Source organism: Cyprinus carpio, chromosome A20 (assembly GCF_018340385.1).
Source record: "Cyprinus carpio isolate SPL01 chromosome A20, ASM1834038v1, whole genome shotgun sequence".
NCBI lineage: Eukaryota > Metazoa > Chordata > Actinopteri > Cypriniformes > Cyprinidae > Cyprinus > Cyprinus carpio.
In genome coordinates this window covers 25,625,663-25,697,751 of record NC_056591.1, presented here as the reverse complement: position 1 = coordinate 25,697,751, position 72,089 = coordinate 25,625,663, and the positions used below count along the sequence as shown (strand labels likewise).

Here is a 72,089-nt window from a genome sequence, read left to right as displayed (position 1 = left end):
CAGCTGATTAAATGATTCCTCAGCAAGAACAGGCCTCACTTTCATTCTAAGAGCAGATTCTAGTTTTGGCAGGTTCACAATGGGCACTGAAGCACCCAGCGTGCAACCCGATCTGCCCCTGCACAGATTCCACCTCCTAGGACATTGTTCTGGCAGATAAAGGCAAGTGGCGGGGATAAAAAGGACCAGCAGATGGCAAAGAGAGCGAAAGAGTGGGCTGCCTGACTCATCTGACCTAGGACTACCAGCTGTCATCCTCTCTGCATAACCACACACACAACTGGAGCTGCTGAACCCTCCCATCCAGATACCCTAACACACACAGACAAACAAATCACCAGACAATTAAACAACTCGAACAAGTCAGAGGAACGCTTTCGACGCATTTAATGTTAGAATATCCCAATCACAATCAAAAATTATCAAGGGATTGAGGCAAAAAATGCTACCAAAAGTGACAAAAATGCTTCAATATTTAAAATATGGGAGGAAAATGCTTTCTATCCTTTATCAATATACTTAAATTATGACAAATCTATATATCTATCTATCTATATATATATATATATATATTTTTTTATATATATATATATATATATATATATATATATATATATATATATATATATGTTCTTAATTAGTAATGGATTCAGTGACTGCAGAAACTGTACACTGACTGTAAAAAACTGATTTTTTAAAAAAGATTTTACCAGGAAATACTATTTCAGCCTTTCTTCTTCAAAAACAAACATTTAATTCAGCATGTCGTTTCTTGTGAACTGAAAAATTGAAAAAGTTCAGTTCTTTTCAGTGTATTGGCCTGTAATTGTCATTTATTTATACTCAGTCTTAAATGCAAATGTTGTGCTAATATGATGGTTTTTGATGCAAAAGACTAAAATCTGATCTCAAAATAGAAAAAATAGATGCAATTTTAAAGGTAAAAAAGGCTACTTATAAATCTATTTGAAGCAGAGAGTTAATTTCTGACACTGACTCCCACCCAAACTAAACCAAAATCTGGCCACTTTAGAACCTGATAAAGTAGATTTTCAGCCCGAATTGCTCAGATCACAGTTTTATTTGACCAAATTGTTCACAGCAGTTTTTCTGTGGCCACACTCGAACAGGCGTTCAAGACAGAATTCCTCTGGCGCCAGCATGCAATCGTGATTGATGGACGCACACAACACAAGACAAAAGAGGCAAAGTGTGCATTTCTCCTCAAGACCTTTCCGTCACCGTGATGAAGAGATTCATGACTTGTACAAAAAGACAATCAGTGATGCTCACTGCAAGCATGAATTCAGATTAACCACATTTGAGGGATGTTTTGTAGGAATCAATTTAAGAAATTACAGAAATTGGCATTAGATTATTAATATTTTTCTAAATCTGTTCAACCGAATAGTACAAATAATGACAGAAGAAACCTGCCATTGGCTTATTAATATAAAAACAGGGCTTGTTTCACCTCTCTATACAGTAGATGAAAATAAAGGTTTATAATTTTGGAACAGCTATCACAAACATCACATCTGTATGCACTACTGGGAACTCTAACGTGTGCATTAGAACAGATTACTTCAGTTTGCAAACGCAAAATAAACATCTTAATAAATGTGCACAGCATAACAAAGTTGAATTGACTTCTGCTGGCGTGGAAGCTCAAACCCAAGCAATTCCTGTAGTTTCTCTTACCTGTTAAACACTTTCTTCATCCTCTGAAACAGCGATGGTGATGCGGTGACGGTCTCTGATGGAATGGTCTCGATAGTGGTGACAACATGGTTCTGGTGCTCGGGCATCATCTCTAAAGCTGAAAACTAAAGCGGTCAATCAGTAAGCAGTGATCATTCCTAAGGCTTTGCTTATTCCGAGCAGCTCTAGCTCTCCATATTGCAGGTGAGAATAAACAAACAGGTGTATGTATCTCCAGTAAGTGATGGAGGAGGAGAGGGATGCTGGAGGCTCCTAGAAGTCGCTGGATGTTACAGATTCATGCGCGCGCGACGATGCACCTGTTCCCCTGTTTGCTTTCTGAGCAGATGTTTCCCGGTGTTTCGGTGCGCATTTTCTGAACGCCAGAGCAGGACTGCCGTGATTATTGGAAGGCGGTGCGTTTTTGAGAGAAATAGACAGTTTGCCCGCTAGAGGCCACCGTTTCCGACGGTACGCGTCAACCAATGAGAAGGATTTAAAAAATGACGCTCATTAAATAAAAAGCTGTAATAAAGAAATGTAAGCACATTTTTTAAATGTAACAATAAATACTGTAATAAAAATGTGATCATATTTAGTAAATTTAAGAAAAAAATGCGGTAATAAATAAATGTAAGCACGTACAAGTGAATATAAAATATTTATACAATGTTAAAAATTAAAACAGTGATAAAATATTGTAAAAATAAAATATTGAATAGTAAATAAAATGATAAAGCACATGAATAAATATATGTAGCGAAATAAACAAAAGAATAAATAAATACATACATGAATAGCCTACTTAAATGTAAGCTGATTTATAAAATGTGAAATAAGTACTAAAATAAATGTGATCATATTCAGTGAATGTAAGAAACAATATGTAAATGTAAGCACGTTAATAAATATATGTAAAGAATGAATAAATAAATAATTAAATAGGCCTACATAAATACATACATTTAAGAATATTTATTAAAAGTAATATGTATAAAAAAAAAGCATATAAATAAACAATAAATTATGATTATGATTATTATACCATTTTATTAATGTCACGTTTTTGTTCTTAGCAGTCTAATTCTTACATGACATTCATGTATCAGATGCTTTCATCCAAAGCAAACCTTTCAAAGTATATTTCATCATGTGCATGTATCTGTGTTCCCCGGGAATCAAACCATAGCAACATGTTCAACATGCATGAGCTTTATTCAACTCAGGCCGTAAAACAATTTATTTATTTTTGTGCAATGAAAGTTTATTCACTTATTCATCTAGCTGAGGTTAAAAAGCTCAAAGTTATTTTTCCATTCCTCTTATGAAGAATAGGAAAAATTATAGGACTGATCCAGGCTCTTTATATGGCTGATCCACTTTGGCAGTTTCTGCAGTCGGCTGCATTCAAAATGACTTCTTACAAGCAGTTTTTTTTTTTTTCTAATATAAATAAAACAGTCATGCTAAACATTTATAGAACATCATTCTATAAATCCAGATATATAGTCAAATCCATAAAACCTGCCCCATTCAACACAGAGAAGTTAAAAAAGACTTGAATTTTGACTTGACTTTGACTTGTTGATTGCTAATAAATATTTGTTTTAAATATTTCATTTTATTTTGGAATTTAATTTCAGATTTGTTAATGTGTGTATATATACAGAGAGAAATTTAAATAAATTATTGCATTTAATAAAATAATCAAATTTAGTAAAATAACTTTCAGAGTTAAAAGGAAAAAAACTATAAATAAACTTTTTACATATAAAATATATATGTAAATAATTACAATAATGATAAATACGTTTTTATAACATACATCAATAATTTAGATAACATTGAGAAGGAAGAGCAAGGAGAAAGAAAAAAATATTTGCACCTATATGTATACAATCAATACAAAGGGACAATTACCATTTGCTTTCTGTTTATTAATAAATCAGGTGCAAAGCTTACATATAGAACAAATGACTAATCTTGCATGATTTAATTGAATAAAACTAATTAATTTTTTTCTTCGTAAAACTTAATTTTTTATTTATTTTTGCATTTTCTTTCTAAATAAAGAAAGAAACAATTAAGCATGTACTGGAATAAAATTTCTTCCAGAGAAAAAAAGAAGCAAAGAAACAAAGGTTAAGAAAACTGAATGAATTCTCTAGCTTTTTCTTCAGAGGATGTAATCTTGCCGTAAGTAAACACTCCAGGAACTTCAATTCCCTGTGCAGCAAGATGTCAAAACACGATCAGTTACTCATTCCTAAAGGGCTGCACATCTAAGCCTAGTTGCTTGTTAGTGTGCCAAAAGCCCAACAGTTATGGATGCTTCGGTCTGAAATCAATACATGGATTGCATTTACTTGCAGCACAGATTAATGTTTAATGGGTGTGCTTAGAACTGTACAACACGTAAGTCGTGATTTAAAGCTCTGTTTTATATTGGTTTGATACGAAATGCTTTGAATTTAAATCAACATCCACTTTAAGTAATGATAGATTAGTCCGTTCAATATCAGCTGGTGTTTAGGTTGAGAAAGTACTGTTTTCATACAGGCTTTGACCACCCATCACCCTTTAGTTGTCATGGAAACCAGTGGCCAGCATGCTGAACAGGATTGGCTCTCATATTGCATGTGTGAGAAACCGCAGCAGAGTGTATTTTTTGTGGCTGAAGCGCAGAGAGAGGTCACGGACTCGTTCAGAGGGACTCTACAGACAGCAGGTGCAAACATAACCTACTGGGGATTCTCGTGTTAGAGAAGCACAGCGTTACAGCAGCACTTTAATGGACGTTGATGGAAGGAGCTGGAATGATGATGTTTGATCCCACATGTTCTTCTCGCCTAGACAAGCATTTGTCTGCTTGTTTTGAGAAACACAGAAACTGGGCTGCTTCACTGTCTGTCTGTCTGTCTGTCTGTCTGTCTGTCTGTCTAACCGTATCTATCTGTTGGTCCGTCTGTCCATCCATCTATCTGTCTATCTATCAGTCCATCTGTTCATCCATCCATCCATCTATCTGTCTATCCGTCAGTCCGTAAATAAAAGTCTCTAAGGAGATTCTAGCATGTTTTTTATCTTTAATCTGAACACTGCGCTGCAGTCTTGGACTGCATTATAAAATTGTCATTATTAAAAGAAATGCCACGCAATATTACTCAGTGGTGCTGTTATACAATAGAGCACACTGTGTGCAATACAATTGACAAATGAAATAAAAAATATTTCATGAGTTTCAAGATTTTCTAATTCTCCTAGTCCGTTCATCACAAAGGAAATGGAAGGTTAAGTTGAGTGCATTGCATTGTGGGATACATTATTCCTGGCAGTGTGCTTGTTTGTAGTAGTTCTTTATGCAAACAGAAATGTGTGCAGTATATATAATAGTAGTAGTTAGTATGCTATTCCAAACACAGCAGATATCTTCCAATTGATTTATTGACTGAAAGACTATCAGATGCCAAATCCATATAAAATTTCATGCAGCCTGAAGAATGCTGATATATAAAGAAGCCTTTTTCTGTTTCCTTTGCTGAGTGCCCGTGACTGGAACATGACTGCTTTGTCGAGCGGCAGGAGACAAACACCCTATTACAAGAGAACGACCTGACAATGTCTGTACTATAAATAGGCACAAATTCAAATCAATAAAACGAGGGAACTGCAGAGCTCATAAAGCAGGTCCTTGAGTGGATTTATGCATCCGCTAATGCATCCCGACTGTTGTGTGTACCCTGAAAAAATCTAATGATAATTTAGACTTTGGCTAATCCACTATGATATGTTATTTTTGTAGGCAGGTCTGAATTATGCTTTCTAAGCACCTCAGTTCAATGTGCTCCAGTGATCAATTGATTTGTTTCTATTCTAGGCGTTATCGTGGCCTTTCTCTGACTGACTGAAGGTCTACACCTGGCTCACCTAAAGCAGCGGTCGATGCCTTTCTCTGACTGACTGAAGGTCTACACGGACTTGTGCTAATTTGGAAACATGGACAATAAAAAAGAACAATGGATTTTTAACAAAAAGCTCCATATAACAAACACTAAAGGTCATTCAGACAGATACAGATACGTTCTTAATCCAATATCAATAAATACGCTCGTATCATGCTCAATTAAATTTTGTTTCTTGGTTTGCTTTGTTTGATTTTTCAATTTTAGTAAAACCGTGGGACCAAAAAGCTACAAGATTTAAGACTCATTTGGATACTGTATTCCTCGACTAAGCAAATTGTTTACATTTCATTAGACAGTGTAGAAAGTTGTTTTTAGGGAATGATGCAATCTGCACCATACTACTGAAATTATAGTCACATTATAAACATAACTGTTCAATGAATAATAAAAAAATCTAGAATAAATGATATAAAAAAGACAAATATTTTATTAAATTAAAATATTTAAAACATAAAACATTAAAAACATTTTAAAATAAAAAAACATATATATTAATAATTAAATAATTAAATGTTTATTGGTAATATGGCTTAGCTTGTCTCCAAGGGCTATATACATTTTCTATTATTGAATTTATAATGTCTGTCTTTCACTCACAAGTTTTTTCTAAAGAGAAGCCTTCAACCCTGTTATAACAATCCGCCCTTTAGAATAAGAGTTTGACCTTTCATATTTCATCATTTTATGTATGATATTTGCTGTATTTTTGCACTGACCTGATTTGAAATGTCCAGGTACTTAGGGCTGAGGTAGGACAATACGATTTTCTGAAAATTCAGCTTTAACCTTATTATATAAAATAAAATAATAATAATAATAATAAAAAATTGAACGCCTGAAAAAAAACAAAACTAATTTTCTTACTGATGTGCATCTTGTAACTGCTTTTAGGTCTTAAAGAAGTATTTGGAGAAATAAAGCATTACATCAGTTGCCCACCAGTGGATCCTCTGCAGTGAATGGGTGCCGTCAGAATGAGAGTCTAAACACTGATTAAAACATCACAATAATCCACAAGTAATCCACACCACTCCATTCCATCAGTTAACTAATTTTTTTCATGCATTTTTTGTCAGTCTCATTTTTGTAAGAAACAAATACATCATTAATAGGTTTTAACCGTAGCTTCCTTACATATCCATAATAATGCATGAGAGCCAAAGGGTAAGTACACTAATTTCCAATTTTGAGTGAACTATTCCTTTAATATGGAATTTAATAGGAAACAAAATTTATATAAGTTTATATAAAAATATATAAAATTTCCAAGGAAACAAACTATAAAATACATTTAATATTGCTTTAGATGATATACATAACAGACTTACATAACATCTCTCATTCAATGATAACACAGAACTTTTCACACAGTATGGCAAATCTTCTGTCTGCTCATTTTTCATCATAATTTAAAACAATGTTGAAATATGGATTTATTACAGTTTTTCTCAGTTGCTTTGGCACATTTTTCGAAACAGTCTTAACATTCTCTCAACTGTTTGTTGGAACTTTAGAACTTTATCGCATGTCTGTAAAATGTAGTTACTCACCCAAAACATTTCATTCATGCTTCAAAACCTAGTTATCGTGTTAGTAATTTGGCCAAGGCCACCAAAATATACAGTATTTTTGTCATCGTGTGAGCCACACTGGTCAAAATGTTTAGTTGTTTTATTCACCATGACAGTCAACCATGGAAATTAAGGTTTTATATATAAAAAAAAAATCTGATATTTGTTGAGAAGAGTATATAGTGCATGGGAAAGAAAAAAAAAAGTATATGAACATTTGTATTTATACAGTACATTAATTTTTGTACGAATGTATTACATGTAAAGTAAAATCTTACTTGTCCAATTACTGTACATTTCATATTTCTTATGTTACCACAAATACACAAAAATACCAAATAACATCCATGAAAAAAATTATTCTTGGTGGACATCCTGTCGCTCTTGTTGGTCAGGCCAAAGATTTTTATCAAAACATCTGATGTTTTCCATTGCCATGCACCGGGAAGAAAAAAAATTTCCTCTCCTTGAATGCGGCACCCATTCCCTGCAATGATCAGCTGTGATGTCCTCACATGCAGCATTCATGGCATCCAACAGAGACATCTGATCTTGTGATCTATGATCATACTTTCCACCTCCATGCTGAAAAAAAAACTCTTCTATTGGATTTAGGAATGGAGAGTATGGTGGAAGGAGCTCCACTGTTATCCTTTCATGTGCTGCAAACCAGTCCCTAACAATGTTGGTTCGGTGGAAGCGGACATTATCCCAAACAACAACATAATTAGGCAAATGTGTTCTAACATAACCTCTTTCTTGTTCTCTGTAAACCGTGTTTAGGAAGGCCAGGGGAAGTTGGGTATTATAGGGCCCAATGTGTGGAATGTGAGTGTGCACACCATTCTCTGAAATGGCAGCACACATTGTAATATTGGCCCCACGTTGGCCTGGTGTGTCAGTTGTGGCTCGATGTCCAATGAGATTGTGATCACGTCTCCGGCCTTTGGACAGACTGAACCCAGCCTCGTCCACAAAAACAAGAATGTGGGTTGTTTCATGTCCTTCTAACTCCATGATTCTCTACGAAGAAACGCAGAAACAGAGTTCAGTAAATGTTTTTTCTTCTTATGGGTTTCTAAAACTTCAAGTAATACAGGCATCTTAGAAGTACAGTAAAACTCACTAAGTGCACACCAATAGTTTACCTGGACATACTGGTACCGCAGCTCCTTCACTCTTTCACTATTCCTCTCAAATGGCACATTGTAGAGTTGTTTCATAGTCATTTGATGTCTTTTCAAAACTCTGTCTATGGTGGAAATGCTGACAGAATTTATATTTGCGAAGATATTATTGTCATTTATGATTGCACTTTGGATCTCTCTTAGCCTGATGGAACTGTTGGCTATGACCATGTTGAAAAATGTCTTGTTCTTGCTGATGGTTAAATACTGCTGAAACAAAAACACCTCCATTTACCTTTACAATACTATAGAATATACAAAAAAAACACCATACATACTTAAAAAACACTTTACAAATAAAATGCTTTACATACTAAAAAACAAAAAAAAATACATATTTACCCTTTTTCCCTACAAAAAGTTTGCACAATTGATGACACTGTGGACCAGTTTACATTAGACTGTACTCTTCGACCAGCCTCTTCCATTGTAAAAACACGATTTATGACATGATCCACAAGTGTGGCTCTGATTTCATCAGAGACTCTGACTCTTCTTACACGTCGTATTATTGCTCTTCCACGAGCATATTGCTGCAGTTCAGGGTTGTGGAAGTCCTCCATTCTCAAAAAATGTTAGTGATTGTGCTGTGGGCAATCTACATATATATGCTCCCAAACTTGATTGGTTAAATGGTTGAATGGTTGATTCAAATTGTATTGCAATTATCATTTGCCAATTTAGCAGACATTACAAACAATGTCAATGTCAGATATTTATGGAATATACAGTACATGCGTGTATACCAGTTTTTCATAATTGAATGGATTGTTTTGAATGTGATGGCTTACAAGATGAAAAATGATTGAGAAGTTGTGAAGAGTTTGACAGTTTAAGTGAATCGACTCATCAGTTTTGATCAACAAGCCATATGCAATTAGTTGTTGTGCAAACTGCAGACAATTGTACTTACTGTTTGCACACATGTGCCAAAGCATTTGCAATTTGCTCAAATCAATAAGAAATTCCAATCTAACGTGAACAGGAAGTTAATTGTTCAGAGATCTGAACTTTCTGTTTCGGGAAGAAAAAAAAAATTCATTCGAGAATTGAGCCAAAGCAATTTAGAAAAACTGTAATAAGACATAGTTCCATAAAAGACCTTAAATTTACTCACCATCAGGATAACTTGTATACAAGACAGAATATTTCTTCCTAAAGTTTAGAGGCAGGTCACAACTATTTTTTCTTCAGATACTCCCAAACATCTTGACAAACATTTTCTGAGAAGAGTCCCGCTTAGTGCAGCTATTAGTTCAAAGTTGTCGTGAATTTCATGTTCAGCCATTTATATGAAATTGTTACAATGAAACTCACACTTTTATTTACTCTTTATAGACACACACACACAAAGAGAAAATAGATTCTGTAAGAGGCTTAAGGCAATAAACCCTTCTTGCTCGCAAGTGCACTTTGTGAACCAAATGCATTCATGTAGAAGAAAAAAAAAAAAATATATATATAAAGAAATCTAAGTGATATGAAAATTTGCAATAAATAAATACGGAAAAAAAGCTTTTCCAAATAAAATATGTAATACATTAAAGATTATGAGAGACATGTAAGACCGAATTAATTTGTACATTTCAAACTGCATCGAAAATCTAAATTTATGCCAAATTTATGTTAATTTCCAGCATTATTCTGTCCTCCTGAGGCGGATATGCTTTTAAAAATGCAACCCGACATATTTTCAATCTATCATAATGAAACTTCTCCTGTGAGAGCATTGGGAAAATGAAAAGCAGATTTTAGTAACTCAGAACATAGCCAACCATAGATGAGTAACAGATACTGAACCACCAAATGAAGGGTAAAATTCAAAGGCAACCAGTTCCAGTATGCTTGGTGTGCTCAAAACAGTCATTATTGTCACAGTCTTTTACTTCAAAAGGAGAAGTGAATGACACCCAACAGAAGCAATGTAATCAGTGACCCAGATGTTCATAACACCTCCTGTCCTCACTGACATAAACGTGAGAACTACTTCAGAAGCTGCATTTTTGGACATGGAGGTGTTTAATAAGAACAGGAGGAATTTATGACAACACCCATCCTTCAGTTTTGATGATCCAATTACAACTATGAATGTGAATTTAAAGTGACAGGTCACGCAACAATGTAAATTCATCTATTCATGCCTTTGAAACCTACCTTAGTTATTTTACTCCGTAGAACTCACATGCCAGAGTTATTTATCGCATTAAGTTTAAGCTGCTCTTTTGAATATAATGGAAGTGAATGTGAGCACAGCTGTCGGGACAGGATTTTCAATTTCGGGTAAGTTTAATTTCAGTCCGTCTCTCACACAAGATATTGTATGGCTTCAGACAGGTTGGAATATAACAATATAACTGTTTTTAATTAATAACTGCAGCCTTGGTGAGCCTAAGAGATGTCTTCAGTATATTTCGGCAGTATATGTAAACCTAATGGATGAAAAGGTAGACGAATTGCAGAAGAATTATTTATGATGTAGCCAATATACCAGCAGAGTTCCTGTGACTGTTAGAGCATGTCACTAGAAATGCCAATACCATGAGTTCAAGTCCCAAGGAACAAAGTGATAAAATATATATATAGCCTGAACGCAAGTCACTTTGGATAAAAGTGCCAGTCAGATGAAGAACTGTCAGATGAAACACACAGAAGTTAAAGGAAAAAAAAAAAATCGCACACCAGTCAGAAGCGGGAAGTGTGAGTGAAGCCGCAACAGAAAAATCATTCCTCTTTTTCATTTCGACTTCACCTCAGAAGAATCAAGACCACTCTGAATACAACTACTGTTAAAGGATTCCAGTAACGTTTATTATACATTCACACTGGACACTAGCAAACCAACCCTTCCAACGGCAACCCATGAATTACACATTTAAGACTTCTTGTGGTAAGCAGAACGATGAAAAGCCTGTGGCATTTTATGAAAAAAACAATCACGGATCTCACGAAATATTAATGTGAAACATTTCTGATGCATAGAGACATTGACAGAGAAAAATAACAGACTTCTGAATGAAACGATATTTACTGATGACAAATAAAAATCAAATAAAAACATAATTAGCACCAGAAGCCATTACAAATGGCGAGAGCTTTCAGGGGGAATGATGTAGAACAATCAATTTACGCACTTAGAATTACAAACTTCAGGGTTTTATGCTAATTATTGTCATTTGTGGCACGCACGTGCACATTCATACAACACAATTATGAATAAACACACATAACCGTTTAAGATAGCTTGTTAAGCCTTAATGGAAGCATGACATTGCAGTAAGATAGATTCGGCATGCAGAAGATTCATCGAATAGAAATCTCTCGCACGTTTGCGCCATCTGAAAGCAGCTGTTCAACTACGAGCACATTTCCCTGTCCAGGGACTCTCGCTTGCTGTGAAGTCACACTATGCAAGACGGATGACTTTGCACAACTTCAGTGCACTTTTACGAACTGCCACCATTCCAAAGTGTCCAAAGGTACGGGAAAGTAAAACACAAAAATTTACACTATATGGCTATCCAAGTTCCTTGAGTGAGCGGCTTGCTGGTGGGCACATTGCAGGGCAGCGCTTGTGTCCTTTTCTGCATGTATTTTCGTACTCATGAGAGACTCACACATACAAAAATGCACAAGTATAATCACACACACACACACACACACACACACAGAGAGATGCCCGGCAGGCCTTGGCAGAGAAGAGCAGAGATGATCCAGGCAGAAAAGAGCGGCAGCAGCAGGTTGCTGGCATTGAGGCTCCAGTGCTTGTACTGTAAACATGAAGAGAGGGACGGACCGCCCCCATCCCCTCTCGCTCATTCAGTTCCTTCTGTTCTGCTCTCTGTCGTCTCTTTCTCACTTGCCCAGCCGCTGCTCACACATCGCATAGCGCTGCAGAGCACCAAACAGGTCGTCGTAAGAGACGTCTACATGGGACGGCATGGAGCTACAGGTGGAGAGGAGAGAAAAATTTAAATTAAATTTAAATAAAGACATTAAAAAAAAAGAGAGAACCTCTCTTATGCTCACCAAGGCTGCATTTACTTGATCAAAAATACACAAAAAATATTGTTAAATATTACTGCAATTTAAAATAATTGTTTTCTATTTTAATATACTGCTCAAGAAACATTTCTTATTATTATCAATGTTGAAAAGTGTTCACAAAAATATTAAGCAACAACTTGTTTTTTTTCAGGATCCAAAAGAACAGTATTTAGTTAAAATAGAATTTTCAACATTAAAAATGTAATTTTTGATCAAATAAATGTGCCCTTGCTATATAAAAGTCCTCATTCTCTATAAAATATTACTACTTGATTTTATTCCAAATGCACACATTTCATTTTGGTGGAATGAACATGATTAAACGTGGTTGGGTTATCTCAGTTTCCTCAGGGTAGTTGAGCTGATATAATTAAAATGTAGCTAACTATATACTTGAAATGTAGGTGCATAATTGTAAATCAATTTTGTGCAATCACTTAAACTTTTAAAAATCAAAAAGTAATTTTTTTTTTAAACAGCCCTTATTAACAGACTACAGATGTGTTATCAGGTACCAGACAAACACCATCCAATGCTCAGAAGACTATGAAGCGCCAAACAGGAAATAACTATATAAAGTCTGATTATATAAATGTAAATTGTGAATATATAGAAATAAATCAAAATATTTTTTACAAATATGAATATATAAATGTAAATAATTAATTAATATACACAATTAAATCTGAATATATAGTTATAAGCCTGAACATTCTTAATGCTTTTTTATGAAAACGGTATGCCTATACATCCTGTGCATGTATCAATGGAGACATTGTGCTATATTAATTAATGTATTTGTATTTGTAATAAGTATTTGTAAGCAGATTGTTTCAGCCCTCTCAGCCATGTTGAAATGTCTAGAAAGCTAGGTAATAACACCGTCACTGACTTCTTTAAAGAAAAAATCAGTTAAGAACTTCTGTCTACTGGCATAAGACATAATTACATTGAGATGTAGAGAATAGCCTATATATTCAGATTTGCATTTATATATTCAGGATTTTTAATTATATATTCTGATTTGCAATTATATTTTCAGAATAATATCTATATCTTCACAAATTACATTTATATTATATATTCAGACTTGCATCTACATATTGGAATTTACATTTATATATTCAGACTTATAACTATATATTCAGATTTACTTCTATATATTCATTATTTACGTTTATATACTAAGATTTTTAATTTTACATTCAGACTTACAACTATATATTCTGAGTTTGCTTATAATGCAGTGAATCTGTGCAGAAACACACTGCCATCTAGTGGAAGCTCAGAGAAACACAAAAACCGGACAATGCAAATTTACGTTTTGCATTAGTTCAATACATTTTGCAATTATCACTGAAAAGGAAAAATACAGGTTTCCTTCTCTATTAAATTCTGCTTCTTAAGATAAATCGACAGGATGTGTTATATAATTTTAAAAGTGGAAGCATATGAATTTGTGCTTTTTCACCCAACATCAAGATTTTATGTTAAAATATATATAGAACGAAAAGTGTATTTTGAGCTGCTTTGTGTACATGCCTTACATTTGTTTAACCTTTAATTATATTAGCTACAGCGCATTTATCATTCACAATCTGATATGGTAAAAACTCCATGCATATTAATTAGGCCAGAAACTGGCGTTTAAAACAGTTAAGATGTAGTCTGTCACACTGCAGGACTCTGGTGATGGTTGTATGATGCAATGTGCTGAAAGTCTGCATGTGTGCAGTGATCTCACAGTGCTGTTCACGTCATCACACACACTTCCAAAGCTTCCAGAGATAAGTGTGTCAGCGTGGACAGGTTTAGCTGTTAATCTGTGCTGATAATCACGCGAAAGGATTTAAGTAAACTGCCAGGAAAAATGCCACCGTACGCACTGACGCACACTCATAGAAGTATGAACGTAATTATGTCAAAGCACACACTTCTACCAATCCCTCATTTTTTGACAGGGATTATTTCTTTGTTGTACATTTTCACTTTATTTCCAGGTTTAAATTTGATTTTAAATTTAAGACATCTATTGTGGACTTTTGAAGGCCACTGTGCTTTAAAGAATACCATCTTGTTCTTGTTTGAAGCATGAACTCACTTTGTTCCATGTCTTAGACAACAAGACTTCATTTTGCATCTAGTAAGTTTATTTCGATTTAAGGCTGTTTAGATATTTGTATTGGAAAAATATATTGAAGTATATAAAATAGATATTCTTTTTTTGCAATGCATGCAACATTTAATGCAACGACTTTATGAATTGAAGACATTCTGCTCCGACTTAAGACATTTTTAAGCCCTTAATATGTGAATGAACAAATTAAGACTTTAAGACGTGCAGAAAGCCAGAGGAAAGGACCAAAAAGAAGAAAACGTCAAATGTTCTGTACAAAACAAAACTTGTTTTATGGTTTAAGAACTTGCCTGTATTCTGTACAGTTTGTGCTTGCTCAGTTACATCTATGCATACACATACTCACATAATCTCTGTTAGTCTGATGTGCCAGGGAAGAAATCCAAGTGTGCTTTCCACAGGGCCGAACTTCAGCACCAGGTCTGGGTCTGGTATGTTCTTTGACTCTGCACAGGGGGGAAAAAAAACAGGCATCAGTGGAAAAACCCTGAGGAGCTTCTGAAGATGAATAATGAGAACACTACAGACTCTTTTGGCAGCTGAGAAGATGCTGGAGACCATGGAAAAAGCGAAAAGGGTCCTGAATAACAGATCTGTCTGATCTGCCTCTTGTCATCTGACATCATCATGTTCCTGATACAGATATATACTATTCTATTATTGTAAGCAGATTTTGGTTTGATACATTACTGTAACTATTATAAATAATAACAAATATTAAGATAAATATCTTGTAATACAATTAAGTATATATAATATAATTTATATTATTAAAATTTAATATTATGACCCAATATTTATGAAAATGTCAATCTACAAGAGTGAGTTTAGTGAAACGGCTAAGTTTTATTTAATTGATTCAGTCACAAAAAAAAAAAGTGTCTATAAAGAAATCTATAAAGAAATGTCAAATTGCCATATAAATAGTCTGTGAAATATTATACTGTTTGGCATTTTCAATGTGTTTAATATAAGATATACTTTTTAATTATCAGATTTCACAGCTTTAAAAGTCTTTCTATTTATTCTGCTCTTGTACTGTGACAAAGACAACACCAATACAATACAAAAAAATAATCCCATAAATTATTTCATAAGTCCCTCATAAGGCACTTTGAAGAAGAAATAAAAATAAATTCTCCTTTTCTTCACTTGTAATCCCTAGCAGCATTCACCGAAGAAAGGAAAATAATTGATCGGATCCTTAATTTTATTTATTTGTCAAAATAATAGAAAGCACTTTCAATTATGCAGAAAAGTTTCTTCTAATACAACCTGTGGTTGCACAATTTTTTCAAAGACTAACACATATTTGTCCTTAAGCACTTATATACATAACATATTTATAAGGCTCAATGCGGAGTGCTCTTTTTACTGCAATCAAATTACAGGACTGAATATCATATTTAACTGTGGGTTTGTGCTGGTCAGCTAACAGACATGCTGTATCCTCACCTCTGAGTAATGAGTCCAGCACAGTGACGTTAATGTCTTTGGATGTCTTTTCCTTCTGCTCAACGGCCCGGCAGAGCTGCTGGGCTGCCTGGACGATACTGAGCCGCCCATCATCTGGAGATAAGACCTTCACCACTGACTGACAAGATAACACTAAAGAAGACACAAAAAATGACTTTCATTTATATTAAGTCAAATATGGACAACATTTACAAAGACTAAAACACCCGGCTGATGCATAGCCTATATTCCATTTAGAAATTGAGTAAATCAGAGCAAGTGACTAAATAGGAAGTCTTTCCGCTAAAGTCAGATGTGTGTGATGAGACAGAGCTAAATACATCTCGTGAACAAGCCTACGCAAAGTTACAAAGCTGCTGATTTGGTACTCAGAAAACGTTTCTTATTATCATCAATTCTGAAAACAGTTGTTTTACTGACCACAAATTTTTGAAAAGTATAAATATGTTACGGCATGAACAACTAATCCAACTGGATCAGCAGAAAAAGCACTTATTATTATGGAGTTCTAAAATATACAAAGCTTAGGAGTTAAACAATGAAAAACAGGTTTTCCTATGTATCACCGTGTCACTCTGGATTGGGTTCCATATGGTCCTCAAAAAGATGACTTGCTCAAGGCATATTTTGAAAAATAAAACCAATTCCTGACTTACAGAGGTCAGCAACAATTAATTTTTTTCAGACAAAAAAAAAAAATAATTCTCCATTTTCCCACAAAGCCTGTAGAGAATTAACCTGCTTTTCCAAATCCAAGCCATGAAAACAGATAAAAGGTATAAACAACTAATCACTGTGATCCATTACAGAGATCATAAACGAACAAAAACCTGCAATCACACTAGACAAAATATTCTTATCCAACCTGTTTGTACAGGTGTCCACCCACAGTGGGCGTCCCAAACAAAAAGCAACAGTCATTTTCTCAGGAATTCAGCCTCACCTTGATGCTCCTGTTTATCTGCACCGTTCTTCATAAACTCCACCGAGTATTTGGAACGGTCCATCCCCAAAAGCTCCTGCTGCTGTTTCAGGATCTCCTCCATGAGTCTGGAGTTATTCCTCCTGAACACACCTGCAAAACAAGACGTCCCACACCCATTAGACACTATAGTTTCAGAGAGAAACCCTCCATTTTCGTTATATTAGTTGGAAACAACCATAAAACCCAGCTTAGACTTCAGCACGTTATATCAGAAACATCAATCTAAAAATGCTAGAAGCAAACCTCACACTTTCAGAAGACAAATTTAGACCCTCAACACTTTAGGCTAATTGAGGAACATGTCAATGTGACAATGTGGTTCAAGATCAGTGGCTTTCAATGGGTGGGAAACAGTTCTGTTCTGACAGGGAATAATCACTGTTAAATAATAAAACACAATAAAATATATGATCATCAACTTTTAAAAGGGAAGAGAAAAAAAGCTTGATTCAAAACTAGGCTAGTTGAAAACCACTGACTTCTCGGTTTTACTTAGCCCACAGTCGCATGAATGACTAACGAAGGAAATTTCTTGGCCACACAAAATTTATGACCTTTAAATTACGAATCACTAGTAATGTGATCCAGACTTCTGCTCACCCTTACCAGTTATAAAATATCAGTCAAAGGTTAGAAGCAAAATATTACATCAGACACTCCTTTACATCATTTGAGAAATATATTAAGGTGAAAGAGACTGTTTTAAAATAGACCAGACAGATTGTTAAATTATAAAGATAAGAATAAAATGCTCGATTAATATGCATTTCAAAACCTTCGAAGGGCTCGAAGAAAATTATTCATGAAAATAACGGTATTATTGAGTCTAGTTTCACTCTTGAACTCAAGGAATAAAAAAAGTTTAGGTGCAAGTCACATGTTTTTCCTATATTACACATTTGTAAGTAAGAGGTTTTTATTCGTTTAAAACATTATACATTTAATAAACATATAATATAATAAAATATACATTTTTGTTTTATATATTTTATGAATATGAGTCTAAATATGTTATGCTGAATGATCATGGAAGATTATTTCACCCATATTTTGACATTTTATAATCAAAGAAGTTATTTGAAACATTAAAGTAGACACTTTAATGTGTATAAAATCCCTTTTATGTATATAAACTTCTTATGTATGTATACAAAATCACTTGTACATTTAATTTGATGCAGAAACCCAAATGGGACATCTCATCTTTGACCCATATAATTACAGATAACCATAACCATAATATCTGACATCAATATGAGCAAAAAAAGTGAAGCTTTGGCATAAAGGCAATGAACACAAAGTACTCCACCAATACATCAAGTGCGTGCATTGATCTCTTTGCTCAAGTCATGGGTTGAAAAAACAGCAGGTGACTGGATGCATGTGACTATCATTCACTTCTCTTTATTTAATGCATTAGAATCCCGATGTGTCTTACCTTGATTATCATAAACACTGACATATGAGATGCCCACTGCCATGCACCAGACCACTAGATTGGCGATGTCGGTGAACTGGATCTCCTCCTCAGTGATCAATAACCCCAGATGAAGAGGCAGCTTCTCTAGCGTCCTGCCATCGGCTCCCCAGCGAACCCGGCGGCTGGTCCGTTTGCCTATGGGTCCAGCCCTTTTCGGATTATGAAAGCCGAGGGCAAGGGGTAGTAACAATCCCAGCACGGCCCGTTTCCATCTCCAGATATGGACTCGGAACCAGGCGAGCAGCGCGCGCTGGACATAGAGCAGTGCGTGCAAAAAGCGCCACACCATCTCATTCAGTAAAGCCATGCTTTAAAGTCTTTTAAACGCGTTCCAATTTGAATATAGCTATGGGATTTTGAAGTAAATTCCTCATATTAAAGTAAACTGTGTATGCGTGCGCGGTGGTCTATCGAAAAATTTGCCATTTTGTTCACTGCCAACACCGCAGCGCGACGGCTGCCATTTCTTCGTCCTGCCAACCTTTCCACTCTGAACCCGCTGCTGTGTGACATGGAGCTCTCTGATTGGACGGCTGACAGAGCGTTCGGCCGTCACTCTAATCGCTGGTCTGGGATCGGTTGTGACGTTTTCCCCGCAAGTGCTAAAGCGGGAGAAGGACATTTGCAGCTGATTTCAGATCAAAATAAATCAAAAACCACCCTTACGCGATATGGTTTAATGTGATTGGCAGCTGTACCGGTAAATGGAATGTGCGTAAATCCTATTAAATGTCTATTAATTTAATCCATGAAAACAAAAAGCTCAATAAAATTATGTTTACTTCGGATATACATTTCAGATTTTACTTAATCTAATAGAATATATAAAACGTTTTTATAAAACAACTTTTAACACGTACTAACTAGCCAGTGTTTCATGGATCAGCGTTGCAACTATAAACTTTATGATTTATATATATATATATATATATATATATATATATATATATATATATATATATATATATATATATATATATATATATATATATATATATAATATTATTGTATTTTATAATATAAATATAATATTTGTATTAGATGAAGTGTAAAAAATTTATATAAATGATTAATATTAAATTAAAATATATATTAAATGAATACTTTCAATATTATTTATAGGCTATATTATATTTTTATATGTTACTATGACCATAAATGTCTTTTTATGGGTCTGTTTATGATTTCTTTCTGGAGGTTAATGAAATTAAACCATCTGAAAACCATCTTTTCCAATCCAAATACAGTTTATTTTATTTTAAGGTGTCCATATCTCTGATGGTGACCAAACTGGACAAAACACTACAACAGTGATCATTTATTGTTCATTCTTTTTAAGGGATGGCAGAAACAAAACATGCAGAGAGGCAGAACAACATTACAGTTATGTCTTCATATGTAAGGATTACATTTACAAATCACAATCATCGTATTCCTCGTTGTCTATGTGTTCAGTTTTTCTTTCCTAGTCTGCTTCTCACAGATATCTTGTGCCAGTACATAAGCTCGCCATTCATCAAGAGATTCATGGACAGGCTCGCTGCAGAAATCAGGCCTGATTTCCACATCCTGTGCCAAAAGGTCCTTTTTGACCTCAAGGAGTTCACAGCTGCACTGCCACGGGTTTCCATCCAAATATAGAAGTTTTAGTTTTGGTAGGTTCAATGCAGGCAGGGTGGAGAGTTTGTTGTTGTGCAGATTTAACACCTGCAGTCGCCTGAGAGGCTTCAGCTCACGTTCATGTATCGTGTCAGTGTTGTTTCCCTTCGGATCCAAATGGACCGGTGTCTCTGGAAGGCTGGTATGAAAAGAATATTAAAACAACTGATTAAAAGAAACAGTTATCAAACAGTTATCATTTAACACGACCAATTAATCACATCATATTCAGTCTGATAAAAGCAAAAATAAATGAATAAATGCATAATGCATAAATATAGTAAATGTATGTATGCATAAATAAATATATAAATGCATAAATATATAAGTGTGTAAATGAATAAATACATCCATAGATAAATGCATAAATAAACAAAAGCATAAACTCATAAATAAAAAATAAAATAAAATAAATTCCTTACTTGAAATAAAATAAACGATAAATAAAATAAAATAAAATAAAACATGCAATAATGTGTTTTATTTCAACTATATGCCAAGGCAATGTTTCTGATTTTCATTTAGTAATGACTTGATAATATTTTATATATTTTAATAACTAAAATAAGACAATATAACTGCAAAAACTATACAAAAAGGCAAAAACATACCAAAATTACTAACTGAAATTAAAATGAAACTGGAAAATATTAATATTAGTCATTAATTAATATTAATCATATTCATTAATATTAATCTCAAAATAATAAAATAAAATAAAAACTATAGTATTATTTAAATGATAATAAAAAAACAAAGACTGACTTTACTTCAGAGGACAGGGGCATTGGCTTCAAAGTTTTGGATGGAGTTGTTTTCCAAAAAGAGATGTTTGAGTAGTTTCATCCCTGCTGGTTGCTGAAAAGAGACTTCCTGGATATTGTTCTGCCTGCAGTCCAGCTTTTCAAGTTTAGGGGTCAATCTAGCAGGCAGTATTCGTAGCTGGTTTCCTGCCAACTGGCACACAGAGAGATTAGGCAGACGAAGACCCCCGTCGACTGATACTAGCCCTGAAAGGGTAATGAGGTTGTGCAGCTGGGACATGTCACGATTCCTCAGCTATCAGATCTGAATACTGTCCAGGTTCAGATGTACCAGAGACCGAGGAAGATCGTGAGGGACTTTGGTGAAGTAGTTTGAAGACAAATCTAATGTTTTTAGAAGCTGCAGTGAAGAGAAGAACGTTGATGATATGGAGGAGATCCTGTTACTTCCCATGCTAAGCAAATTTAGAAAGGGCAACCTGGGGGTGCCATGTATTGATTCAATTTTATTTCCATCCAGATAAAGACACTCAAGCTTTTGAAGTCATGTTAGGGTGTTTGCGCAGAAGGTGCTAATCTGGTTATTCTGGAGGTTCAGGACCTACAGCTTCTTGAGGCCCTCCAGGGGCGACTCTTGTAGGCTGTGAATCCTGTTGTGGCCTAAATGGAGGATCTCCAGGCCAGAGGGCAGGCCCCGGGGAAGCTGTCTCCAACTGTTTTTTTGAAGGTCCAGAGTTCTTAACAACACGTGAGATCTGAACACATTGGTGTCAATCGGCTCGATCCCACCAGACGACAGAACTACTTCTTCAAGGCCTGGCAGACCAGAAAAATCTCTGACCTATAAATAACACAATCTGTTTCAAATCTAGTATAACAGGCACTAAGAATACATGAATAATAATCATTAAAACTTTAATTAGATGGTATCGATAGATAGATATCATAGATGGTATGATAGTATTAGAAGTATTAGAAAAATCACATAGTACAAAATGTAAAAAATTTACCTAAAATTTCAAGAAAATTAACAAGAAAAAATGTATTTCATCCATCAGGAATGAATGAATCAATAAATCAATGCCTGAATGAATTGATGATGATGATAGTCTATAGAATCTGCTTATATACTTCTATTTAATAAATTCATCCATTAATAAAGGTTGGGTGGTGCAGCAAATAATCACAAATCTCTGGTTATTTGAGCCAAAAATGATATCATAATCGATTAATTTAACATTTGATATAGAAGTGTTATTTAGTATCACTGAGATACTATTGTAGGTTTATTAATATTTTTATTAAGTTTTTATTTTCAGATTTTCTATTTTACTTTTAAAGTTTTAGTAATTTTGTTGTGCTTTTCTACACACATACACACACATACATTCAGTATACACATATATTCTTTCAGTTTTATTTTTAATCAAATTAAACTAACTTAAAACGAGAAATGTTGCCCTTTTTATTTGATTTTTATTCAGTTAGCTAACCTTTATTTTATTTCAAGTAAGTAGTAAATAATAATAACCCTAGTAATTAGTTTAAAGGTATTATTATTATTTCATCATAATGTTCTCTAATTCAGACTTACATAATTATACGGTTTTCCTATAATATTACAACTATTAAACAATATTAATAACAGAAACCATGCGTGTATAGGCTTTATTAACTCTTGCAAATATAATATACATTTAAACAACTAATAATAGGATAATAACTACTGTATTTATATTAAGTTCCCACGAAGTGACGTGCTCAGTAATCGATTCGCTCGTCTATCGACGGCCTCATCGTGTGGCAGACCAAACTAATCGATCCACGCTGCTGCTGACTTGTCCGATCTCGGATTTCCTGGTCAGATGAGAGAGCTCGGAAAACATATAAACAAATCATCACTCTCGCTCTATCACCTCGGAAGTCAGTTGTTAATATAACTTAAACGGCCGGGTGATCGCACCGAGTAAAGGATTAAATTCTAAGTTAATATCTGTGTGTGCTCCCTGTATCCGCGTTAAAGATGTCTGCGTCCGCCGGCGGTGCTGTATCTCCGGGCTTGGCCCTCTCTCCCGGTCCCGCTTCGTCTCCCGGCTCCGGCATGTCCATGTTCCGATGGCTGGAGGTGCTGGAGAAGGAGTTTGACAAGGCGTTTGTGGACGTGGATCTGTTGCTGGGAGAGATCGACCCGGATCAGGCTGATATCACATATGAGGGCCGTCAGAAGATGACCAGCCTCAGCTCGTGTTTTGCTCAGCTGTGTCACAAATCCCAAACCATCTTTCAGCTCAACCACAAACTAGAGGTGAGGAAGATAGATGGATATTTTGTAAAGTTGTTAGTCTTTAGTTTACTTGCATAGAACTGTATGTATCGTCTTTTGAATGTTTCAATCTGAATGTTAAGGACTGACCCACTAGTACTTAGTGTCTTATACACATTAAATCTTTATTTACTGTTTTTATTTTATTTTGCAAAAATAGAATATAAATATATTCTCTGAATTTTCAGCTCCATGCTGTTTCAGATGGATTTCGAACTACTACCAATCTACACTCACTAAAAGTACCATGTAAATATAGCATCGGCACATAAATATAGTATTGTCTACCATATACATGGTACTTTTTGAAAGGGTCAGGATTCACATGGTCTTAGAAAACTTGGAAATATCAGGGAGTTTCTGAAGTGTAATTTCCACACCTTTAAAAAATAATGGAAATTCAATATGTCATGGAAATTTCTATAGTGGTTTCAGTTTTAAAATACACTGCAAGATTTAACTGACTGTAAATTGTTTCTTCTGAAAGAAAAAAAACCTTTGAAATGAAAACTGCTCAATAATATTGAAAGATTGCATGTATAGATGTCAACAGTGCATCATTTGCATTCTGAATTATTCATTTGCATCCTGGTATTTTGTTTCAGTAATGTTCTCATTGCATAAACATGAGCTTTTCATTCCATGTAGCAAAGCTTTTGTGCAACTTAAAAGATGATTCTAAATTTGCAACTGTACGTAATTACAGTGTGCTGCTCTCGGTCAATAAGTAAGGCTTACAATGCAGTTAATCTGGTTATTATTGCACAGTAAACCCAACAGGGTGATGAAAACCCCCTACGCGAAGCAAGCTGTCATGATGGACATGAGTCTTGTGGATATTAGAGTGAAAGTAATACATTTGAATAGGAAAAAATTGGCAAATGAGCTTCTTTGGATTGTCAAAATAAACTGTATTGGCTAAAAATTAGAAGAACTCATGTAACTAAATGGCCTGTTATGTTCATCACTTCTTGTAGGCTGTCTGATAAATAATGCATATGTGCTTAGAAATTAATGCACTTGTCGTTTTGTTCATTTCATTTTTCTCTGGACACACAGATGGCAGTATCTGGATGTCAGCTGCATAAACAAACATTAAAAGTTGCCAGTTCAGTAGCAGATTTCTTTATCCACAGGAAATGCTTTGCATATGGTGTAAACCGTGTTGGCGTAGTCACAAAACTAGGGGGACGGCATATAAAAACCTGTTAAACCTGCTTAGACTGGTCATTCTCCTGTTTAAACTGACTGCAGTGCATCACATAAATGATCCCTTAACTTTAGCAACAGCATAACACGCACTAATGTGCCAGGTCATGTTTTCATGAAGTATTGCTGCTGCTGAGCTCCGCTATCCTGTGATTTTTCTGTCACACAGTTTGGATAATTGGCATCTTGTCTGTGTGTTAGCAGATTCTGGCTTCTCAGTAGACCAGCTCGGGGTAATCTGCTTTTCCCACCACTTTTCAAATCTGTTAATGGCTTTTTATCAAAGCTTACAGTCCAATTTGAAAAGCAGGATAATCTTCCACAAGGGAAATGATTCGTCTTTGCTGTGGAGGACTCACTTGTGTCCAGGAGATAACAGGTTCTCAACTGTAGTGACTCACCGGTATATTTGTGTGGGAGGCTGAACTTCAAATAACACCGTGGTGTTAACATAGTACAAGTCCAAAACCCTTAGCATGGGGTTCCAGAAAAAACATGATAATACCATAGTACATCTTTGTTAGATAATATACCAACATGACTACTTACAGTCAAAATAAAACTGCATTGTCAACCCGTAATGTGACGCATTGCTGAAAGAAGCAGGTTTTTTAGTAGGGATTTATTATACCGATTCATTTTTTTGTCATTTCGAATTATGTTTTTAGTAGGGGTGCCTTAATTAGTGTGCTGTGCATTAGATATTAAAAAGTTTTCACAGCAAATGTATTTCTAGAAATGTTGTGTTTGGAAATGAATGCCATTTAAAACGCTGCCAATACAGACATGAACATTCAGATAGATGTTCCTAGTCACTGAAGCACATCATACAAAACCTCTACATCAAAAAATAAAACAAAAAAAAAAAAAGCAACAAACCATTAAAGAAGACTGTCACTGTTTATTGGGAGGGGCTGCAGTGGGAATCTAAAGTATTCAGAGTGGCCGTTGGGTTTAGATTCACTTCTCTTGCTGCACTTGTTTCAGAACAACTACTGACAGATCATTGAACCTTCTCTGCTGTGTTGCTGCTGAAAATGAGAGTCGCTCAGCTAACCTTGGCTATCCAGAAGAGACGGGGCGCATAAATAAATGAGTAGGCTAGTTCTTCTATGAGAGGACATTTATTTATGCCCTTCATGCAGCTTCCTTACTTAAGCTGATTGAGCTGCTTTCTAATGGCAGGGCCTTTCAGTGGGGCACGGGATGTCATTATACACCATGGCTGTGGTTGGTGATGAGTGTGTCAGATGAGAGTATGCTCTTCTGAAGGGAAGCGGAAACTTAATGAACAGTTTTGAAAAAAAAAAAAAGAAGCTTGTTTATGTTTAGGATAATCCTAGGATGAACTAAATGTGACATAGTCTTTGTACAGATTATTTGGCATATCAGTCTCAAATCTATTTGGAAAAGTGCAAAGTGGATCAGGAAAAAAAACTCAGTCCAAGCGACATTCACAATTTGAAATCCAATTTTTCTAATGAAATCCGAACAGTCAGATTGAATTTCAAGTAGTTTCTTGTATCATTCAGGACTGTAACATCATATGCAAATCCTCAATTAATGTACTATGTAGGGAATGGAGATGCATGACTGTGTAATTTTATGGAATGCCTCATGAGTTAAAGAAATCTCATTGTGAAGAAGAGATAAAATGTTCAGTTTTCCGTTCTCTCATTTTAAATGAATAGTTCAACCAAAAATAAAAGAAAAATTAACAAAAATTGTACTCACACTCAAGTCATTCAAGATGTAGATGAGTTTGTTTCTTCATCAAAACAGATTTGGAGAAAGTTAACATTACTTGCTCACCAGTGGATCCTCTGCAGTGAATGGGTGCCGTCAGAATTAGAGTTTAAACAGCTGATAAAAACAACAATAATTCACAGATAATCCACACCACTTCAGTCCATCAATTAATGTCTTGTGAAGTGAAAAGCTGCATGATCTTTTTCCAGAAATTTTTATTTTTGAATTAACCATTCAAAAAAAATGACTCAAGCAAGCAACGAACTAAAGTCGTGTATCACATAGGCAGCATGTCTCAACATGCCAGAAGAATTGCACTAATTGCTAGTCCAGAGTCTAGTCCCTCAAAAAGCCACAAATTGCAGTTTGACTGTTAGGATAAAAATTTGTCTTCATTTTCATATTTATATATTTTTGTTAATCTGTATGTCTGCTCCATTCCGGATTGGAGAAGGATGGGTCAATACTTCATACGCAGACACTTCTTGAGTCAGCACAAGTTTGATTCATGATTCTTGGATGGCTATGTGTGTATGTGCTTCAGGCTCAGCTGGTGGACCTGCGGTCGGAGCTGACAGATGTCCAGGCGGAGAAGGCTGTGGTGGAGAAGGAGGTTCATGAACAGCTTCTTCAACTCCATGCCATGCAGCTCAAACTCCAAGCCAAAGGCGGACAGGCGGTCGACTCTGACTCCATCAAGGACAGGATGGTAAGCACAGCACCAGATTCCTACAAATGTAGCAGAACCAAGACTAGGTTTTATATCTAGATGGCTTGTAGGACACCTAGATCAATGTGTTAGCATCAAGGCCACCTGGATAGTCAACTCATTATGTAGTCGAACGTATGTGGACACCTGATCACCGAACATCTCATTCCAAAACTATTGGAACTGTTATAACAGTCACCACTTTTTTGGAAAGGTGTCATTTGTTGTTGTAACACTAATGGAGGAATTTGCTTCCATCGGGGGTGTCAGGGAGGTCTCTGATGTTAGTTGATTAAGATGAACTAGTTGAGTGGGATTTTGAACAAGCCAATCAAGTTTCTTCAGGCCCATCTCGAAAAAGCATTAATAAATGAACCAGGAACCAGTTTTGCATACAGGATTATTGTCATGCCGTTTAGCAAAAAATCTGTGAAAATCAATCTGTGCTGTAGGTTTACTTTTCCATTCACTGGAATTGATGCCTCAACCATCCCTATGTGCGAATATCCAAATTCCATGTTACACAATATGAGCATATACATTTTTGCTAGAGATTACATTTAACAGTGTTACTAAGTTATTAGTGTTTTTAAAATTTAGGTAATGGCAAAGGTAATCTTACACTTCTATGTCTTTAGGGATTACATGGCTGTATGCTTCAGTTTATTCAGCCATAAACAACGAGTTGGCTATAATAGCTCGGTCCACTAATTAGTACATGTGTCTACATACTTTTGACTGTGTAGCATAGCTGTGACATTTGATGGTGTTGTTGTAATAGCAGTATCTTTGCATAATCAGCTGTAATGAACACTAACAGGCTCTGGTTGGGTTGGCACTCTGCTCTGTGTCTTCCTGACTTAACCCTGCTGATGTAAGGATAACCGATGATGCTTCTGTAACCGGCCTTCCTGTTTAACCCTACTTCTCTAACCTTTGACCCTCTGTTTTTCTTCTCAATTTTAACCTGTGCCTTCAGTGGAGGACAGGGTAAGTTTTGCATTGTTTTGAGTCAGTGTGTGTCCCGTCTAACTCTACTTTTTCCCTCTGTTAATGCTGCCTGCTTTAACCATCCCTAATGAACAACTGTGATCTTTTTGTGTACTAGTAGATTAACAGCTAGAGGTGAGTGATATATTGGTAGCCGATACGTTATTCGCTGAAACCTTGGAAAATTGAACCAACTGATGGAGTTAAAATGAAAAAGTAAAACAACCAGTATCGGCCACCACAAGCTGTTGAGGTGTGGCCATTTTCTGGTATTGGGTGAAATTTTGTGGGCGATATCCAGTATTTTAAATATGAATCTGCCGTTTCACATGAGGGCGAAAATGTTTCTTACACAGATTTCGCTCAAGTTCAAGTTGGTCAAACGAATTCATCACATTGACCAAAAGAAAGCTGCTTGGTTTGCTGCATTTTTGCCGATAGACCTTTTTTGCCTGCGAAATTTCACTGAAATATCAGTAATGTGACCACACCTTTAGTTATTGTTACAAGCCAATCAATATCAGCCCTGAAGTTCAGTATTGGGACATGGCCAATGTTAGATGTCATTTTTCACTCCAGGGGTTGTAACAAATGAAGAGATGTCATTCAAGTGGCTTCATTTCACACTATTGGTGAACTTGTAGTATTTTTTTATGTTAAATCTACATTTGTTACAATTCTCTAGTATGCGCACACATTTAGTGGTATGTTTAAGCTAGAGTGTTTGTTTGTCCTGTGCTCTCACCTCACCTGTCATATGTACAATTGTGAAGTTGTAGTTTTTATGGTGAAGTAGGTCCATTGTTTCTTGTCCTATTTAGTGAAAAAACTATTAACTAAACTCACTATACACAACCCTTGGTTACTGCTGTACACTGCTCCCGATTCCAAACCCGAAAAGAACAAAGCAGAAAAGACCTTATGAACACACATACTAAACCCAAAAACCAAAACAAAATCAAAAATCACTCACCAACAACTCACCCCAAACCCGAAAAAAACCCTAAAACCTCGGAACACAGTTTAAGATATTTAACAGAGAAGACTGTTGACATGCTCTTCTGTATGACAAAGATGAATTGTTTTCTTTCAAATCAAAGAAATATAAGTAGAAACGCGCATCCTTTTTGAAGAGCATTGATATGGGGAGACTTCGCTTTGACAAAAAGTATAAAGTCTTATTTTTGTTTTCGTCACTTTCATAAACATTACAGTTGAACCACTGATGGCAGATGGAGTATTCTGATGATGTCTTTCATACTTTTCTGGACCTTGACAGTGTTATTTACTTGGCAGTCTATGGGACAGTCACAGGCCTCCTGGTTTTCATCCAAAATATCTTAAATTGTGTTCCGAAGACGAACAGAGCTTTTACGGGTTTGGAACGATATGGTTGATTAATGACAAAATTTTCATTTTGGGGTGGAGTATCCCTTTAATATGAAAGTGAAAGTGGCGTGTAGCCAAATATAGTGTCACATATATGTATCAAGATTCGTGTAGTATCTCCAGTGATTACAATCCTCATTACTCGCATATTTGTATCGATTTTAACTGGCTCGCTGTGCATCGTTACATCCCTAGATGAGTATGCATACATGGTCAGAAGGTTTGGTGCTCAGCTGTTCACCTCTTGTCTTTGTTTGATTACGTCACAGGAGAAGGAACTGGAGGCCAGTAAGAAAGAAAAAGTGAAGGAGGCCAAGTTGGAGGCAGAGGTGAAGATGTTGAAGAAAGAGAACGAGGCCCTCCGCAGGCACATTGCGGTACTACAGGCTGAGGTGTATGGAGCCAGGCTGGCGGCCAAGTATCTGGACAAAGAGCTGGCTGGGAGGTAAGAGGCTGCATTGTTCATCTGTTCTGATTGACCATTATCTGGGTTTCATGTGGCGATTTCTTGCACATAAAGAGCCACGACTGTCACAGAGTTCTGGGTGTCAGTTTAAACCTGAATGCTCTTTATTCAGGGTGCAGCAGATCCAGTTGCTCGGGCGAGACATGAAAGGACCGGCTCATGACAAACTGTGGAACCAGCTTGAAGCTGAGATTCACCTGCACCGCCACAAAACGGTGATCCGAGCCTGCAGGGGGCGCAATGATCCCAAAAAACCCTTGCCATCACCTGTGGGGCATGTAAGACACACAACAGGTCATTTGCAATTGCCTTTGACTAGAAAAAACAAAAAAAGGTACATCAGAGTCACCTTTGACTAGACAAGAGAATGATGTGCCTTTAGGGAATTTCACCCCAAAATCAAAATGAGAAAAAAATCAAAAATTAATTTCAATTATTATCAATACCAACAAAAACAAAACCATAAAAAACATAAACAGAAATACAAAACCTAAATGAAACAAAATAGAAAAAAATCAAAACTTATTTTCAGTTAGGTGCCATATCAACATTTCTAATTTTCATATAGCTTAAGTACTAAAATAACCAAAACAAAACAAAATTATAAAACCTTAAAAGGAAAATATAAAAATAAAATAACAAATAATAAAAACTATAGTAGTATATCAATAATACTAAAATAACACTGATTTATTTTTATTTTTAAATAAGACAAAATTTTGCATTAAACAATACAATTAATTTTAAATTAATATTATTAATCAAATAAAATTAGTCACTACTGATAAGCTACTACTGAATATATTGTAGAAACTTAATTTTCTGTAAAGTTCTTTTGTAACAATTTGTATCGTGAAAAGCGCTATACAAATAAACTTATAAATAATATTAATTTTAAAAATAAAATGTTAAAACCATTAAGATTTTTTGCACTGACAATCAAGAATCTTGAAAATTATATTTAAATGTTAATATTAACTTACATTTAAAAGTATATTATATATTTACATTTAAAAGTCTTTAAAAGTATATATTTAAATTATTAATATATTAAATATAAAATTAAGATTTTTCAAATATTAATATTGATATTAAATATTACATTTAAAATGATAAAAATACTTCATTTAAAATGATATAAAATATTTAGTCTTTAAAATTATATATTTTAATATATTGAAAATAAATAGACTCACATATAATAAATATACTATATAATGTCAGTCACGGGAATGAGATTTTTCCACAGTACAGCTGGCTACTATAAATATGAAAATAATGTCACAATATAAGTAATACAAAAGTCTATGTAATAAGCTTAATTATTTATATGCTATATTGTTTGTTTGATTTGGTGGTGAACTATTTTCATGTGATTCGTCCCTGATTATGTATATTTATATATGTATATTTACCTCTCCAGGACACAGATTCTCTAAAAAAGTCCCAGGGAGTCGGCCCTATACGCAAAGTGGTATTGACCAAAGAAGACCATGAAGGACTTGGCATCTCCATTACCGTGAGTTCAACCTTTGAGTTTATATACAGGCTAATACATCTGGTTTCAATGGATGAATCAAAGATCAAAGTCTTGATCTGATGTTTGCATTGGAATTTATACAGGGCGGGAAAGAGCATGGTGTTCCCATCCTCATCTCTGAAATCCACCCCACCCAGCCTGCAGAGCGTTGCGGAGGACTGCACGTGGGAGATGCCATCTTAGCCGTCAACAACATCAACCTAAGAGACGCAAAGCATAAAGAGGCCGTCACCATCCTCTCACAGCAGGTGAGAGACACACTTCAGTTTACAGCCTGGCCTATAACCTATAACTTATTATTAGAACCATATTTAAATCCCATCCTAACACCTACAAAGAACCTCCCAAAGGTTAAGACGCTCTTTAATTGGGCTTGTGAGGTGTAATTACTAATGCTTTGAAGAGAACATAACCGTTAAAGGAATAGTTCACTCAAAATTGTCATTTCCTCATGTTGTTCCAAACCCATTTGACGACTTTTCTGTTGAACACAGAAGGTGGTCACTCTTTCCAGTTTAATGAAAGTGAACGAGGACTTAATAAATGCACCATAGATGAATCATAAGTGGTTTATATGACTTCTGAAGTCATATGATAGCTCTGTGTGAGCAACCAAAGGTTATATTTACCTCCCGGTACAAACACAACTGACATGTTTACACACACACACCCCCACACTTCCAGACAGTCACAGTTTTTTTTACTTTTCTGCAGAGGGGGGAAATCGAGTTTGAGGTGGTCTACGTGGCTCCAGAGGTGGACTCTGATGATGAGAACGTGGAGTATGAAGATGACAGCGGACACCGCTACCGTCTGTACCTGGACGAGCTGGAGGAGGCATCAGGAGCCGGTCACAACAATGGCACTGCCGACCCCGCATCCCTACAAGGCAAGTGTATTAAATTAATTAACAGTTTTTACAGCATTTATTAATCTGTGTAGACTTATAAGTATACTGTTATTCATTCTTTGTTTGCTCACAATATATTAATATTGCATTGTAATTTATTTCATGCATTTTGTTATTTATCTTTGATGCTAAGGCTATAAATATGAATATGAATAAATAAATAATAAAAAGTAATAAATATGAATAAATAATTAATGCTACAGTAATGTTAATGTTACTTTAAAATACAAATTTACAAAAAAATTTAAATTTATGTAAATTTATAAATATGCCATTGTTGTATTTCAGCTTATTCTATTGTTCATTGTCAGTTCATGGTGATATTGTTAAATTAATTTTTTTTTTATCTTTGATGCTAATATATGGCAATAAGAAAAATATGAATGAATGGACAAATATTATAATATATAAAATAATGCTAACTAATAATATTAAAGTTTATTTAAAATGCAACTTGAAACATTCAAAATGTATTAGTAAAAAATCATATTAACCTGTTAATATTAACTGTTTGGGATCTCTAAAATTTTTTAAATATATATTTAAAAAAAGTATCTTATGCTCTATAAGGCTGCATTTATTTGATCAAAAATATAGTAAAGCAGTAATATAGTTTTAATATTTTAATAAAAAAAGTAATATTGTGAAATATTATTACAATGTAGAATAACATTTTACTATTTTAGTATATTATAAAATGTAATTTCATCCTGTGATGGCAAAGATTAATTTTCAGCATCATTACTCCAGTCTTCAGTGTCACATGAAACTTCAGAAATGCTGATTTGCTGCTCAAGAAACATTTATTATTGTTATTATTATTATTATTATTAATCTTGAAAACAGCTGTACTGCTTAATATTTGTGTGGAAAGCATGATACATGTTTAGTATTATTTTATAAATAGAAAGTTTAAAATAACAGCATTCATAAATATATTTACTGTCACTTTTGATCAGTTTAATAAAAGTATAAATTACTTTCCAAAAAAAATAAAAAATCTAACAGACCCAAAATGTTTGCACTGTACTATATGCAATGATATTGTTATAGTATATGCAGCAGTTTAATCATAAAATGATTTAATGCCTGATGTAAAATTATGAAGTTGATCTAAACTCACCAATGCTTTTCTTTCTCCTCACAGCTGTAGGGAAGCACTTAGTGAACAACAGAACAGAGAATGGAGATGCCGCCTTGTCCAGTGAATGCCCCTCAGACGACAAGACCTCCAAGACAGCAGAGTCTGCAGAAAGTTCCTCTTAGATCTCCAGACAAACAGAAGGATCCCGGAGAGGAGAGAGAGAGAGAGGAGCGTCAGGCGCAGAGACAGAGACCAGAAAGAGATTAAGTCTGCACATGTATAATATGTAACATACCAGATTCTTCTTGTTTTATGCCGTTTGGAGAACAGCCTGCTTCAGTGTCCACTGGAAATGGATGAACCACTGAGAAACACTGAGAGAAGAGGACATAATGTTACTCAGTGGCCACAAAGGATTGTTTGCAAATGTATGTCACCATCTTGCTTTATATTTGTAAAGAAACTATGACAATTTACATAGACGAGTAAAGTGATGGGATGGAATTATATGATATAAGAGTTGATTTCCTCTTTTATGTAACCTCTCTGTGCATTTAATGACCCTCTGTAGGTGAGCTGAATTTGAGCTCAAATGTAGGGCTCCGACTTTAATGATTCACTCTTCTTCTCTTGTACTGAAGTAGATGGATATAGCAATGAGTTACTGTTTGCTCAAAATGTACGCACTTTGTTTTTAACCTCTGTGTTTTAGCCTAATGTGATCCTGTACTTAGCTGCTCTAAACTAAAGCGAAGGCAAACAGGATGATGCTGCTTCCTGTTCTGCTCACAGGGTGGTCAGGAGGGGACGGGGACAGAAATGACACAGCATGTTTCACTAATAGTTAACATCCATGTGCTTTCATTTCATTGCTTACTTCACGAACAGTGCAAGAACAGAAGGGGAGAGGTGCCATTTAGTTGGTCCACAATAAATTTGGGGGTGGATTTCAAAGAAAAGATATCCAGGTCATATTTTATCCCAAAGAAAAGAAAAAAAAAAAAATAAGTATGTAATCAGCTGTGACGAGCACTATAAGAATAATCATATGTATATGTATATGTATATTGTATATATTTATGTATATGTGTATGTGTATGTGTGTATAGGGCTGCACGATTACGCATGCATTTTGTCATGTGTCTCATCAGTAAAGCCGGTTCCGTGATTAGCGGTAAATGTCTGTCACCTGTTTTCAAACGGGAGCGGCAGTTAATACACAGTGCCGTACTTCACTGACAAGCTACGCAATATTCTGTTCATATTGAGATTATGAACTCCCAGTGCATTTGAAAACACGTGGTAGCTTGTTAGTGAACTACGGCTCTGTGTATGAACTCCCAGTGCATTTGAAAACACGTGACGGATATTTACCGCTAATCATAGAACCAGCTTTACTGATGAGACACGCATGACAAATGCATGCGATTAATCGTGCAGCCCTATGTCTATATATATATATATATATATATATATATATATATATATATATATATATATATATATATATTATATATATATATATATATATATTATGTGTGGTGTTATATATATATATATATATATATATGTGGTGTGTATATATGTGTGTATGTATATATGTATATATATGTATATATATGTGTATATATGTAATATATATATATATAATACACACACACACACACATACATACACACACATGTACCTTTTTTTTCTTTTTCATTTTAATTTATTTTAGGGTGAAATGTGACCTAGTGTGATATCTAGGTGATATCCACCCTTACATATCTATCAAGGTGTTTTTAAACATCTTTACTGAACAATGTCCATCTAGACCTGATAGTGCCACTGAACCTACTGTATTAACAGTGTCTTTAGAGAAGATACTGATATGAACTGGTTAGGGAAGTGTACTTGCATTTTTACACAGAGATGTAGCATAGCGTGTTTAATCCAAGCCGATTTACTCTTTATATTCTGTGAAAAAAAAAAAACCCTAAAAGTGTGCAGATATTGAGGATGAGGATTCTCAACAATTAACTTGCCCTATATTCATTCTCGGTAGAGTCGGCTGTAGTGCCTCAAAATCTGTGAATTGTAAGATGATTACTGTATAGATCACTAGAAGAGTTCCTATAATCATCAGTGTTGCTTTCCTACCATTGAGTTATTTAACATATCACTTTTCTCAATCTGTTAGCATTTTCAGAAAGGTGTTTATCACATTCTCGTCATTTAATGCTCCATTCTGAATGTCTGTACGTTGATTATATTTAAATAAAACATGGGCTGCATAGCAATAAAACATTCCCTATTGCTTTACCCCGCTGAAAGAAAAACAGCTTGGTGGTTAAGATGGTCTTAGGCTGGTTTAAGCAGGTTTTTCAGCAAGGAAGCATAGCTTGAGTGGTAAATATCAAATATTCATAAGTTATTTGCTTCACACGGTAGTTGTCATGGGTGTTTGTAGATGTTAGGCAGATGAGGGCAGTCGGGACAATCAGCTCTTTTGGCCGTAAGGTCTTCTCTTATCAGTATGTGGGCTGGTTCAGGGGACTGTTGTTAGTTTTATTTTCTTGTTACTGATAAGATCATCTTGGGAGATGGTTTGTGAGATGAAATGCTTCCAAACTGCCAGGGCATGGCACCGCACAGATGCAACTTTGACATGGAGGAACATTTCTCCTTTTTATAGCCAATCCTCTTTTTTTGTGTGATTATTTTTCTGTTAACTCTGTTCTGTTTTTTCAGTGTCATGGGAAATGTCATAGGGAGATTGGGAATAAATGTTCCATATGTAGTTATTGTATGACATGAAATGTTTCAATAAACTTAAATTTATTTGCCCAGAGCTTCGTGCATTTTGTTGGGGTGCAGTTGCAGTAACTCATTTAAACGTGAGGTGGCAGTACAGCTTGACAGAACAAGCACAAAACATTTCAGATTACTGTGTTACGTTCGATACGTAAAACTTACGTTCATCTCTCAATAATCGTTTTACATTTGCATTATATGTTTTGCCCCCACAATAATCTATTGAGTTTTGATCATAAAAGCGTGATATATCAAATATGATACTTTAATAAACTGTTTTATTATTATTTTCTGACTTTTGTTTTAATATCAGGCTTACAGGGTTAAGACAATTCAAATTTTCGTCAGGTTTTCGTCTTAATGGAGACATTTTTTAAATTAATAAATGTGCTTTTAAAAAAATAATGATAATTCCAGCGATGTACAAATGGAAATCTGCTATTGTTATCTCTGTAATATGATTAAATATAATAGTGTCATCATCACAAAAAATCTTGATTACAACACTACATCAAAAAAAAGTTAGATTAAAATACCACACAAAAAAAAAATAAACCCAAAATATAAAACAAACAAGGGCTTGCGGGGCGGGACTAAGATGGGTCTGGTTTTGAGAGGTAATTAAATACACATAGGTAAACAGTCATACATAATTTTTATAAAAACATTGTGATAATAATGAGACTTATTCATGTTTCTTTTTTCTTATATATAACAAATTTTATCAGAAAAGGAAACAATGTGGTGCATGTGGAAACAGTAACAAAAAATTTCGCTTGAAGTCATGGAATACCTTAATAAACCTAGGAAACACCTTCATATTAAATACATGAGGTCACGTTTCGCCCAGTCGAAGGCTTTAAGACGTCGATTGCAGTTATAGTCGCGAGGCAAATGGAATATCCACGTTTACTTTAAACTTTTATTTATTATTATTATTTTTTTTCCCATATTACTGAAATAGTGCGACATACTTTGACAAAAAGCGTTTGCGCCTTACGAAGGAAATAAATTCCTCCGCACCAGCGTAATACCGACCTTGCAGCTATATTAAGTATTTTTAATCCACCTAGCAGGATTCGTGACGCTTGATTTAATTCCCCGCAGGTGTGCAGATAAGCTCGTGCAGATTAATTGCGATTTTATAAATGGGTTCAAAATTGTTTGTTGTATATTTAACTGTGCGTTTCAAACTGTCTGCAACTGCATTACGTCTAATATATTGATATATTATATATAACGATATATATTCATATTACGGGAGTATAATATATATATATATATGGGTTGCACATAACAGAATCGCACACACAATAACTCAAAACATGGTTCTTCCTTCCTGTATGATTGCATTTGCACATACCAGAATCGGATACATATGGACTCATATTAACATTTGTTGCAGCCGGTCAGGACAGGGATTCACTGCTGTGCTTTAATGTTACATACTTTGGGTGTGAAATGTGATAGATTTAGATAGATTTAAACAGCAGGGTCACCATCAGCTGCTGCCCCATAACTAACACTCCAACGTTACATTCCTGATCACTGTCCCACCTCATGTGTCACATCCTGCTTTCACCAAATACTTACATAATCGTGACGAATATTCACTTTTTAAAAATACATTTGCATTTTTTTCCCCCCAAGAAAAGCACCCATCACAGGACAGGTTGAACTACTGTTGTTTTTAATCAGGGTTTAGACGAGCACAAACACAGCACTGAGATTCTCAGTGGCAAAGCACTTGAACACAGCAGCATGACCAGATCCTCATGGGCATTTCAAACATTAACCATCCGTCCCCAAGCACATCCCCCCAAAACATTTCACAGAAATGAAGACCAGTCAGTAATCTTTAACAGGGATTGTCCCTTAAACAGCAGCAACTCACAGGTCTTCCGGATGCTTAAAGGGACAGTCCACCTGAAAACGAAAATACCTTCATCGTTTACTCCAATCCAGTATGACTTTATCTCTTTCGGGAACACAAAGAAATGTTGAAATTTCAAAAATGACATTTTTAATTGCCCCCCAATTCACCAAAGCTGAATTATAATGTTTATAATTTCTTCTCATGTTCCACAGAAGTCAGTCAGTCATATGGGTTTGGAATTAAATGAGAATGAAAAACAACAATTGTTGAGTGAACTATCCCTTTAAATAATCATTGACAGCACAAAGTAACATCTCTTTTTGTTTTTTAACTAAATATACATTTCAGAACTGTACATACATATGTGTACTCCTATAGACAATCCAAATAAAGACAGTATGAAATAAGCCATTTTAGTCTGTTATTGCTTTAAACAGCCAGTTTTCACATGGAACAAGGTCCAAAACAAAATGAACATAATACTCAGCATGGAAGAAAGATCAAAACCTTTGAGATTCAACAATGCAATTGCATACAGCAGAATGAGAGATGAAAAATGATCCAAACTGCTGAATCTAACGCAAGTGAACGACCCTTACACCCAATATACACTTGGAAAAGAGCAGCACGTCAAACCAGACATTAGATCATCATTTTGCGTACATTATGGAATTAAGCAAATTTTGTTGCATTGACACACAGCTTGCTTCCAGTTTAGATGTGTTAGGCTACTCAAAAGTGTTTTTAATTAATTTCATATGTTTTGATTGGTGAAGAGACATGAACATGGAATGGTTCTAGGTCACCTTTTAGGAGACGGATCAAAATAACTGCTTAGGAACTTGCGTTACTCCAGTTTTCCTTCCATCAGGAGAGCTTCTGGTCTGCTTGCTGTAATATTGTATTTTCAGCCTGTGGACCTCAATGTAATGGTTAAAGGAAACCTTTTGTAATTTTCAAGGAGCTTTGCATTGTTAAAATGTTGGTAGCATATAAAAAATTAAAAAACTTACACCATTTCACCATCATACCAAAACCCAAATATACCAGTTTCTGTCAGCAAAAGTCAACAGATGACACAAAACATCACCTGGCTGTCAAAAGTCTTTTTGGAAACAAATAAATAGGGATTTAACATGGACAAAGAGTCCTATGCATTGAACACTTACATAACCAACATTTAAACAATGCAAAGATGGTTGAAAATCAGTGAAATTGTCCTTTAAGGATATTTGAAGCAGAGTCTGAGAAGATTGAGAGGATGGTCACATTGTAGAACACATGAAAATCTGGCTTGCATTCACAGTTTGTGTCCGATTAGGGAATGAACGCATTTGTCTCCTACAAATATCTGCATATTGCATTTGATTTAAAACAAAACTTAAAAAAAAAAGGTAAAAAAAAAAAAAAAAAAGTACATCATGTATACCAAAAAATTGTTAAATTACACAAATTGATCACATCCTTTACGGCCTCCGCAAAAAAGCAAAAACAAGTTGTTCCTCATGCACAAATAAGTTAAGTAGAGTCTGGAGGTGATTCTGTTGAGTAAATCAGGCAACATCACAGTACGAGTCTTCTCAGCTTCCTTCTGAGCTGCTTCCCTCGGGGTCTGGCCTTAGTCCGGAGAAAGGCAGTCTGACGCAGTCTCTGGGAGTGGAATAGCACTCTTGAACCTGGGATTTAATCTGGGGTTTCTGGTACTCCGAGCAACTCCCGTTCTGCATGACGGGCTTCTGGATTTTAGGGCTGTCGTAGATGTCTTCTGGGTAATTTCCCCTGTCTGTTTTGACGTGGGCCGCCTGGTAGCCCCCGGCCAGCCCTCCGATCACTTTCCTACAGTTACTTCCCTCCACCGCTCGAAACGACGGGCTTTTGTTTAATACAACGCCTGGGACGCTGTAGCTGGGATCCGGAAGGAAAGGATCTTTGCGGAAGGCGTGGCGCTCGATGATGGGCGTGGCGTATTCTGGCTCCTGATTGGTCAGTGGTAGGGCATACTGAATGCCCGTCTGCAGGTGGTCATAGTGAGAAGTTGCCTCGATGTCCTTGTCTTTGGTCTCGGTGTCCATGGGTCTGAACGTTGAGCCTTTTCGTGACACAGTGTCTGTGCCAAGCATGAGAGGCTGCTGGTACTCAGCTGAAGAAAAAGAAAAGGGAATAGTTAGTAATTTAGTATTCTAAAATGCCATAATTTTAATTTTAAGAATAATTTTAATATTACAAATATACAAATATAACACTAATTAATATTAATAATGTGATTTTATTTTTATATTTTCAGTTTTCATTTTAATTTAGGTTTTAGTAATTTTGTTGTTAAATTTTTTATATTTCTATATAGCTTCAAATGATTATTTAGCTTTAATTTGTATTATTTTATTTTTATTTAATATTAAATTTTATTAGTTTTAGTACTTCAAATTTAATTTCGGTTTGTATTTTGTGGGCAACATTTATAATTTTCATTAAAAAAAAATTTGAAATTTGAAAGTTTAAGATTTCATTATTAAGTTACTAAGATTAAGATCTAATTATTTCTTTTATTTTATTTCAGCTCCATTTTAATTACCGAAAATGTTTTTTTTTTTTTTATAGTTTTAGTCATGGCTAATCATTAACGAAGACTAAATCTAAAAAAAAAAAAACATTTGTAACTTAAAATGAACATGAACTGAAATAAAATATTAAAAATTTTTAACTAAATGAAAATGAGAAATATCGCCTTGGCAACTAGATGAAATAAAATAACTTTAGGTAATGAAATTTTTCCTGACAGTCTAAAAGTGGAACGACTAACATTTGTGGTAATAAAAAACTAAATTTGGACAAATAAATTGTTACAGCATGAATTAAATGAATGAAAAAGTTTCAGTATTTGTTCAAAGGGGCTCCAAGTCGAGCACCGGGCTTGAAATCAGACCGCCTGTAATCTGTCTGACGTTTTGCACAAACCTTGAATCATCAATAATTACAGCCCTGGAGGAGTGTAGGGGGAAAACTGCCAATTAAATTTTAGCAGGCGTTTTCATCTGGCAAGGATTCAGGCTGTTACAACTATTTGAAAAAGGTTATTTTCCTTCTTCAGCTCCCTGGAGGGCAATAAATTGCCTTACAAGTTGAGCCCCTATATCAGACAATAATAACAAAAAAAAAACTTCAGTTGCAGCAACAAAAATGAAATGCTCTGGCTTTAAATCCATATTTCCACATGAACACAATGTCTTAACTGGCCATGGCAAGCAATAAAACAAAGTGATAAATCACATCTCTTCCATGTGAAGTGGTTTTGGTCTGACTATGACAAGCAAACTGTGCTAGAAGACATTTTCTTGGTCTCTTTGGCCCTATTACCATATTTCCTTCACTGTTGGGAAGAACATAACATTAAACTAACATTAACTACATTTTCAGTAGCATGCTACCAGCTCAAATTTTATGTTGCTTTTGATTATTATATTAAATTATTATATTAAAAGTTTGGGGTCAGCAATTTGTTTTAATGTTTTTGAAAGAATTATTTTATGCTCATCAAGGCTACATTTATTTATATAAAAATACAATAAAAACAGTAATATTGTGAAATATTATTACAATTTAAAACAATTTATATTTTCATGTAATTTTTTAATGTCAACTTTTTCCTGTGAAAGCAAAGCTGAATTTTCAGCATCATTACTCCAGTCTTCAGAGTCACATGATCCAAGAAACATTCTTTTTATTATTAATGTTGAAAACAGTTGTGCTGCTTCATATTTTTGTAGAAATAAATAAATAAATAGCATTTATTTAAAATAGAAATCCTTTAAAACATTATAAATGCTTTTGCGGTCACTTTTTGTCAAATTGATGCCTACTTGCTAAATAAAAGGAACAATTTCTTCATCATACTACAGTTTTTTTTTGCAGCTTCCTCAACACAGGGTAGAAAAAAATCCTTGTAGCCGGATGGGACACTGTGTAAAGATGAAATGAGTCAATCTTTACCTGCCATTGCACTGGTTACCAGGTCCAGCTTCTGGATGGGGTCTTTCTCAGAGCTGTACTTGATGGTGAACTCTGTGGACTGGTGCCTGGCAAACGGTTGTTTTATCTGTCCCCAACAGCCTGCAGACAAGAAGCTTTCAACTGTCAGCCATTCTGTGAAAGATGCTTTTATCTCTGTGTGAGTTGAGCAGCTACGTATATTTGGAAGAAGGGGTATGTCATGAAGACAAAAAGTATTTAGTGAAGACTTGGTGAATAATAAAGGTAAAAAAGACATTCAGATATGGTGAAGTCATGTTTTATTTATCCAAATGTGTGCATTAAATGATTTTATGTAATTCTGCAAGCAACGTTTTGCTGAAAGCTAGGGTTGGGCTGATGGGCGATGGCATCGTCTATCGCCGATGGCTGATAGACATCATGATGTTGCACCGGCATCGTGAAATCACGGTGTAAGGAATCGTTAGTTGTTTTCCCTTATAAGGATTCACGCTTCGGGAACACCTCCCCCAATACCCCCGCCAACCCCAAAAACAAAAGCATCCTAAAAGCAACCCATATGCTACATTCTTCTGAAGTCATTCCATAGTTTTATATGAAAACAAACCAAAAATTAAGTAATTATTCATAAATTATAACAACAAAGTCTGTTTCATATACAAAGATATCAGATGGCATAAGAAGGACAAATTTTCAAAAAACAGCAGCTTAAATATTTTTCCAGACATTCTTCAAAAAAAAAAGTTTTTTATTAGATTATCTCACATGAAGTTATCAAATAACTTCAGAGGATTTATAGAATATAGCATATGGGCTGCTTTTATGGTGATCTTTTTTTGGCACCACTACTCCCCATCTATTCTCGTTGTATGAAAAAGTGCGGTTTGAACATTTTTGTAAACATCTTGCTTCGTGTCCCACTGAAGAAATTAGAACAGCTTTGGTGTTTAATAGGTTTTGTGGATTATTCCTTTAAATGTTCCAGCCAGTTAAGTTAAAACAAATGTTTTACCTGTATGTGTCTCCGCAGAGCCATATGTGTTCTCCTTTGTCTTCTTACTGTGGGGCAATGAAAAACATCAAAGTCAGAGACACAGGTGGCAAAGTCTAGGGTCTCTGACCACCTTCATCAGTCTTAAACAACAGAAGAAGCCTAACAATTCCCTTGAAACACCTTCATAAGAGGTTTCCATTCATTCATCCTCATTTCCCCACAATCCCCCTGTCCCTGAGCGCTCTCTCAGAGGACTGAAGCAGCTGGCACATCTCCTGACACTGACCTTTGACCCTCAACTCTCCTTTATCCCCCACAGCCCGCAATCTCTCCATTCTTTATGAATCTAAACACCACTGCAATGTGTTGCTGAGGAATCACAACAGGCCACACAGCGTTTGCTCTTTTATTGCCACCAGTGGCTGTGATATCTATTAGGGCAGGCTGGGAATCACTGGTGCATGTACATATGCAATGCTGAGACTGTCTGCTGTGTTTGATAACAGGACTAGAAACAGATGGTAGCTGAACTGAGATAAACCTGCTGTGCTCCAATGAATGCTAACATATCAGACTCTACCTCTCTCTCACATCAGACACAACATGGAGAACACAGACAAAATAGTCTTAACTTTCATCCTTTCTTCTTTAAAGTCAACATGAAATCTAAACGGACCTATTTACTTTGCTGATACACACTGAAGGTTAGGCAATCATAACAGAGGTCTTTTACATCTCAAAAAGGTATGGTAGCAAAAGGACTTCAGGGAAAATCCAAACTAATATGCCAATTAAAAAAAAAAAAAAAAAAAAAAAAAAAAAAAAAAAACTTACTTGTATAGCATTTTAACCACGCAGATTCCCACCAGAAGCAAGACCACAAGCAGAATGGTGGGCACAATTATTATGACCAGATTGACTGAAAATAAAAGAAAAATACAAGATTTTTCTTCATGATCATGATGATAAATATTCATGTACACAGTCTCACATTTTTGAACCATGATATAACAATAAAGATAAAATAAAAAAATATAAAAATATAAACACTGATAAGTAAATAATAAAATACTGAACAAAAAAAAAAAATACCACACAAAAATAACAATTACATTAGTAAAAAAGATTTAAGTTCATTTTAGTGTCATTGATGTACTATTAAAATTCTTATTAATATTTTGAATTACATTTAGTTTTTATATTTTCTGTTTTTTAATTTTTGTTTACATTTACTAATTTTTTCTTAAAAATATGTTTATATAGTAAGTTATTTATATGAATATTTATTAGTTCTAGTTATTTTAGTACTATTCAACTTAAAATAAATGAAAATGAGAAATTTTATCTAAAATAAAATAATAAACCAAACCAAAATAAAAATTTATTCAACAACAACCCAAAACCAAAACATTCCAAAAATATTTTATTTTACTCCACCCCAAAATGAAAATGTTGTCATTAATCACTTACCCCCATGTCATTCCAAACCCGTAAAAGCTCCGTTTGTCTTCGGAACACAATTTAAGATATTTTGGATGAAAACCGGGAGACCTGTGACTGTTCCATAGACTGCCACAAGGATGCGCTGTTTTCTTTCAAATCAAAGATAAATACACGTAGAAACAGCGCATCCTTGTGGCGCAGATGATACAGAAGAGCTGAAGGTGATATGGAGAGACACAGAGGAGACTGTTGACAAAGGAATTGTTGAATAAAGATGTTATTTTTGTTTTCTTCTTCGCTTACAAAAAGTGTTCCTGTGGCTTCATATAACCCAGATTGCACGTCTGATGGCAGATGGAGTATTCTGACGATGACTTTCATACCTTTTATTGACCTTGACAGTGTTATTTACTTGGCATTCTATGGGACAGTCAACAGGCCTCCTGGTTTTCATCCAAAATATCTTAAATTGTGTTCTGAAGAAACAAAATACTTTTACAGGTTTGGAACGACATGGGGGTAAGTGATTAATGACAAAATTTTCATTTTGGGGTGGAGTATCCCTTTAAGTAATTTACTTTTTATGGTATAGTTAATGACAGTAAACCCCTGAGGTAGACAACAACAAAATATCGAGAAAAAATGCTTCAAGCATTGAAATTTGAATAAGGGTAGGGAAGAGATATTTACATGTTTTTAGACATTTGTCCAGTACACCTGTAACATAATCTGTAATAATTAATGAGTGATTAGCTTGTGTAAAATCATACCAAGATCAGCCTGAGAGGCCACTGGTTTGGTCATGTCATCGTGAATGGGCTGTGTAGGCTGTGCCTCCTGTGTCACCAGAGACGATGAATTCACTGCTGGGAGAAACGGCAGTTTAGCGAACAGTGTGAATGAGAAAAATGAGGTTGTAAAGCCTGTATGTGTGAGACATGCACCTGGGATGGGTTTAACATAAGGACAGCCCAGTAGCTGCACTCTCATAGCGATTATCCGGTGCCACTGTTGAGGTATGACTCGAATGCTTCGTGCTACGATGGAGGGATGGAAGGTGTTGCGTGTTTGGTGGAGGCCATCAGTATTTCCTTCAAAGATCTGAGGTAAAACAGATGAATGATGCACAGACACTTTTTTTTTCATAAACTGAAAGAAAATGTTTGATGCCATTTGGCCAAAAAATAAATCTCTCTTTCTAGAATATTTTATTCTTATTTCCTACTATTGGCCAGGGAAAAACAATGTAAACCAAAAATAAAATATATAATTAAATAATAATAAATATATATATATAAAACTCTCTAGTACATTATTTTATTTTACTCCAAAATACTACATATAGTTATATATATATATAAAATTATAATACTATAATATCATGAATATTATTACATTATTTTATTTTACTCCAAAATACTCCATATAGTGGATGCTGTGTGTCATTTCCGGGTTGTGCTGAACATGATTATGCAGTAATATAAAGACAAAGTCTTACCATATCATCAGAGTTATTATACTGGACAAATGTTCGCCAGCGACTCCTCTCTTTGTACTCGATCTTGTAGTTTTTTACAAAATTTTCAAAGCCTGCAATGGTCAAGCCTGTGGTCAGAATACCTATGAAAGAAAAATATGACTCAGAATGATTTCATTAGCAAACTACGGTTTAGTTCATTGTTTAGTCACACAACATTTAGCCTCAAACGCTCTTGAGGTCATTCTCCTGAGGATAGTGATGCAAACGCTCAGCCAGCTGAGGAATGTGACAGCATGTAGGCTAAAGACTTCACTTCAGAGTGCGGCCCGTCATCTGCATTACAGTGGAGAACCTTCGGCAGGCCTCCTTCAGTTACTGAACACATTCCTGAGGGAAACACTCATGTGACATGTTCCCAGCAGACACAGAAAGACCCCAAGGGCTGTTATTACTTTCCAACATTAACTACATCACAGGCGTTAGGACACCCAGTGAATACACAGAAGCAATTCAAAGTCTGAAGCTGTGAGATTTAAGTGTGATGACTTGAAAGTTGAGAAAGGAAGTTACTCATCAAAGTGAGGCCACTATTTAAAGCAAGTCAGGAAAGCTAAAGAATCAAAGCACTATTTAAAAAAAAATGAAAAAAAGACACTGACATCCCTTCTTGTGACTGAAGTTAAATATATTAAACTAAACAAGCAGTTAAGGTAAGTTATAAAATACATAATTGTGGTTCTGACTGGATGAGCCATGCATAACCCATAATTCTCCCACCTACTATGTGAAAATTACTGCTGGGATGGCACTCAGACATCCGACGCTGGTGAGAAGCAAGGTTATTATAGTTTAGCATTTTTAAATTTGTTTTATTTTAATATCAGTTTCACATTTTTTTTAAAATGCATTTATATATTTTTTTTATCTTTTTAAAATTTGCTATAAAATTCAGTTAAATTTTTAGTAGATTCATTAATAATTTAGTTAGATTTAGTTTCTTGTAGCACATTGCTTTGATTTACCCTACTCTCTACAGCAATGTATTAAAAAAAAAAAAAAAATTTCATGCCTGTTGACAAAAGCTTTCTCAGAGAGCGGTGACCCCATGGATTAAGATATGCTTTTTCTCTAGTTTTATTTAGCCTTACAAATTTACGCTATCATCACAACAATAACAGAGCTTCCTCTCTGAGACGAGCCGGTTTCACTCAGGGTCATCGTGTCCAAAAGCACAGATTCCCTCTAGAAGACAAAGAGAGCATTCTCCTTCTCCTTGAGCTGTATGAAATTAACTCGGTTGTGCTGTCTACACACAGTCATGCTCAAAATAAACGAATGTCCGGCGTGTTCCTAAATTTAAATGTGCTTTTGTAAGAGGGTTTGTATGTGTGATGAATGGACACAGAGAGGGTCTTTCTGTGTTTTTATGCAATACCAGGAACTGTTCAAAATTAGCAGATACCAGTTAGCAGTCGGGGAGGGGTGAACGCTCATGTGCTCTGAGTGTGTAATGCTCGGCATTCAGAACTGGTCATGAGAAAGACCTTTTGTGAGGATAATTACACCCTCTGGAACCAAATTTGGGTCTTTCCGCCATGTTTGCGTGTTTGTTTTGATATAACAGCATAACATTTCTCGCTTGAGTACAGAAAAACTACCACTATGCATTGGGAAAGCCAAATCTGCACATTGAGGTGTTAAAAAGGAAACTGGCACAGTCAGGTGACCCAGAGATAAACAATCAGAATAAACAAACATGTAAATGAGATCAGGTTATGAAGGCTACAAGTATTACCTGTGATCCTCCTCTTTTCTCCGAGGTCAATCTGGAGCCATTTTAGATGGTTATTGTTAAGGTCATCAGAGACACCCGGTTGGGTGCTGTTAGGAAACCAGTCGACTTCAGACCCGTCAGAAGAGATATTGTGTGATGACAAGCTTGTAGTAGTGCTCACAGGTTGAAGAACAGTCTGTTGACTGCAATCTGTGAAAGAGAGGACATTGTGGTCAGAAGTACATTTAAAATTAAACATTTACTCTACAATTTAAAAGTTTGGGGTCTACAAGATTTTTTTCAAAGAAATTAATACTTTTATTCGACAAAAATGCATTCAATTGATCAAAAGTGACAGTAAAGGCTTGAAAATTGTTAAATTATATTTCAAATAAATGCAGTACTTTATCAAAGAATCCAGAAAAATGATTCACAAAAATGTTTATCAGCACAACTGTTTTCAACACTGCATCAAATCAGGATATTAGAATGATTTCTGAAGGATCATGTGACACAAAATACATTAAATTACAAAACTGCCATTTTAAATTGTAATATCAATACACAAAATTACTCTTTTTGATCAAATAAATGCAGCCTTGTTAAGCATGAGAGACTTTTCAAAAACATATAAAAATCTTTTGAATGGGAGTGTAAGCGTCACATATCTTGCGAATCGTGCCACATGTGCAACTATGGTGACTATTAATGAATTCCAAATTCACCAAAAAAAAAAAGGAGCAAAAAAAGGGGGGAACTTCAAAAGAGAGTAATGTTAGTTCTACTCGTGTCTAGTGCTTGGCATAATAAAACACACATGTGGAGCAAAAACACAGTTACGTATACATTGACTCAACAGGAAGCCCTGAGCTCTTAAAATACCCAACCGTGTGTACAGTTAAATAGAAACATATGAGCTATGAACACAACAATATCACAATAAAAGATGGGGGAAAGACACCCACATCCTTTAAAGAGAGAAAAACAGGGCCAATACATCCTGTTGCTTAGTCCCGATTTGGCTAACACTATCACATTCCACACATTTAGCATATGTCGGCAGAGGAAACTCAGGAAGAAGACAAGAATAATCTCAGCAGGAGGTCAGAAAAGATCCCAAGACTGAAGTTTCTGCATACTCATGAGTAACAGAGGGTATTTTCCCCTGTTTTTTTTTTGTTTAAGTTTTCAATATTACCTAGAAATATCAAGTAGTGTTGAATATTTATTCATTTTACATCATGTTTCTTTGTTTAATTTTTTTTTCTAAATTATAAAACTTAATTTACAGTTTTAAACAGGATTTTTAAATCTCAGAATTTCAACATAAACTGGACTTCACTGTGCATGCATTTGAGTATTTAGTAAAACATAAAACTTCATAAATTGCATCTTAATACATCGTGTCACACACTGTTTTTTGAATGTTAGCATCTATCCAGGGGGTTGATGATGGTAGAATGATCACTTGTATAGGAGTCACTGCTTTAAGCTAATGGGAATCTACTGACATGGATCGACTGATGTCCACACATCTATCAACTCCTGTCATCAGAAACTCATGCAATACATCAACAATGCACCCTGAACACAAATCCACTTCTGATCAGAAGAGATTAGGGTCATATCAGGAAAGGTACTTCCACAAATCAGGGCTCTAGACTAACTTTTTGCACTGGTTGCAATGGTGCGCCTAACTTTTTTTCTTAGGTGCACCAGAACAAAAGTTAGTTAACAGTTTAAGAACTGTTCACTGGGGAACCAAACGCAATGATTCTGGGTGCATATTTTGAGAAAACAAAAGCATATTTTGACCTTGCATGCATGTAAACCCATTGAAGGAGACTCCTAAAAGAATATTAGGAACCTTAAAAATGGCATAATAATGGCACTTTAATTCTGAAGAACAGAATTAAATGTGATTAAACATTTTTCAAGTTATTATATATTTATATCTTTCAAGTTAAAAGAAAATTAAACCAAATTTAACCAAACCAAAATTAACCACATTGTGATTTGTGAGTCAATCTCAATTTAGCAGCCTGCACAACCACGGAAGGTAAATTGAAGCAAGTGTTGGCATATGTACACGTTTGGCAACCACCGTGAGAATTTGATTCATCAGGTTCTGCAGAGCTGCACAGGTAAATAGCAACCGGTCTGTGCCAGACTCAAACAGCCGGAGAAAAACAAGCTCAGGTGATAAGAAATTCCCACGCCTTCCATTCACCCTGAGCAGACAGGGCTTCCTATATACGAACTGGTTAAAAAAAAAAAAAACCTGTTAGGACGGCACAAGGTGATTAAGCTACTTCCTTTTTTGCAGAGATGCAAATATACCAGTCAAACAAAACCGTAACACACAGCGGCAGCATGAATAACAGCAAGTGACGAAAACTAATCATGCCAACATGGTTCAGAAAATAATAGGATTAATCCTACACCAATATGTGTACTCAATTCACATCACCATTGAACCATAAAACAAAAGTACTTACCGTTTGTCACAAATGTGAAGAGGGTTTCAGACAACGAGCCACTGAAAGACATGGAAAAACAAAGATATCAGTAAGCACTGAGCGTTTTAGACACAAAAGATCATTATTACAGTGATTAATTAAGGCCCTGTCATGTGAAAGTAACGCCTTCAGGGGCCAAGAGGGAGATTCCTATTGTCAACCCAGTTGTGATGCCAAATTCAGAGGACCTCCCTCACTGCAACCCGCATCTCCCCCTCTGACAGGAGAACTGGGGTACAGCTGGGCCAGTGGAAAGAGCAGTGTGCTGGTAATTAGAGAGGAACAGGCTGGGAAATTGCATCTCTGTCAGCCATTACTTAAAAACCTGTCATTATCACAGGCTTCCTGGATGTGATTACTTTTTGATCACTTATGGCAGATGAGCAAACCGTTTCAGAGTTCAGGATACAAAGTGGTTTACGACAGCGTGAACTAACCAAAATAGGATATAGCGAGTGGTGTGCCAACAACAAAAAAAATGTCTGAAGCCTGGGAATACAAGCAATAAACTGCTGGTGACAGAAATATAATCTAATAAAATCAATGGAAAAATTAATCAAGTGCTGATCAGAGTGCAATAACCGTTTAAGTGCATGCAATAAAACAAGCCTGAGATCAAAACCCAAACAATGTATTTGTAGGAACTGATATTTATTGTCGTTATGCAGTTAAAAAAAAGTTAAAGCAAACCCTGAGGACTATTATATCATCAACATAATCTCCTTAGAGTGGACATAATGAATTTAGTTTGACAATTGATCAATTGGTCTGTAAAATAAATGGCTAATCCACCAGCGCAACTTCACCAGCTTCATATGCATTAATATCTTTAAGTGCTTGCTAAGACAAGCACCATTATTACTACTTCTTATAGTTTGGTTTATCAAAAGAATAAAATGAAATAGAAAATTGATAATTAATAAAGGTGTAAATAAAAAAAATATATTAATATACCCCCACATCCAGGACACCACAGCAATCACATAGAAATGCACTAAAAACAAACAGAACACCCCAGCAACTATATAGCAATGCTCTAGCAGGCAGAAACAATATAACAATGCAATAAAATCCATTCAGAACAACCAATAAGTGCATAGCAATGCCCTTATAAAAACCCAGAACACACTAGACTGCACACAGCAAAGCACTAAAATCCTTTTGGAACACCTTAACACAAAAACCATTCGGAACACCCAGTTACTACATAGCAATACTCTAGCAAACTGGCACAACATTGCACCGAAATCTAATCAGAACACCCAGTCACTGCATAGCAACTCCCTAGAAAACACCCAAAACATGCTAGACACCACACAGCAACACACTATAAACCATTTGGAATAGGGCTGTGCAATTAATCGTATGCGATTGTCATGCACATCTCGTCGGTAAAGCCAGTTCTGTGATTAGTAGTAAATCTCCATCACCTGCTTTCAGATGGAGTGGCATTTACTACACAGAGCCATACTTCACTGACAATTAGGCAATATCTCATTCATTATCGCAAATCGAATCACCTGCAGATAATGAATGCGATATTGCGTAGCTTGTCAGTGAACTACAGCTCTGTGTATTAAATGCCGCTCCATCTGAAAGCAGGTGATGGAGATTTACTACTAATCACGGAACCAGCTTTACTGACAAGAGGCACATGACAATCACGTGCGATTAATTGTCATGAGACAAACATGAGACAAATAACAGAACTAGTGATGCAGGAGGTGAGGCACAGAAATGTAGCATCTCACAACAAATTTGTGAGTCCTTTAAGATGACTCCTTTAAGTCGTTCACAATTTCCAGTTCACCCGACTGAGACCCGGCCCGAGAACCAGGCTCAGCACAGGAACCATGTTGGTGTAAAAAAAAAAAAAAAAAAAACACATTACAACACATTAAAAACCAATCAGCAGGCCTACATCCAAGTAACTGAATAGCAACTCCCTAGCACCCTAGCAAAAGCACTAAAATCTGTGAAACGCCCAGTGACCAACACAAGACAATTTCCTATTACAAGGACCGCTGTGATTATAATTTCTAGCTCTTTTTAACAAAACAAATTAAACCAGTGCCGTGGCCTAGTGCATGCACATGACACATTAAGCCGTGCTGGTCCTTTGGCTAGTTTGAGTCTGACTTGCATCATTTCCTGATCCCCCTTCTTTCTTCTTTTCCTCTTTTTCTGTTTTCTCCTTCTACTATTCCTATCAATAAATGGTGGAAAAAAAGACAGAAAATTATCTTAATCTGCATTTGTTCTGTTAGGCTTCACCAGGTTTTAAATGGATCAAAGTACCTCTGGCTCTAGAGAGCTGCCTGTTGTCCTCCTAATAAATCACTCCTCAATGGACACTTCAAACACTCCTCAGAGACTATAACGAGAGGCAATCTTGATTTCTTTCTCAACCTGCCCCCTAATTCCCCAATGACAAATCTGTGAAACCACAACAGTCCAGACAGAGTGTCCGTGACATTAAGTAGTACATGAACCATCCATCACGCAAAAGAAGGCAGGAATCACCACTTAATAATAACCGCTGTACTGCTGGAGAACCTAACAAGGTCACATTCAGCCATAGCCATTAGATGAAGTGCCAGGATAAAACATGTTGTGACTTGTCAGGGGAACTTGTAAGGCAGACTATTTCAGTTTTTCAAACTGTAATCTGGAAAAAACGTTTTTCTGGGCAAACTTACAGTAAACACATTTGTTGACAGAAATCCACTCAAGATGGAAGTCGATGAGGCAACAGTTGCATATTTGCCCCATAGTCTCCAACTGTAAATGTGTACACATCAACATTTCATTCCTTTTCATGTACCAGGAAAGCCCACACGCTGATATCTGACTCACCTAAGAATATAAAAGCATTCTGTATCACAGATAAAATCTGAGGCTTCAAGCTTCTGTCACAGAGAAAGACCACAGAAACCACTGCAGTAACTCACTCTTTTGACTGGATGCCGTTGGCTCTGACCGCAGGGTAGTGACTGAGCCCTCGGCGCTCCTCCACTGTGATTGGTCCTCCAAACTGGTCCATGATGACCCCAGCATGCACCGCTGATTTACACAAAACTGATGTCTGAAATAGAAAGTACAGACAGCACTCAGTCACAATAACAGGGACTTTAAGCAACAGCAGTGAATGGAATGGCTATGCTGACCGGAAGTAAGCTGTTACAGAGCCATAGCCTAATACGTAAAAATCACTAAGCAACCATAAACAAGCATCGGCAGCATTCAGTCATTTAAGTACAAATATCATTTTAAAAAGCAAAAGAAGGATTACTTTTGGCATTAAATGACAATCTAGTGTCTACTAAGAAGAGTTTTTACTGTATGATGCTAATAAATCTAAAAACCTAGATTTACCGTGAAAGCAATATTTGCCTTTTAATCTTGATGTCATGGAGGAAGATGAATGCCTAAATGAATTCCTGTCAGAAAATTTGACCTACCATATCTATCGTTAAAATTAGCTAAAGTTTAAAACATGTAAACGCAGATTAAATAAAAGACTAATGGTAGAGTCATATACTGATACAATTACACTGTTATATACCATAAAATGTAACTAATCTGTCACGTAATGACTACGGCAAACCAGCTGTTCTCCCATAGCAGACGGTTACAGTAGAACATCAGAAATTAGTAGTTAAAGTTGCACACTCGCAATATGACGTCCCTAATGAGGGGACAGACAGAGAGAGGACAGATTGGCCTGTAAGACACAACAAGTGTTTTTTTACTAATACACAACCTTTAGGGTTTTTTTTTTTTTGGAGTCACCTTTTATGTTTTATCAAAAGTTTCCTTTAAAATTAATCTAAATTTTGTAGATTTTTTTTGACTATTAAATTAAGCTGGCATACATGTATAAAAGTGATATAAAATTATATATTACATATAATTAAATATTTCACATATATGTGTAAAATTACACACAATGCAGGTCAAAAGTTAGAAAATTATGATTTTTTTTTTATTGTTGTTGAAAGAAGTCTCTTATACGCTCCAAGGCTGCAAAAAAAAAAAGTAAAAAACATACAACACTACAAATATATCAATTAAACATTAATTAAATTTAAAAATGTAAAAACACTTTTCTATTTTAAACATTTTAAAATGTAATTTGCTCCGGTTATTAACACACACACACACACACTCACACACACACACACACACACACACACACACAAAATAGTAATAATGGTATTATTGGATTTTACTTAGTCTATTTTTAAAATAAAATAATAAACAACAATAAATAAAGTGTCATAATATTATATTTTAAAATAAAAAATGAGTATTAAATTAAAATACAATTATTTTATAGTACACTTCAAAAAAAAAATCATTTCTTGGCTCGTGGTTAATCATTTCATCCCTAATATACATGCATAATTTCATGTTGTGAGCACAGTCTCAGCAACCATAAAACATCCATATGAACACTGCTAGAACAGGCATTCAATTCAGTTTGCTCTGGAATTTCATAATTACTAAGACAGACCTCCATTTCAACATAAAACATGCATGTTTTTAGTCACAGCATAGATTAATTTAAAATTTCAGATTAAGAAGGGCTTTATAATTTAATTCTGAGGGAACAATAACAGTAATTGTAGCAGCCAGTGGAAATGCTTAACATTCCTCAGCTACCACCACTAATGCTAGTACTTTGTCACAGAAAAGGCCTTTGCATGAATTACCTTTCTGAAAGGATCTTTTACTTAATTAACAGGCAAGGCCAGGAAACAGCCATAATGGGATTTGAACACTGTGATCATCTGATTTAAATTGTATTATGACAATTTGAATGTGTGTTGAGCAACACTGAGCTTTGACCCTGACAGCACATGCATGTTTGTCTAAATGCACGTTTCTTATCTGGATTATGCCACTTTTCACTTGCTCATCTGCAATATAACAAAAACTTGCTTCCTTTTTTCAGAAATGATCAAAATTGATTGTTATTTAAATTAATGATCAGTTCAACAACTAATCTTTAAAGTTATTACCACAAAACACGTTGAAATCTTTAAATACCATGTGCATAGTTCATTGCCTCATAATAAACATTAACCACACAGTTTTTACAACATTTAAATACTTAAAAGACCTTTTTACTTTGAATCTTAAAGCTGAAGATAAAATTAATTAGACAAATACTTCCAGAAGCAAGCCCACTTAAAAAAGCTTGAGCAAAACAACTGACTATGGCAGAAAAATAAATAAAAATGTGTACGGTCTCTGGGGTGGTCTGGTGTTTTACATTGAGCCCATTAGCTACTTGCAAAATCATTACTGTGATGAGGTAACAGAAGACGTGTTGTGTGTTATCAGCAGAAACAGCTGCACTGCATTCAGACAGAGATGCTACATTAACCTGAACATGTTTCCTCCAGTCAGGCCCATTAATACAGCCCTATCTAGCAACTGCAGTCTCTACCTTTGATTTATGATGCATAAAAGTTGTGCTAGCCCATGCAAAACACTACTGCAATGCCACAGTGCTCTGGGTGCTGCTATGTGGTTGCTAGAGTGTACTGGATTCTTACTACCCTATGTTAAAAAACAAAACAAAAAAAAAAAACTTTCCAACATGGCAGTAACGTTATGAAAAAGCCCTTACCCTCTGCTAAATGTAAAATATTTAACATAATTACTCATAACTGCCAATTTTACATAAAAAGTTTTTAAAAAATAGCATTTTTGAGGAGAAATATTGGTAATTTTAACTTTGCAGTTCTAGTTTTGATTAGACTGTTTTCTACTGATGTATTTTAAAATGTTTTTTTTTTATGTCTTTAATGTTATTTTTGATCAATGTCATGTGTCTTTGCTGAATAAAAGTATTATTTACTTAAAAATACAAATAACAAAATATATAAGTAATGATATTAGCAAAATTAGTAACCATGTACTGTGCACTATGGGATTCAGTTTAATTTATTTTCATGAAGAGGAGGGTGCAAATGGATTTCATTCAGTTGATTCATTCAGTCTTTTGAAGTATTGATGAACCTGTGAGATTAAGGTGGAAAGATAATGAATCAGTGTTTGTGTGTGTTTGTGTGTGTGTGTGTTGGAGTGACTGCTGAATAGCTTTGGAGGGCAGATCCACATCCTTACTGTGGTGGCATTATCTGTCTGTAATCCCAGAGTCCACTGCTCCACCCGATCTACACAAAAGCCAATGTGAAGTAATCAATTGCTCTGGCTCTTTCCAAAGCCCTCCACGCTCGCATATCAAAGCAGACAGCAGCGGGGTTGAAATGCGCCCCTTGTCCTCCATTGTGGGTTAAGACCCTGTTTTGTGAGTGTTGAGCCTGGAGCCGTGTGTCTGTTGTCTTTCTTGAAAAACCTGTGATCCGTGATGGGGGTTAGGGCAACTTAAAGCAGAAAGCGTTCCTCCTACCATCATTTAGTCTATGGAAATGTATCATTAGTAAAATACAATACAGAGAGATAGTCACGCCCTGATAGACAACCAGAATGTGCATTTTCCAGTTTCTTTGTGATTTCAGTTGTAATAATTTCCTAAATTCTTTTCTTTTCTTTTTTTTAACTTTTAATTACAAACAAATAGTATGTTTCTCATGTGTAGCAACTGATGTAAAAATGATTTGCATATTATTCATCACATTTTGAATATTGAATATTCTGCATAAGTCTTATGCATACCAACGCTGCATTTTTTTAAAATCAAAAATACAGTAAAACAGTAATATTAGGACATATTATAATTTAAAATAATTGTTTTCTACTAATATATTTATAAAATGTAATTTAGTCCTGTGATGACATTTTCCAGTCTTCAGTCACACGATCCTCCAGAAATCATTCTAATATCATGATTTGGCGATAGAGACATATTTCTTATTATTTTTTCAGTTAAAATCAATTGTGCTGCTTAATATTTAACTGTGATACATTTGTACAATTCTTTGATGAATAGAAAGTTCAAAATAAAATAATTTACTTGAAATAAACTTTTATAAAAGTTGTGTCCTTGCTAAATAAAAGTATTAATTTCTTTAAAAATATATACTGATAAACTTTTGAACAGTAGTGTACTGTAAAAGTATTAAATATGTTTTAATTACTACACACTATTACTATAAACACAACATGTATTTTTTTAGATCATAACTACTATTATATTTACATTTTTGCTTATTTTTTACATGATTGTTAGGGTCCAAAACTCTTGACACCACATTTTAAAGTACAAAAGGAAGGAAGTTCTCAAATCCTGCTGATAATATAACAACTTGTAATAATAATAATAAAAAAATGCATTAAATTAGAAAACTGCAAAATATAATTATTTTCACTCATGGTCTCAGACTTTATTTTTGCTATAGCAGTTTCCCTTCTCACGGTGATTGATAAGGTTTACTCTACTTTCTGGTTTTTAAGAGGTTCAGCTACACTCATGCAACAAATATCTGATTTAAATGGAAAGAACCTTTGAATTACCCTCACAAAATCAATGCTGGGACACACATAAAGCTCGGCCAGCTTAGCTTTCACAAACAGGAAGAGATTTTACCACAATGCTAAGCCTTCAGAAAAGCCCTTAACTTGAGTTATAGCTCAAAGCCCAAGCACATGATTCTCTCCACATCAAACTATCTGTTGCTGCTTGGTCAATCCTTTGCATAACCCAAATCTCCGTGATTCACTGGAGAGGTTTGCACAATTACATAAACGCCTTTCATTCAAAGTTCACTGCCCACTAAAGTGACCAGGGAGAACAATGGAGGCAGCACAAATGATCTGTCACCGCGTATCCTCAGGGTGTCCACATACACACACACATAAGCCCTGTCACAACAAATGGCTGTCAGACAATGGGACGAGCCATTAGTGCATTCCACCCCCGACCACTGGCCTGCTTAACATGCCCGTGAAGGCCCTAGAGGCCTGAGCACCTGTGGGAAAATCTGCTTAGAGAAGCTGCTTTTCCTGGCCGAGCCACTGCATCAGAAACCTCTTCGGGGCAACCCCGCTGAGCATATGCTTGGCTGTACATCCTTGTAAATAAACTTGCCTAACATTCTCCCGTGGACGTGGAATGAGCTGTGGCATGCCAGCCACACCTGAGGAAAACAATGAGACGCTACTCACATGTCTGTAGCCCAGGGAAATGTCCCCAGACACGTCTCCTGTCACCGCTGCACATCCGGCCGGACAGTACTTCCTACACGGGACGAGAACAAAGAGAAAGATCTGCTTACAGCACGTCAGTTAATTATAGCTTACGGCTCTGGAGAGATAAAGCTGAGTGAGATTCTAAAATTATAAGCCACAATGAAATGAGATATAGTCTGGAAAACTGTGACTATTACCTAGAGTTAATTTGTATTATGTAATGTCTTGTAGCTTAGATATATTTTAATTGAATAGCTGTAGAGAGGTCTGGGCATTACATATTGAATATTCTCAATTAACTTTTGTGAAAACTAATTGTCAAAATATAGGTGAAATAATGTTCCATCGCCATTCAGCAGAGCAGATATATTCATGTTAAAATGAAACAACATACTTTATACTTTTTCTAGTATGGTTTAAAAAAAATGATGATGCTTTATCAGCCAGCTTGTGTAAGTGTAACATTTTCCAGGCTTCTCTATCCTACAGACATACTCTCACCTGTACTTTGACACCGGGAAATGACTGCCTCTGTCCAAGCATGTCAGCAGCTCTGAGGAGGAAAGCAGAGGAGGCCACACAATGAGGGTAAAAATGAAGCAGATGTGAAGTGTCTCCACAAAGGAAACAGGCCCCCAACTCAACAACAACAACAAGAACAACAGGACATGAGCATCACAACAGGAAGACAGACCCACTTCCTGCACTTCCACGTATAGGATTGAAGCATATACACACTTAGACATAAACCTGACTCACGCTCACAGACAATTACCATATATGTATAGAGAGAGAGAGAGAGAGAGAGAGAATGTTCCACGCAAAAGGTTTGAATCTACATGAGGGTAAGTATGTAAATTATGACATAATTCTAATTTTTAGATCAACTATCCTTTTAACTTTGCTTTGCTTTGCTCAACCAAGTCATTTTAATAAAATATCCCAGGATCTTTAAGCATCCAGATGAGGGAAAGGGTTAACATGAGGGTCAGCCAAGAGACAGGAAGACAGTGGATTCCTGAGAGCTGAAGCTACATATGTACAATGCTGTGTTAAGATTATACACACTTTTCATTTTAAAGTAAGGATACCTTTGTGGTTTTCTGTGGAGTATGAAAGCAGGAATCCTCTTCCAGAGATATGCTGACTGCTACGAAAGCGGACGGTCAGTTCGCTGGAGTCCGTGTGAATCGGTGCAGGCTTGGGCATCAGACCACCACAGTACTCCCAGGAAACTAGATGAAATTCAAGTAAATTTATTAAACTTAATAAAAATGTAACTTTAGATAAGGAATTAAATTCATATTGAGTTATTAGTAATATGAATGAAAATTAACATCCACCAAAACTGGGTTCAAAATTGACACCTGCCAAGTGCCAAATGAAAATATAAACAAATGGTGTAGAAGTCATTTATGAAACCAAAAATGCAGAAATAGCGAGTTTCTAAGAAAGTTTATGAATTGTCTGCTGACTGAAGAATAACACCCCAAACACTGATGAGATTTTTATAAGCTCTGATGATTATCATGACACTTTAATCTGTAAAACATTATGACTGAACGGACCAAAGGGTCAACACACTGAGAGGTGTGAATGACAAAACTGTCAAACTCTGCACCAACACAAAGCTTTAGTCATCCAACGTCTCTCAACTGCTGTTTAAGAATCACTCAGAATGGAATTCCAGCCATCCTGCTGCAGGACGCTTTGATCAGTGGATGTGGCAGAGGGTCGACTCGGACACCATAACAGCGTTTGTGGTTAAAGGGTTGGTTGGGGAGGAACCAGATATAGTGTGGGAAGATTCATGTCTATCCACAGCAACAGTTCTGGCTTCAAAACATCCAAAGCTCTGTTCTAACAGAAGAACTTTTCAATCCATGCAAGAAAAGTATTCCTCCAATGTTAAAGATCCAAGGATCTACACAAGGGAGGGCAGTTCGTCTTTGCTGACCAGGATGACCAAGAAAGACCTCTGGTGCAGGGCTGAAAGATGAAAGCCTAATAAGTCAGAACAGCCCATTCACCTTGAGTGAAGTGCTGCTATATCCTTTTCCTTCGCCATCCATCATTCACAAAGCAGTAGATGGATACATTCATCACACAGAGGTTCAGGTGTAACCTGCAGTTCTGTTGGGATTTTGGAGAGAACGGGGATGCTCTAGATGAATTTCACATATCTACCAGGGTCTGCCACTGACCAGAAGGAAGCATAATGCTTAAATGTAAAGAACTTCATTTGTTTTACACTTTAAAGAAGCTTCATCATATGCCGAATCTGCCATTTTGTCCAACAAACAACGCAGACAGGAGAATAGATTAATGGGTGCTGTACGTAGGATTGACACCGAGTGGTTGAACTAAGTATTGCAGTTCAAATTCAAAATATTGGAGAGGGTTTTTTCTTTTACCGGGCCCCTCCTCCTCAGACTTGACAAACACGCAGGTTGCCAGATTGACGACACCAACAGGAACGAGCACACTTGACGATGAATGAAATTAAATATGCTGTGTTTTCCGGCAATTGGCAACCCGGGATACTGAAATACAATTGGGTAAAGTGGGCAGGTTTCACAAACCAAGACAACGACAGACATTCCGGCCTGGAACGCACATTTTCAAAGGAGAATAACTGACTGTAGCATTGTTTTTCAGATAAACAGGCATGTTAACTTAGCATGTTTCTTAAATATCTGCAAACATATTATGGTATTTTTATACTTTAGTAGAGTCAAAAATGTACTTTAACGTCAGTGGTGTGTACTGATACAAGATCTGATGCTCATTCATTTTTATTTTGTGCTATAACTAGTGAAGAGGAAGAGATGATCAGTTCACGTGCCGCTAAAACTGGGGCGCTACAGCGATATGTCCCAACACATTAACTCTTTCCGCACCAAACACAGAATTTTCCAGGCTTCTTTGTTCTCACTGTTATACATTGGGGGGCGCTATAACGCATCTCCTGAATGAGTCTAGAATGTGCCGATCAAAAACACATGCGAGGAAGATGCAGAAACGAGCTCTCTTGTATGCATGTCTAAGCATATGAAAAACAATGGAATCATCGACAATAAACAGCATATAAAAGAAAACTGCCTAATATTCCAGAGTGAAATGTTGATCCAGGAAGTGGCAAAGCACTGTGCAAGTTTTGGGATGTTGATGGAAGTGATCTACTGCATCTTTGCTTTGATCATCCTACTCAAAATGATCCAAATGTAGTATTTGATAAAAACGTGATTTTGCTCAAAATGTTTTTTTTTTCCTCCTACATCAAGTGTTGATTAAAAAAGAATGCTTGAATAAAACTGATTTTTTTTTTTTGTTTAAAAGTAGAGGCTCTTTATTTTGATGTATTGCATGTTCAGATATCCATAAAACAAAATATTCTGGGGGCCATGATATTTTAGTGAAAATGTTCAAAAAGGCTGGCGGTGGCTGGCAACTTTTTTCAAAAAGAGTTTAAGAGCCACAAAACAGTATTTATTGTTTGAATTTCTTACAAAATTTGAAAGTTGAGACTTTGTTTTATACCAAAAGTAACGTGCTCTGTCTTGTCTGTCAGCACGTTATCAGTTTCCTCTTTGCTCCACAATGTATTTTTCACTGCATGAGCACATGATGTGTTGCGTGTGAGTGCCATGGCTTGTCGGATGTAACAAAGGGGACGGGTCTTTGTAAAGGGTCAATTAAAAATAGAAATAAATCCTCAACTCTCATACATTTATGCCAATATAGTGCAAAAACAGCAAGTTCATTCGTAAAGAAAAATATCAGAAATGGTTGATTACAAGTGACAATATCCTTTAGGAAACATTTCACCATAAACTCTGTCCTCTGACACACTGATTTCTGTGGTTACAGTAAACTTATCAATGTGTGACTGATGCCGACTCACGACAGCGTTCAGATTTACAGCGCTTTACTCAGGTTTACTCACAGTAATGTGATCTGGAGGAGTTTAAACTGACTAAAGAGCATATGATCAGCTATATCACAATTTGACTGTACAAGTACAGCCAGACTCAAATTAGATATCTAAATACAGCAGTCTTTTCTACAGCATTCAGCCCCACTCAGCAACATTGGCTCAACCAATAGTATCAGTTCGGGGCAGGACTGTACCTTTTTGTCTGACCAAAGGACGTTTGCGAAACCTGTTTGAAAAAACTCATTAGGTTTGGTGCCACACTTCAATTTTAAATTCAAATACAGCTGTCAAAATGTCCTTTAGTCTAACATTCCTGAGCAGCAAGACAGTTCTTCTTCTTGAGAAATGCACTAAAGCTTCAAGAAAGCCACTAAGACAAAAAAAACTTATTCCTCCACATTTTGTTCATTAATCAAACAAGAAAGCCCTGATACACTGACAAAAGATGCCAGTGAGAACATTTGGTTTTCATATATTGTTTGACCCCAATGGAGGATATAGTGACCACTAGGGAATAAACAGATAATGGCTGAGAAAACAACATATTATATAAGCAACTTGTACAACGCATGAATAATTCAAACAGCTCACCGATTTCTGCCCCATACGATCCTTTCAGAACCTTCAAATAGTCAGACTCACAGTCCTTCTTCTCCATGTTCAGGTCTCCAAACTTGAGGACAATAGTGTGACCAATGGGTACGCGGATTCGCCATTCACACCAGGAGTTGTTTGGGTAAGTTCCCGGATAGTTCTCGGAGGACAGGACACCACTCTCTTGGCCAAGGACATAATGACCACAGCCATCATCTGTAAAAGAAAAACGAGAGTTTGTTGTAATAAAGGAAGCTGAATTCAGACCCAGGTTGAACAAGACTAATACTCAATATTTAGTATGAAAACAAAAATATTTTTTTATGCTCAAATTAGAGACAATCATTGACTGTTTACATGTACAACAGATTAGTATTTAAAAAAAAATACATTTCAAAGGTTTGAGGTCAGAAAGATTTGTATATTAAGAAATTACTTATGGCAAGGATGCATTAAATTGATCAAAAGTGACAGTAAAGACATTTATAAGTTAACGGAACAATTCATATCAATTTATTGCCGTTTGTCTTAACTTTCCATTCATCAAAGGATCTTGAAAATAATGCATCATGGTTTCCACAAAAATACTATGCAGCACAACTGTTTTCAACATTGATAATAATAATAATAAATGTTTCTTGTGCAGCGAATCAGCATTAGGGTTGTGCCGATTCACAAAAGCATTGTGTATTGACAATAGTCAGATATATCACCTGTGGCTGATGCCTTTGACAAAATCAAAACAGTTATTATTATTATCAGGCTAATATTATTATCTAATTAATATTAGGGCTTATTTGTTTGATCAGATTTCTTTTTACTCATTTTTACAGTGTTGCGCATTATAACCATTCACACGCAGTTCTGCTGAGTTTAAGAATGCAATAGCCAATCAGAGGAGTTCAGATGAGTCACTGCTGAAATAGCAGAGTTTTGTTGTTCAGTGTGGACGCTGCTGACTGATTTCTCCTCTCTCGCGAATTCTCTCATCATAAAAAACAAAGTGCAGATGTACGTACAATGTAAGTATAAGAGATTTATTCAGATAGCTTCCCTGACTATAACGGGAGTGTTTTTTAAAAGTGCATAAACTCGTGCTATAAGTAAGTGATGCTGTTCTTTAATAATGCAAATGTTCTTTGTGCATTTTCCGTAGCTGCTGTTGGAATAACTGAGGAAACATAAGCATTATAATTACTGACTTACAATGTTTTTATTCAATCATGTTAAATTAGGGCTGCACGACTATGACAAAAATCATAATTGTCGATTATTCCCTTGAAATTGTAATTGCGATTATTAATTGCTTTTATCACAATTTACATAGAATGATGTTTATACCATTGTTGGTAACACTTTAGAATAAAATACAGTTATACATGAAAATACAGTTATTCATTGTTAGTTCACGCTAATTCACAGTGCATTAACTAATGTTAACAAGCACAACTTTTGATTTGAATAATGCATTAGTAAATGTTGAAATGAACATTAACTAAGATTAATAAATGCTGTAGAAGGATTGTTCTTGCTTAGTTCATGTTAACTAAAGTAGTTAACTAACATTAACTAATGGAACCTTATTCTAAAGTGTTACCCCATTGTTTGATGCAACTGCATGCCATATTTTTATATGAAAATAAACAAGCTGAAAACACGCTAACTGAAAAACTTTTAGTGCTTTTCTATAGTATTAAGCTTCTAATGTTAACTGCACATCGGATTGGTTTCTTCTTTAAATTATAAAAAAAATTAAAATACGAATGGTATTATAATGTTATACTAAAACAAATTAAAATAATGGGAAAAACCCTCAAGATAACATGTAGAAAGAAAAAAACGCATCTTAATCATGCCAAATAACACAAGTGTTAACTAATGAAACCCTAATGTGAAGTGTGAATGAACAATAAAGAATCAAAACACCTTCAAACAATATCTAGGGCATGCTGTAGTCCAGATTAAAATGTAAAAAAGTTTGAAAATAAATAGCCTATTAAGTCTAAATATTTAAGTATTTGGCGCTGTGATGAACACCATAGCAAATCCACAAAATCAAAAAAGCTATAAAAATCAATTTAAATACGTTTTAGAAAGTAACAGCTGCTTTATTTATGGGATTTCCAGGCTGCATTTTCTGCAGTTTAGCGCCATCTGCTGTCAGAGAGTGAATGTGCTTTCATTCAGGAGTCTCTCACATGTTCCCCCATGTGCTTCTCATGCGTGCTTGTTTACATGAGAGTGCACACGTGTCTTTCAAGAAGCATACAGCGGTGTTGTGCATTTTGACCAGTTGATGGGAAAATTATTCTTAAAATGCATTCTAAATTCTGAATAATTTGTAATATACAAGTATTCAAGGTTTTAGAAGTGCCCAAGATAACAATATAGTGCATATTCATTACCGTGATATATCGCATTACTGAATACAGGCACATGTCTAATGGGAATAAAAAAAAAAAATTAATTGCATTTTAAAATATATTCAAATAGAAAACTGTTATTTTATATTGCAATTATATTTCTGGCTTGGTGAGCTTAAAAAGACTTCAAAACCATTAAAGGGATAGTTCACCCAAAAATTAAAATTATGTCATTAATTACTCACCCTCATGTAATTTCAAACCCTTTAGACCTTCGTTCATCTTCGGAACACAAATTAAGATATTTTTGATGAAATCTGAGAGCTGTCTGACCCTGCATAGACAGCAACGCAACTGAAATGTTCCCAAGACCAGAAACGTAGCAAAGAGATCTGTAAAATAATCCATGTGACATCAGTGGCTCAACCGCAATTATACAAAGCTACGAGAATACTATTTGTGCGCAAAAGAAAAAACAACAACAACCACTTTAATCAACAATTTTTCTTCTCTGCATCACCCTGGTGCAGAGAATATCCACTGGACGTATGCTGTTCTGTGTCAGCTGCGTCACGCCGGATCTGTTTCATACATTGTTGTGATTTGTTCTGAATGGAAACAGCTTATCGGCGTGTCGCAGCTGACACAGAATGACAGAATTTTCATTTTTGGGTGAACTAACCCTTTAAAATCTCACTCACCCAAAGCGGAAGTCAAAGAAATCATCTTAAATTAAAGCTTTGAAAGCTCATTCCATAATTTTAAAAGACAATATAATATTGATTCAAGCCCCAGACTCATTAAACTCATTGTAGATACCAAAACAGCAATCCAATCAATTAAGTAACAGTAAGACTTCAAATGCACAAGAATGGCTGATTCTGTTGCAACAAAAAATTACTTTAAAACCAAACAAGCTAGTGCACGCCAACCTAATGTATACAAAATAATATTATATCAGCCAGCAGAAAGTTGAATTTACTCTGTGTTTCAACATGTACACACCTCTAAGACAAGTCAAAACACCAGAAGAAGCCTCTACTTACATCTAAATAGAAGTTTTGTTATTAAAAGCTGATACAGCACCCTTATTAGAGAGGAAATACAACATTCAATCCTCACATATGCTCACTGATCAGAGACAAAGGTGGTGTTAGAAACCGTCAGCTGCTGGACAAAAGTCTTATGAATGATCCTAGGGCGAAGAGCTCCCACGCTGAGTATATGAGCATTTGTGCAAGTATTGTCAAGACTGTTACTGTTCACTGATATGTTAAGGCTCCGTTACGCCACTGTCTCCCACAGTAAAGGCACTCACACCTGTGATGGCACCATCAACCCCTTTCCTTCCAGACAGCTGAGTCTCCAGCAGCCACGCAAGAACTCGTCGCTGATGTATGCACATAACAGACTCTGAGACCCCAGAGTTTTGAGACATTGACGGCATTCTTAAATGACACTAGGAATGAAACGGGACCAATGCTATAAATAGCTCCGTTGCGTTTCTAAGGGAACATTCGCCCGCACTAACCAGAAGTACTTTCTTTGACCTTAGATGGTATTATGTCAGTGCTAAATACTGACGGACACACAGTGGCCTTTGTGGTGGCATCTGAACTCCATCCAGATGTAGGGTTGGGTCGGTGCAAAAAAACTAATAGACGGAAACCTTAGGGCAGGTGGTGAAGGAATGACATCACATGTTAATCATGGCCATGCAAACAAATTTAAATCTACAACTACACTTTTAAGGCAAGACAGCCCAAGCGAACAGGGTAAAATCATTTCTGTATTACAAACTTTCAGAAATGTTATGTTTAAATATGTAAATTAGACTATTAATTAAATATGCACTAATTTTCATATATTTACAGAAAAGAAATCTGAACACTGGATAAAGCAAGGTTTAAAAGTGTCATTTTGTTGACATATTAGAGGCAATGGTTTTTACTGAGGCGATATATCTCTTTTTATATTTTAGAATCAGAAAATACTGTCATCAGCCAGAAAAATATAAACTTTCACCACGTTTTTAGTTATAAAATGTTGTATAAAATCAGCCAAATTAAATATGAACAAACTGTTCTGTAAAAACCTTTAGAATAAAGATAGGATTAAAATGGTAAAGATGGGTAAAAATTCTGTCTCAGTGCATGAGAAAAGAGCTCTTAAATATATGTACAGTAATTGAAATATACAGAAGTAAACAAATAAAGTAAAGTAATTAAGTGCATTTTGGATGTTTTCTTTAAACTAGTCTGAAACAACATGTCATGAAAAGCCAAATCTCAAAATTGACCAATTTATGAAACAATGTTTTAGCCTGTAGTGTCTTGCCTTGAAGAATATTAAAGGATATTTATTAAAAAGCAGTAGACGTCAAGTCGTCAACAATAACATTTATTCAAAATGACCAAAAGCGGCTTTAGCTCTCTTTTTCATTCATTCCAACAGAGAAGAACACAACAGAGCTTCAAAACCAGCTCTTTCAGCATGTTGAGGAACACCTGGCCATCGTCCGCCCCAGGGTGGAAGACAAATATTCACAACAGAGAGAGTTCTGCATGTACAGACAATCCGACTGTCTCCTAACATGCACCAAATAAGGGCTCACACACTAGTTGAGGATATTCTATTTAGCCTGTGATACACTCTTAAAAATAAAACTTCCACAAGAGGCATTTTGCAGCAATGCCGTAGAATAACCCCAAAGAAACTTTCACTGAACAGTTCTTAAAATAACCTTTTTTTCCTTATGTGAAGAACATTTTATAAATCTAAATACCCATTTTCACTATATAGAACCTTTTTGTGCAATGGAAAGCTTTCATTGATTTTAAATGTTCTTCGTGGAACCATTGATGCCACTAAAGAACCATTATATTTAAGAGTGTACAATCAAAAACATGATGCCTAGTAAGAATACTGCCAGTATTTATATTAAAGCAATAATTCTAGGATAACTTAGTATAATACAAAAAGAAATAACACGTTTCGAAGATGAACCAAAGTCTTATGGGTTCGGAACATCAAATGGGTAAATAAATCATAACAATTTTATTTTAGGGTTAACTAATCCTTTAAATGAGAGCTTCTGCCAAATGCATGAAGGTAAATCAAAGAAAGATCAGACTCAGAATGATTCATTCCCAAATCAGACTTATACCTACTTCTCTCATGAAACTGCCATGGAGAGCTAGTGACAAATTATTTATATTTCGGTCTGTTTAGCTAATAAATGGTTTAAAAAACTTGGAATAGTCATATGGATACTTTTATATGTTGCTTCAAAGCTTGAAAACCTCAATCAACCAGTAAAACCCTTCAAAATGTCTCTATTTGTGAACCACGAAAGAAAGTAATAAAAGTTCTAAAAGTAAATAACAACATTTTCACTTCTGGCTGTACTATTTCTTTAACAATGAAAGGTTTCTCCAGTTGTTTTGTCTCAATGTGTGCACAGTAAGCTGCTTTGGATATGGTCAATCAAAAGCAGAACTAATAAATATATCCCAGCAGTAAAAAGACCTCAGTGCAGCAATGAAATCCCAAAAGTTATGTGTTTCCACACTAAAGATTGGATGCTGCTTTGACCTCAATAAAGTCTCACTGTGAGAGTGATTCAAGGGAAAGTTTGTCCTCATGGACAGACTGCTCCAGCATGTTGTGTCAACTGCTGTTACAACACAGTCAGCACATTTCTAATGACACCAAATATCTTACCTACTAAGTATAAGAATGTAAACCTGGAGATTTAATACCTGAAAGGTTGATGAGTTGGAAGCCATTCTACAGTTTCACGGAGAAACATGCAACACTGTTCCTGAACACAAATTGTAAGAGAGCATATACACGAAACACAAACATATGTCCTGGTTTAGACTGTAATCCAAGACTATTTCTACAATAAGTCAAACTCACAGAGCTCAAGAGTTTACAGGATCAATCTGGAGCTCGTGTAACAAAGTTTGAAACATTATATCCCCTCAGAACAAGCTGTACGTTTACTTATAATGACATAAAATGCACGCTATATGCAAACAACTACACAAAGTCCTCCACCAGTAACATCTGACGCCTCAGCAAACAGCCCCTTTTGTTTCCGATCATCTGCCGTGTTTTTGTTCACTTACCCGGTTTTTCGGCGAGCACGAGCGTGTGAATTGAACACAAGAGAATCAGTCCATGCAGTAATGTGTTTCCAGGCATCTCCACTTAAAACCGCTGCGAATGAGAGTAAAACGCGAGGGCGCATTGGAGAAGCATCACGGGAGCATGTTTACCGGGAGAAGCTCGTGTACATTTGTCCGCGCGTATCCCTAAACGCCTTGAATGAACTCTTCTTCCGTGTTTCTCCCACAGGCGGCACCAAGCGGTTACTAGACCAGTCACACAGGTCTGTCTTGTGTCAGGCGGATAGTAGCCTATAGTAGCCTAGTAGAAATATTGAGTATGGTATAGATACAAAGTGATACTTAATGGAGATATAAGCGACACATAAACGGCGTTTCTCCAACTTCAAGCGCTTTTATGTCTCAAGACTCGATTTTTTTTAATTACACTATTAGATTTCAAAGTTTTATTTTCGTCATAACCTACGTCACATGTCGTCATGTTGTAATTTATGCTTTATTTTGCTAGTTTTAATGTTTTACCCTTGTCCCCCAGACTCAGAATTTTAATCGTAAAATGCGAAATTTGTAACAAATTTTAGGCTACATAAAAAAAACCTACATAATTACATAAAGAAACTATGAGAAATATAGGCTATAAGTGTGTGTGTGTGTGTGTTTTAAGTTAAAAAGTGAAAAAAAAACATATGCCAAGGAAAAGAGCCAGGGGTTCAAGGATGGCAAACCAATATATAGCAATTAAAATTCAGAAGAAAGAGCGAAATGATAATAATAATAATAAGAAGAAGAAAACAATTACATTAAAATAAATGGATAAATAAGTGAAAAAAAATTAAACAGATCATATAGCAATAAACAAAACAATCTAGCCTGCAAATCATAAAAATTATACATAAAAAGTATAGCTTACAAAAATACCAAAAAGTGAGTATATACTCAAAGTTTTAGCTGCCTTTTTGTTACAGGAGGTAGACAAGGATTTAATATAGATCTTGATATCAACAATTCAAATATTATACTTGTACTAAGAAAGCGTGTATAGGCTATTTGAGATAAGGTGACATAGCCTATGATATGGAGAAAACAAAGAAAAATCAAGGTAAATAATATATTTTTTATTGTGTGCCACCTCCAAATCGAACTTTAATTTTGTCAGATAAAGCAAATTATGTCAAATAAGTGTGAAAATTTGATTTAATGGTGTGTATTTAGAATACATCAAATTATAGCTTTAAAAAAATAGAATTAGCCATTTTATTTTATTTAGAAAATGTTAAATTGTCATTTGCAACACGGAATGCTTAAGATATAGTGAATTTAAATATTTGGTTCATGACTGGGTTCAATAATAGTTTTCCTGTGTGTACTCTTTTAGACATTGTTAGAGGGCAAATAAACGAGAGAGAGTTTGAAAAGCATGTTTTAGGAAAACTTCTAAACAGTCATCTGAATAAAAGCGTTATATGCTGTAATGCCAGGCAGTGACCAGTGGATTTCCAGTAACATATGGCCATCGATAGACTCCACAGCATATGACACATCATCTGTGCCAGGAGAGCACAGGCCTGTCTTTAACATCCTGGGCCATTAAGTTTTATTACTGTCATTATGAAAAACACTGCAGACCGTAACTCTGCAAAGATCAGATGAATGATAATGCAGTAAAAAGGCTGATTTTTGCATATTTTTGCTTTTGCATTTAATATAGAACAGCAAATTATATTATAAATATACAAGCATTTTTATTTTTTATTTTATTTCTGCAGCCTTTGTACGTATTAAGCTATTGCGCTCTCTGCTGGACAGAAATCGGTCTACACACAGTATACAGGTCGGTACAATTATTTCATCTCATTTTGCAATTACGTTTTATTTTCAATCTAATAAATAAATAAATGCAACAACATTATCTTCTCATTACCAGATTATATTTGAAACTATACACAGCATAAATCTAATTAAATACGTTTAAACTTATTTAGCAATTTTGCTGGGCAAATTTTTATTTGCACTATTTTGCTAGGGCACTTTCTCATTGAGCATGAGTAACAAATTTCTTTCTGGATACTTCAGATCGGTCATGGGCCCTGTGTCTCACCTACAGTAGTTGCCCGTTGATGGCAACATTGCCCAAAAAGTTGCCCCGTGTATCATCAGCCTAAAGGTCATCCTTTAATTAAAATGGTCTTGTGAATTCAATTATAGCCTACTGTATGCGAACAGTTTGTGATGTTTTAATAACAAAGAGTCACTGCTCCCAATGCTGCAGTAGCTAATCATGGCATGAGAATAACTAGTTTCACTAAAAATGTGTATTGGCTATGATGGAAGTGAGAATCTTAATTTTCTTAAAATTCTGTACCAGTTCAAAAAACCTGTATAGCACCTAAACAAATCATAATTTCTTCTTTAAAATGACCAGAAATGTTGTTATTTAATTGCTTTCCCCGGTATGCTACAATGCTGATCACTACATACGTATATATTTTTCCACCCAGTGAAATCTAGTATTAAACGCTAGATGGTGCTGTTGGATATATTTATTTGACAACTAAACAATTCTGAAATCTATTAATGGAGATCAAAGCAGTTAAGAGTATTATATAATTGAAAGTAATTGTAAACAGTTCAACAGTGAGGTTTGACTGTCTGTTGTAGTAATTAAAACATATATAATTATGCCAAATCTGAT

The 72,089-nt window shown here is 35.4% G+C and overlaps 5 protein-coding genes across 9 annotated transcripts in view; 1 reads left to right on the top strand and 4 right to left on the bottom strand.

The window, feature by feature from the left end:
* LOC109104739 (solute carrier family 35 member F1-like) overlaps positions 1-2,134 on the bottom strand; it is a 76,811-nt gene extending 74,677 nt beyond the window's left edge. Inside the window, 1 exon segment of the mRNA XM_042778420.1 lies at positions 1,702-2,134. Coding sequence (XP_042634354.1) covers positions 1,702-1,811 — 110 coding nt within the window. The 5' untranslated portion in view covers positions 1,812-2,134.
* A 9,076-nt stretch (positions 2,135-11,210) lies between these two features.
* Positions 11,211-19,053, bottom strand: LOC109112841 (NUS1 dehydrodolichyl diphosphate synthase subunit). Its single transcript, XM_019125726.2, has 5 exons — positions 18,505-19,053; positions 17,025-17,156; positions 16,061-16,213; positions 14,952-15,051; positions 11,211-12,367 (listed from the first exon to the last, which is right to left on the bottom strand). Exons 1-5 carry the CDS (start codon positions 18,851-18,853, stop codon positions 12,277-12,279), a joined length of 825 nt encoding a protein of 274 aa, XP_018981271.1. The 5' UTR covers positions 18,854-19,053; the 3' UTR covers positions 11,211-12,276.
* A 761-nt stretch (positions 19,054-19,814) lies between these two features.
* LOC109113102 (nephrocan-like) lies at positions 19,815-22,041 on the bottom strand. Of its 2 annotated transcripts, XR_006162821.1 has the most exons (3): positions 21,389-22,041; positions 20,971-21,326; positions 19,815-20,344 (listed from the first exon to the last, which is right to left on the bottom strand). XR_006162821.1 is itself a non-coding variant. In XM_042778413.1 (2 exons), exons 1-2 carry the CDS (start codon positions 20,991-20,993, stop codon positions 19,990-19,992), a joined length of 378 nt encoding a protein of 125 aa, XP_042634347.1. In that variant the 5' UTR covers positions 20,994-22,041; the 3' UTR covers positions 19,815-19,989. The 2 variants fall into 2 exon arrangements, 1 of the variants encoding a protein (XP_042634347.1); XM_042778413.1 differs by having other exon boundaries at positions 20,971-22,041.
* A 696-nt stretch (positions 22,042-22,737) lies between these two features.
* On the top strand, positions 22,738-34,292 carry LOC109112849 (Golgi-associated PDZ and coiled-coil motif-containing protein-like). Of its 2 annotated transcripts, XM_019125736.2 has the most exons (9): positions 22,738-23,274; positions 26,795-26,959; positions 27,926-27,949; positions 29,608-29,783; positions 29,917-30,082; positions 31,228-31,323; positions 31,428-31,592; positions 32,059-32,233; positions 33,402-34,292. In XM_019125736.2, the coding sequence occupies exons 1-9, from the start codon at positions 22,993-22,995 to the stop codon at positions 33,518-33,520; spliced, it is 1,368 nt and encodes a 455-aa protein (XP_018981281.2). In that variant the 5' UTR covers positions 22,738-22,992; the 3' UTR covers positions 33,521-34,292. The 2 variants fall into 2 exon arrangements, with proteins under 2 accessions (XP_018981281.2, XP_042634336.1); XM_042778402.1 differs by lacking the exon at positions 27,926-27,949.
* Positions 34,293-39,034: 4,742 nt separating this feature from the next.
* On the bottom strand, positions 39,035-69,748 carry LOC109104704 (discoidin, CUB and LCCL domain-containing protein 1). 3 transcript variants are annotated; one of them, XM_019118002.2, is made up of 16 exons: positions 69,398-69,743; positions 69,026-69,087; positions 62,899-63,117; positions 59,462-59,605; positions 58,872-58,923; positions 58,347-58,419; positions 53,159-53,292; positions 50,187-50,227; positions 47,710-47,898; positions 45,933-46,054; positions 45,379-45,535; positions 45,205-45,300; positions 43,826-43,910; positions 43,010-43,056; positions 41,998-42,117; positions 39,035-40,150 (listed from the first exon to the last, which is right to left on the bottom strand). In XM_019118002.2, exons 3-16 carry the CDS (start codon positions 62,963-62,965, stop codon positions 39,591-39,593), a joined length of 1,887 nt encoding a protein of 628 aa, XP_018973547.1. In that variant the 5' UTR covers positions 62,966-63,117; positions 69,026-69,087; positions 69,398-69,743; the 3' UTR covers positions 39,035-39,590. The 3 variants fall into 3 exon arrangements, with proteins under 3 accessions (XP_018973547.1, XP_018973538.1, XP_018973541.1); XM_019117993.2 differs by lacking the exon at positions 69,026-69,087 and having other exon boundaries at positions 69,398-69,748; XM_019117996.2 differs by lacking the exon at positions 69,026-69,087 and having other exon boundaries at positions 45,205-45,297; positions 69,398-69,740.
* Between the last annotated feature and the right edge of the window lie 2,341 nt (positions 69,749-72,089).

Excerpts from the sequence above, each read along its gene's own strand:
- LOC109104704 (XM_019117993.2), bottom strand. The coding sequence starts at position 69,473 with ATGCCTGGAAACACATTACTGCATGGACTGATTCTCTTGTGTTCAATT. Across the intron at positions 58,924-59,461 it reads CTCCACAGAAAACCACAAAG|AGCTGCTGACATGCTTGGAC; the intron begins GTATCCTTACTT and ends TTTCCTCCTCAG. Across the intron at positions 53,293-58,346 it reads TTTCCCTGGGCTACAGACAT|ACATCAGTTTTGTGTAAATC; the intron begins GTGAGTAGCGTC and ends TTTCTATTTCAG.
- LOC109113102 (XM_042778413.1), bottom strand. The coding sequence starts at position 20,993 with ATGCCCCTGTCCTCTGAAGTAAA. Across the intron at positions 20,345-20,970 it reads CCCCTGTCCTCTGAAGTAAA|CCTTCCAGAGACACCGGTCC; the intron begins GTCAGTCTTTGT and ends TTTTCATACCAG.
- LOC109112849 (XM_019125736.2), top strand. The coding sequence starts at position 22,993 with ATGTCTGCGTCCGCCGGCGGTGCTGTATCTCCGGGCTTGGCCCTCTCT. Across the intron at positions 29,784-29,916 it reads GACAAAGAGCTGGCTGGGAG|GGTGCAGCAGATCCAGTTGC; the intron begins GTAAGAGGCTGC and ends CTCTTTATTCAG. Across the intron at positions 31,324-31,427 it reads GACTTGGCATCTCCATTACC|GGCGGGAAAGAGCATGGTGT; the intron begins GTGAGTTCAACC and ends GAATTTATACAG.
- LOC109112841 (XM_019125726.2), bottom strand. The coding sequence starts at position 18,853 with ATGGCTTTACTGAATGAGATGGTGTGGCGCTTTTTGCACGCACTGCTC. Across the intron at positions 17,157-18,504 it reads CAGTGTTTATGATAATCAAG|GTGTGTTCAGGAGGAATAAC; the intron begins GTAAGACACATC and ends CTTGTTTTGCAG. Across the intron at positions 15,052-16,060 it reads GCTGGACTCATTACTCAGAG|AGTCAAAGAACATACCAGAC; the intron begins GTGAGGATACAG and ends CCCCCTGTGCAG.